The sequence below is a fragment of the Paroedura picta genome, chromosome 4 (genome assembly GCF_049243985.1).
Source record: "Paroedura picta isolate Pp20150507F chromosome 4, Ppicta_v3.0, whole genome shotgun sequence".
Taxonomy (NCBI): domain Eukaryota; kingdom Metazoa; phylum Chordata; class Lepidosauria; order Squamata; family Gekkonidae; genus Paroedura; species Paroedura picta.
The window spans coordinates 89,293,408-89,365,496 of NC_135372.1; the positions used below are offsets into that span (position 1 = coordinate 89,293,408).

The 72,089-nt window shown below is 45.4% G+C and overlaps 1 protein-coding gene across 2 annotated transcripts; it reads right to left on the bottom strand.

Annotated features, from left to right (window-relative positions):
* Positions 1–1,735: 1,735 nt before the first annotated feature.
* Positions 1,736–50,620, bottom strand: DMAP1 (DNA methyltransferase 1 associated protein 1). 2 transcript variants are annotated; one of them, XM_077334019.1, is made up of 12 exons: positions 50,456–50,620; positions 48,681–48,745; positions 46,567–46,676; positions 44,800–44,891; positions 43,786–43,981; positions 42,707–42,865; positions 41,617–41,784; positions 40,243–40,428; positions 32,793–32,864; positions 10,703–10,775; positions 9,550–9,833; positions 1,736–3,580 (listed from the first exon to the last, which is right to left on the bottom strand). In XM_077334019.1, the coding sequence occupies exons 3-12, from the start codon at positions 46,666–46,668 to the stop codon at positions 3,521–3,523; spliced, it is 1,392 nt and encodes a 463-aa protein (XP_077190134.1). In that variant the 5' UTR covers positions 46,669–46,676; positions 48,681–48,745; positions 50,456–50,620; the 3' UTR covers positions 1,736–3,520. The 2 variants fall into 2 exon arrangements, with proteins under 2 accessions (XP_077190134.1, XP_077190135.1); XM_077334020.1 differs by having other exon boundaries at positions 50,542–50,597.
* Between the last annotated feature and the right edge of the window lie 21,469 nt (positions 50,621–72,089).

The window sequence follows — 72,089 nt, forward strand, 5'->3', positions numbered from 1 at the left end:
AGGGAATTGGTTAGAGAACCGCACTCAAAGTGTTGTTGTCAATGGTGTTTCATCAGACTGGAGAGAGGTGAGTAGCGGGGTACCTCAGGGCTCGGTGCTCGGCCCGGTACTTTTTAACATATTTATTAATGATCTAGATGAGGGGGTGGAGGGACTACTCATCAAGTTTGCAGATGATACCAAATTGGGAGGACTGGCAAATACTCCGGAAGATAGAGACAGAGTTCAACGAGATCTGAACACAATGGAAAAATGGGCAAATGAGAACAAGATGCAATTTAATAAAGATAAGTGTAAAGTTCTGCATCTGGTTCAGAAAAATGAAAAGCATGCCTACTGGATGGGGGATACGCTTCTAGGTAGCACTGTGTGTGAACGAGACCTTGGGGTACTTGTGGATTGTAAACTAAACATGAGCAGGCAGTGTGATGCAGCGGTAAAAAAGGCAAATGCCATTGGGCTGTATCAACAGGGGCATCACATCAAAATCACAAGATGTCATAGTCCCATTGTATACGGCACTGGTCAGACCACACTTGGAGTACTGTGTGCAGTTCTGGAGGCCATTTTGGGCTGTATCAACAGGGGCATCACATGATAGCCCTCTTTAAGTATTTGAAAGGTTGTCACTTGGAGGAGGGCAGGATGCTGTTTCTGTTGGCTGCAGAGGAGAGGACATGCAGTAATGGGTTTAAACTTCAAGTACAACGATATAGGCTAGATATCAGGGAAAAAATTTTCACAGTCAGAGTAGTTCAGCAGTGGAATAGGCTGCCTAAGGAGGTGGTGAGCTCCCCCTCACTGGCAGTCTTCAAACAAAGGTTGGGTACACACTTTTCTTGGATGCTTTAGGATGCTTAGGGCTGATCCTACGTTGAGCAGGGGGTTGGACAAGATGGCCTGTATGGCCCCTTCCAACTCTGATTCTATGACACACACACATACACACACACCAGACCCCCTATGTGAAAATGTCCTGTTAACCCCCTCTTCAAATACACACACACTGCAGGCCTAGTCAGTCTTAGTGTTTTTTTTTTGGGGGGGGGGGCTCTAAGACAGGAGCAAATGCAACAAAGTCTCTCCCACATCAGGTTAGGACTTGGGATCAAAGGTCACAGGGATTTTAATGGCTCCCTCTGTGTAATCACCTGATCAGTTTTTATTGATTCAGTGTCGATGGAGTCATCTAATTAGTTTTCTATGAAAACGAAGAACTTGGCCTTTGACCTTTTTTTTCTGCCAGCAAGAATGTAAATCAAAGGGCGTTGTCATGCACTATCGATTCCCAGTTGCACTTGAAAGGGGAAGTGGAGGGTAAATCGTGAGTCAGGTCTGACAGGTCCAGGCAAGGGTGTCACACACACACACCCCTCTGCCAACATGAATCTGATGGAAGACTAGTATAAAAAAAAAAAAAAAAGCAGAAAGGAAGGGGCACTCTGCTCTTTCAGGGTACGCACAATTCAGTAGGGAACAAGCCAAGCAGCTAGGGAAGAGACTTCAAGTGCAGTGTCTTTGAAAGGCTTCCTCCTAAGTTACTACTAGAATTCCAAGTTTCAAGCTGCCACAATATTCACATAACTAAGAACTCAGCAGCTGCAGGGGATATTATTGCCAGTAACTGTCACGTGTTGTTGAACTCAGACACTGCCTGCCTATACCTTCTGGCCCAGGGTGAACACTATGCCTCTTGCTAAGCTTAAGCACCAAAAAAAAAACACAGCCTGGGGGCTTGGAAATCTCACTTCACATTATTCATATATTATCAAACGCACTTTTGTGCCTTCCTCTACATTGTTAAATTCTATATAGTCAAATACTGTGGGGGGTTTTCAATGCTTGTGTAACATACAAGACACAGGTTCAGTAACTATTTATTTTACTTATTAATTAGATTCCTAGTCTGCCTTCTTCCTTAGACTCAAGACAGATTAGAGGATAAAACCCCATAAAACCACACTCTTAAAGCCAAAAACCTCAGATGGCAGAAGAACCCTCCAATCCTCCCCACAGTCGTCAAGAGGGTCATCTGATGACATAACGTCGCCTGAGGAGGGCCCAGTGATCTTAAGAGACCTGGCCTCAACCAAAGACTACCAACTATATACAAGCTTCCAAAAGCCTTCCACCTCAAAGAGGATCTAAATCATGTGATAATGACATTCACTAGCCTTGATAATACAAAAGTGCATACTGTTGACTCCTTCAATGGCCCAGAAGCAAGACAACTCTGTCCTATTCCAGAGCACCTCTGGCTGACATAGACAATGCTGGTGTACTTTGATGCCATGTGCTAAAAATAGTTCTTGCATAGGATTCCTGAGAGGGCAAACTACCAACTCAGCTATCAGGATCCATGTGGTAATCCCTACAAATGAATAAATCCGCTGTATGAAAACAGAACATTTCCTATGCGGAGCTGTATCATCCAGACCAGGCCTCAGAGACAATGCATTATGATAGCACAAAGCACACTACAATACAGCTGAGTATTGATGCACAGCCACGTAGTTGTACAAACCTGCTTTGGTTGTTGTAAGCAACTGGCTGGGTACAGAGGTCAAGAAGAGGTGGCACAAGGTTTGCACTAATTAACAGGGCAGACTTGACTATCTATCTAACAATCTACTTTTATATCCAGTACGCAGAAAAACTGTAGGTCCAGGCAGCATTCTGGAAGAGGCATTCCCCCTCCACTTTCATACAGCACTGAATTCCTCTTCTGTGATGGCACCCTGGCAACAGACATGTGCATCAGCTAAAAACAAAGTGTTCTTTGAAAGTCAGATTTCATATGCAAATTCAATCAATTCATTAACACAAATCAAAAACGCCACATACAAGCGCAGATGTCTGATGACAGTGTTCTGTGGATGGCTAAGTATGGCTGCACTGAGCCAAGAACGTGGAAGGCGTCCTGAGTGGTAGCACAGCAAGAATTAGGAGACTCCAAGGATCCCACACAAAGGCAGAGCATCCTTTCCCTCAAAACAGTTCATCCATGCAGCTCTTCCTTACAACTTCTCCAACGGCACTTATTTTAAAGACCCCAAACCCAGTCTTCTCCTCTCATACAAAGCAGTAAGGTAACATGAATGACTCATTTGCGACATCCTACCCCGGAGCTGTAGACACGCTGAAGTCCTGAGTGATCGTTCAGCTCCTGCACATGCCCATTTATGGAACGATCCAAATAAAAGAAGCCTCCTGGGGTAACCACATTCTGTCTTCCTGCCTGCTCCAGCCTGCTGATTCCAATTGGGGGACAAAGGGTAATGGATTCTGCATTTACAAAGAAGTTAACAAAAGTTGGGCATGGGAAAGAGGACACCATCCCCTCAGCAATGCCTGACAGGAAACTGTGCTATGAACACATTCAGGCCCTTTGTCCGGGGCAGCCATACGCTTTTTGGGCTGCAGGAGTTTTCCACCATGAACATCACAGCCACGGAAGCAAATGTGGCTTCCGTGAGCCAGCAGCCAATGTTCTTGTCCTTCAACTGGGACCTTGTATTACTCAAGGCTTCTTCACTTTTTTGACAGATGAAGAACTGGAGGCAGATTCCCTGCGTTTTCTCTGTTAAGAAAAAAAGAAAGGTCACAGGGATTAGATGATTGCCAGGAAATGACTTAGTACTACACACTCTTTCAATCCCAAGATACCCGGATGGAAGCAAAGGAGGACAATTGCCACACAAACCCATTGTTGGCAATGTCAGGCCGAGCTCTGGGTACCTAGAGACAGTTGTATGTGAGGGAGGAAGGAACTTCTCTTGTCTTTACTTACAAGAAAAAGGGAGACAGATGGTCTTGCAAACCATTACAGTGCCGGAAATGAGCCAAGTATTGAAAGCAAATCCCATTGTCCCAGGCAGCTGGCTACAAAGCTTCAGTCATTTTTTGGACACAGCACGGGTCAGCCTGAAGCCTGCCCCAAGGATGCACTGCAGTCGACTCTGGGCCCCTCCATCTAATACATGATTGCGAGGCAGTAATAGGCTGCTAACAAGAGCATGCAGTAAAAAGGCCAAGGAGTCAGGAACAAACAATGGGGGTGGGGTGGGTTGGAGAAGAGACTGGAGAATACCGGGGGAAAGAAAGCAGCCAGAGTCCTGGAGAATTGTCCCAGCATTGCATCATGGTGGCAGTTCAAGCATATGGAAAGGAACAAAAAGCATTATCCCAAGCAACTTCTACCTTCCTGGACCCACAGCCAGTGGAGGGAAGAAGTTCAAACCCAAAAAAGCTCTCCTGGGGTATGAACTCTCTATCTACCACCTTCCTTTGCTTGCTTTAAATGTCTCTGAGTCATCAGCTATTGAGGGCTTGCATGAGTAATGAAGGCCCCATGCTTCTTGCCACTGTACCCATCCTCCGTGGTCGAGAAGGCAATGAGCATGACTGGAACAGTGGCTCACTGTGGGATTCAGAGGAGCCGCCTTTCCATGGTTTTTGATCAGTGGAGAATCTGCATCACTTTGTTAACAGGCTCCCTATGAAAACAAAGTTTAGTATTTGGGAACTGAAGACTGAAAAAATACAATTTGAGCAGCCAGTCCAACCTGGAAACAAAGAAGTGAGGGCTTGAGAGCTTCCCAGTGAGGCTGCCGAATTAATGGGGATGAGTGCATATGTTTGATAATCTTTATATGGCAAAAGAGCCATCTTTCAAATATGTCACAAATTCATATTAATCACCTTCCCTGGCTTGGCTCTGTCCGTCGCCGTGGGCAAAAACGAAAAGTGTCTAGTTTGAAAAAACGTTCTACATTATAATTTACAAGAGCCTGGGAACCTAGTGCTCTGTTAATGGGAAAGAACGGTTTTAAAATGAGAATATTTTTACATTATGCACACACACACACACACACACACATGTGCACACACGTACCCCCTCGCATCCTGGTAAGACACACATTTATAGATACCTGCAAGCCAGCTTTCCAACTTCATCTGGAAGGAAGGATGTTTGAAGTTAACAATGTAACTTCTCACTTTCAAGCAGGCTCAGAAAACAAGGAGCCGGCAGGAGTTCAGATAAAGGCAGCTTAAAAGTCAAATGATTCTGACTCTGAACCTGAGACTTCTTAGAGGCAAGGTCCTTTCCTTTCCCCATTAATGGGCTGACTTGTGAGCCCAGGAACAAAGTGTGCTGATGTGAGGAATTCTGAGGAGAGTCAACTCATTACGGATGGGCGAGTGGAGTCTGAGTTGTGCAAATCAAAGGCTCTAATCTGGAGTAACTGGCTGCACTTCTGCTTGGAACTAATTTGTTCCAAGCTACACTCACCTTTCACCCCCCAAAGGCCCGGAATAGCGTCCCTCCTGGGTCAGCCAAGCAGTGCTCTGGGGTGGAGGGAGAAGGCTGCCTTCCCTGTGGGCTGCTGGCAGTGGACAGCACAACAGCAAGGATCCCGGCTTGGCATAATGAAGACTGGGCTGGAGAGGAGGCAGCTGGTGGTAAAATGGCCAGCAGTCTAGTTCATGGAGGGGCATTTCCAAACAAGGAAGTGTTCACGTCTAGTTTTCACCTTGCTGGCTTGCAAGAACATGTGGACCCTACAGATAAGGTCCCTGGCAGATGTATGCAAAGTTCTCTTTCTCTCTCTCTTGCAGAGCTACATGTTAAGGTCAGTGTTCACCTCACCCTCGCTTTAGGATGCTTAGGGCTGACCCTGCGTTGAGCAGGGGGTTGGACTAGATGGCCTGTATGGCCCCTTCCAACTCTATGATTCTGTGATTCTATGATTCTATGACAGTGGAGTAAAAGATCTGAAGAGCAAGGCAAAAGGTACAGTTGCCCTCCCTGATGCCAGTGTAGTCCTTCGGGTTCACATCACTGCACTGCCTTGATAGGGTAATCGCACTATACACCGTTCACGTGCCTCCACATGTTACTTAAGAGCGGAGACAGCATGAAGTGGGCAGAACAGTTACTAGGTCAGGTGGTTAACACCCGTGGAGCCCAAACTCTGCTTTGGGATGAGGTGCAATCAGATGCACAATGAAGCCGGGGACGGAGGCCACAACTCTGGGAGGACACCACTGGGGTCTAATTCACACATTACGGAGACAGAGATGTTTATCACACTCCCTGAAAAATGCAAAAAGGACATGAATGTTTCCAAACTGAAATACAAACCACTAAGTTGAAGGGACATAATGGTCTGGAGCTTCCGCAATTGCAGGAGAAGCTCCCTAAAATTCCACAAAGAAATGGTCTCCCCAAACCAGGTAGGCTTATTCAAAGGTTAATCTTAACAGTCCTCCTTCTCAGCCACACCTCCAAACTCGGCACCACTTCTGTGGAAGCAGGCAGGCCTCACAATCATTCCTCACTCTCACAAAGTGCTCAAGTGGCAAGGAAGGCGCAGACTCAGAGGCATCTGGCACAGCATAATCCGCTGTAAAATCCTGCCGAGGCGGAACAAGCCTTCCATGTCTCCCTGGCCCAAGCTGGCAGAAGAATGCCCCCAAAATCTGCTCCCGTGCATCAAACATGCAGCCCCTACTCTCTGCCAGCAATGTCTCCCCAGCCATGAATGCCCCCACCATCTTGACAGTGCCCATGTACCTCCCTGAGCTGCTGGAATTTCCTTCCCTTCCAAAGGCAGCATAAAGTGGTTGCAGTGTGAATGCGCTTGACCTTTTGTCTTGAACTAATCTAATTGTGTCGTCTTTGTGTAACCAGCCGGTAAAGGTCAGAGCTGTATTTAACAGGGGGGCCCTTTAGGTACCAAATTTGCCTTGCAGTGAATTAACTTGATTATATTTCTTTCAAATATGTCAGGGCCCAGGTCATGTTAACCCTCTTCATGCTGCCTACATTCTCCTTTGTTCCCATCCTAAACACAGTATTGGAAAAGACCGGGACTAGGAGACGTTTGAGTGAAAGATCTGCAAACAGATACAGTTCTCAACAGGAGAATTCCCAGAAGGGCTAAAAGAGGTTTACCCACTGCTCAAAAACCCCTCTCTGGACCCGCGACAACCTATCAACTATTGTCCCGTCTCACACTCAGCGTTTCTGGGGAAGATGTCTGAAAGGGCTGTTGCAGACCACCTGCCAGCATTCTTGGAAGAAGCTTAGGACTAAAACTCATCCCAGTCAGATTTCCAGCCTGGCCATGGGGTAGAGACAGCGCTAGTCGCCCTGATGGATGAACTCCATTGCCAGTTGGACGGCGGCAGGTCAGCACTGCTCGTGTTATTAAACCTCTCAGCAGCATTCAACATAGTCGACCATGAGCTTCTAGCTCACCACCTCGCCGATGCTGGGATTACGGGGACTGCCCTTAAATGTCTGATCTCCTTTCTCCAGGATTGCGGACCGAGGGTAGCAATAAGAGTTCATCAAGCCGCCACCAGCTTGCATGTGGATTCCCTCAGGGAGCTGTTCTCTCTCCAATCCTATTAAACATCTTTATGTGCCCTCTTGCTCAACTGGTGGGGAAGTTTGGGCTGGGTTGTCACCAATATGCTGATGACACCTAACTCTTACTCCTGATGGAGGGCTGCCCTGATTCTCCCCCAGAAGCATCACCCAGTTGCCTGGAAGCAGTGATGAGGTGGCTCAAGCAGAGTCGTCTGAAGCTCAGCCCTTCAAAGAAGGAGGTCCTGTGTCTGAACAGGAAGGGTCCAAGTGAGGAAGCATGCCTGCCCAACCTGGATGGAGTGCAGCTATCAGTGGCTTGCTCCATCAGGAACCTGGATGTGATTCCCGATGCCTCTCTCTTGATGGATGCTCAAGTCATGAACATAGCATGGCTGGCATTCTATCACCTTTGCCAAGCCAAACTATTAGCACCTTACTTGGCCATGGCACACCTACTCAGTAATCCACATGATGGGACTACTGCTACTTGCTCTACCTAGGCCTGCCTTCAACCTTGATCTGGAAACAACAGCTGGTCCAGAATTCAGCGGCCAGGGTCCTCACAGCAACACCATGGAGGGCTCACATTCGGCCTATTCTCCAACAGCTGCACTGGATTCCAGTCAAATTCCAGACAGGCTTAAGGTTCTGGTAATCACCTTTAAGGGCATACATGGTCAGGGCCCAGTGTACCTGAGACACTACCTTTCTGCTTACACGCCTCAAAGAGCTTTAAACTCCACTACCTCCAACCACCTGGTGATCCCTGGCCCCAAGGATGCTCACTTGACCTCTACCAGGGCCAGAGCATTATCCATCCTGGCCCCAACCTGGTGGAATGAGCTGCCAGAGGAGATCAAGGCCCTGATGGAACTTGAACAAGTCCACAGGCCTGCAAAAGGGATCTCCTCTGCCAGGCATTCGGTTGAGGTCAATTTGAACAAATCACCTTCTATTGGCCCCCGTGCCTTCTCCCATGAAAACCACTGCCAATTTGTCCAACCCGTTGGGCCATCAGTACACTGTAGTTAAATTCCTGTCCTCACCATTGTTCCACTGTTCCATCATACTGTTCTATTGTCATCACTGTATTGTTACTGTTTACAACTATTAAGTTATCTGTGCTGTTCCCTGTTTGCTTCTATGTAAACCACCCTGAGCCTCAGGGGAGGGTGGCATATAAATATAATAAAATAAATGTCTGCAAAGTTTCTACAGGGAACAAATGGCATGAAAATGTTGGGGCACATTGAGATTTCGTCCCCTCTAGAGGAGGAGAGGAAGTTCGACAGCCTGCTCCAGCCCATGACACAGGAAAAGCCTCTGCTTTGCCCTCTAAAGAACTATTTGTTACTCAAAACTGCATGCCACCAGGTAGGGGAGGGAAGGTCCTTCTGCATTAAAAAAACAAACAAAAAACCAAACCCAGACAACTTGCTAAAGATTTTGACACATTGCTGCACCAGCACAAGGGGCAGGATCCATATCCAGGGTTCTGCAGGCATTACTGCACTGGACTGGAACTGGGAAACCTGGGTTCAAAACTCCATTCAGCCAAGATACCTTGAGGCAGCCCTTTCCTCTTCCAGCCTGATCTGCCTCACTTCAGAGGGCAGAACCACACTGAGCTTGAGCACAGTGGCACCAAGCAAGGATCATTAAATGTAAGATCATTTTCCCCCATGGACTCCACGGGGATGAAGTTCCAATCTAAATATTTAAAATGAGCTGTCTGGACTCAGCTACAGATAACAGGGTAGGTGAGCAAGCCCCAGAGCATGAGGGGAGGGAGAGACATGGTTTGCCCAGGCCTCCTGCAAGACCAAGCTGGTGAAAAAAGACAGAGCACTTAACAGGAGTCAGCTTGCAAGTTATATGCTGACTTCCAGCCACCCAGTTTTGCCTCCCAACCTTGCCTTGCAAGGTTGTGGCCTGTGGGATTGGGGTTGTGGACATGTCAAAAGGAGAGCAATCACAACTTCCTGAGCATGTGGCCTTGGAGTGGGAACACACAAGGGCATTCTTTCACCACCCCTCTTACTGCCCTGACAGGCCAGATTTTCATTTCCGGGAGTCCTTGAGACTGCTGTTTCCCCACCTGCCTCCTCTAAGCACAGCAGCCAGCAGAGATGAGAAAGAAGCCCCGGTGCCTCTGGCGACTAGGAACTCACCGAATTGGGTGTGAGAGGTGCCCCCACCACATCGATGATCTGATCTTTGATGTCGCTCTTGCCCTCCTCACTGCAGGGGCCTGAATGCCCGTCGGCATGAGAGCCGCCCTCGGTGCTGGGCCCCGTACTGCCTGCTTTTGCCAGCGCCTCGTAGCGGTGCCGCAGCATCTGCAGCTCGTATTCGCAGTTAGCAAAGGCCTGCTTGAGCTCATAAAGCAGCACCAGGTCACTGCGCAACTCGTTGAACATCTGGACAATCTCTTCTGTTGGCATCGGGTTCAGGTCTGTGGGAGGCAAGAGCAGAAAGGATAAGGGAGGAAGCGCCAGAGCATGCATTGTGTCCCCTGCTAGCTGTGGGATTGTCCTGGCACAACTGGCTGTAGTGAATTCTTGCTTCATTCTCTGCTGGACACAGTGGCAAGAGCACGGCTGCTATCAACACAGGACAAGGAAGCTGCTTGTCCAGCCCCAGGACACAGCTGCCTCTGGCTAGGGATGATGAAGCAGAAGCACATCTAGGCGGGAAGGTACGTGCTTCAGAAGTCCATCTATCAGCTGGAGCAGACCATCTCTGCACTGGCTGGGTCAGGAAGTCTGACACCCTCTCCACAGAGACTTGGGCACCGTGGACTCAGATTTTGCCCTTCCTGCCAACAGCAAGCTGTTTGCAATTGGAAGACAGGTACAGCATGCAAGGCATAGCCCCACATACGTAGGGCAGGACTCAACCAAAAGGGTAGTAGCAAAAAAGCCCACAAACCAGGCAGAATCCCCCAAACAATGATTGCTCTTCCCCCACACGGTTCTTAGCAGGGCCTGCCCCAGCACGAAGAGATTCGCCTCCTTAATAGCAGGCTGTCTGTCACTCTTGGTAGCGTAAAGAACTCAAACAAGAGAGAAAGACAAAGACTCCGTTCAAATACTTTTCTATTGGGAGGAATTTAAAAAAAAAATCTTGTGCATCATCTTCTAGCTTTTACCCCCACCCCCCATTTTTTTTTAACAAAACACACAAGATATTATTTTCAAACCCATTCACATAGTGTTATTCAAGGAACTGGCTGTATTACTATGGGGGAAAAATAGCCCCTCTCGACTACAAAGGCTTTGCTCCATGGGTCTCTCTCTCTCTCTACCTGCCCTCTTTACTCACCTACTCCGAGTTCCATCAGCATCTGCTCCAAGGCTTTAATCTTCTTCTGTCCCACGGAGCTTGGCAGTTTCATCTGGAATACAAAGGTAACAGCCACACAGCTCTGAGCTAGCCCTCACTCACAGCCGCCTAGTTCAAACGGCAAGGGAGCTTTGCTTTTTATAGTGCAGGGGGGAAAAAAAGCAAACCAAAGAAAGAAAGAGAGAAAAGGGAAATCAAGTGCTGGGAGAGGGAGGCAGAGAGAAGGCCTGAAAGTTTGCAGACTAGGGCCAAGGGCAGGGACTGAAAAGCCTGGTCGTGAGGGCTTTTCAGTTCTCCCGGCACCAAGATGCGGCGATGCGCGGCTTTACAGCTTCCATGTGCAACTGAATTAACAACAAAAGTTCTGCTCTGCTTCGAACCCTCTCCCGCAGTGCCCTGCCCATCAAAGAGCTCAATTACACAGCAGCTAATGTGTGATGCTGCCCTACTTTACTTGCTCTAGCCAGCCTGATTAGACTCGTGCACTAACAGACTTCCTTCTCCCTTTACCTGCCGAGCCCAGAGCCATGGGATTCATTTACAGAGCCGGCTTTCTAACAAAAGATGCGAAGAGGCACAAAGAGCACACAAGCTTACTCAATTCGAGAAGTGTGCGTCCACACAGTAGCTGGGGCTGGGAGGGAGAAGGATCTGGCAGGGGATGCAAGCTGGGTGTGAGATCGCACTTTGTGTGACCCCACTCACTCCAGCCCCTTGGGCATGAGTGGCTTGGGACAAGCTCACAAGGCCAAACTCAGTGGCAGAATCACCCACAAGGAAACACGGAAAACAGGTCCCTGCACAGCCAAGCTAATGTTCTCCAAACACTCCCCTAAGCTTGAAAAGGAAGACTGCCTAAAAGGCTCCTCTGCCCTTCTCACCTCCCTCCGGCCTTCCTCTCACATGTCTATGCTGAGAGAGATCACAGCTTAGGAGGGTGCTCCTGGGTTCTGCCATATGAAACACTGATCCCACTTCAAGACTCTTTGAGCAGGAGTCTGGGATACCCGCCAGCTGCCTTTTTATCCAATAGAGAGTCATTCATCTTGCACTGAACATAAGAGAAGCCAGGTGTCATCAGGATGTCCACCAGTGGGGCCAGATCTCCAGAAGCCCTCCCATTGTTTCTCCATTGCCCCAGTAGCCACTGATGGACCCCTGCTCCACGTATGTATCCAGCAACCTCCTGAAGCTGTCTATGCTTGTAGTCATCACCACTTCCTGCGGCAGTGAATTTCATACATAAATTACTCTTTGGGTAAAGAATTGCTTCCTCTTATCTGTTCTAAGCTCACTGCTCATTACTTTCATTGAAGGGCCATAAGTTCTTGTACTGTGAGAAAGGGAGAGAAATACTTTCTCTATCCCATGCATAATTTTGTAAACCCCTATCATGTCACCCCTCAATCATTGCTTCTCCAAACGAAAGAGACCCAACCGCTTTAACTTTTCTTCACAGGGAAGGTGTTCCATCCCCTTAATTGTTTTAGTTGCCCTTTCCTGCACTTTTTCCAGTGCTGTATCTTTACTGAAGTGCAGTGACCAGAATGGTACATGGTATTCCAAAGGAAGCTGTGCCACAGATTTATACAGGGGCATTATGATACTGGCCTCTACCTTGTATGGCAATTGCACGCTGAGTTGACAGTTCAGACCCCACTGAGGAATGTTTATAGTTAGGATTTTTGGCTCCAATGTGCATTGCTTTGTACTTGTCTACACTGAACCTCATTTGCCTCACTGATGTTCACTCACCCTGCCCTGACAGATCCTTCTGGAGCACCTCACAATCCTGAACAACTGTGCGTAATCTGCAAATTTAATCACTTCACTGCTTACTCTCAACTTCAAACCACTGACAAGTTAAAAAGCACTGGACCTAGTACGGAGCCATGCAATACCCCTCTGCTTGCCACCTTCCAATGTGAAACCTGCCCCTTTATATGCACTCTTTCTTTCCTGTTAATTAACCAGTTTTTAACCCACAAGAGGACTTGTCCCTTTATCCCATGCCTGCTGAATTTTACTCAGGCACTTTTGATGAGGACCTTGATCAAAAGCTTTCTGGAAGTCCAGGTAAACATCTACTGGGTCCCTCTTGTCCACACGTGTGTTCACCCCCTCAAAGAACTCTGAAAGATTAGTGAGACAAGACATTTCCTTATAGAATCCATGCTCAATAGATTTCGTTCATCAACGTGCCTACTAATTCTATCTTTGATAATGGATTCCAACAACTTATCAAGTATTAATGTTAGACTGATAGGTCTGTAATGTCCCCATCTCCTCTGGACCTCTTTTAAAGATAGGGGTTATATCAGCTACCTTCTAGTCCTTGGGAACGGAGGTAGATATTAGTGATAGATTGCACTTTTTGTCAGGAGATCGGAGATCCACAAGTTGACATTTTAATTCTTTCAGAACTCTTGGACATATGCCATCTAGGCTTGATGATTTGTCAGTCATAGAAACTCCTATCGTCACCTCATCTCCTAAAATCAGCTCAGAATTCTCCCATTTGTCTCTCTTTTTCATCCTCCCTCTTGGCTTCAGCTACAATCTTCAGCTCCCTGGTTCACACCAGAGGTCAAAGCAGTCATCAATTTGTTTATTTCACTGTATAGCTGCATAGCAACTATATTAAAAACTGCTTTATCTACATAGAACATTCAAAGCTATTACTTATGCTGAGCCAAACAGCATATTAATAAAGCATTGTTAGAAGCAATCAGAGGCTGCTCCCACTTAGGGTCTAAGGGCCAAATGAGACAATATGTTGCCAGTTTGATGCAGGAACTCCCAACTACTTCAAGGTAGCCAGTGCATGCTAATTCAAACAAGGACCCTGGAGGTTCACCCACTCACTGCTATCCCCCCCCCCGGCTCTTTATGGTTTATCCCAACAAGACAAATAGCAACTCCACAACGTTGGGTCAGGTAAAATGGCATTGGGGCTTCATGGAAGGGAGGCATAACACTCCTGACCCAAACTGGGATGCTGCATGCCAGCTGTGAAGACACCCTTTGGGGGAGGCAGGTAATAAATAAAATGATAACAACAACAACAACCTTAGTTGTGCCAGACACAGAACTCTCCAGTACTGAATCTGCTTTGACCCTAACTGTTAAAAATGGTGACCTCTCTTTCACCATGACCATTGCGTAGTGCTGCCTCTCTAACACAAGCCTACTCCATCAATGATTCTGTACTACAAAAGAGTTATAGGAGACTTCCAAAATTCAACCACCTATTAAGAAATGGAACCTTCAAGCCTAAAAGCAGCCAGTCTCTGGATATTAGTTACTGAGGGACAGACAACAGGGGGAGACTGCTGCCTTCCTGCCTGGCTTGGGAGCTAGTCAGAAGCATCTGGCTGATCAGCATTAGAGCACCACAATAGGGCCCTTCTTAAGTTATCTGCTCACTCTGCAAACTGCATGTTTGCCTAGACCAGTCCATGCCACTCTTGTGAATGGGATCCGAAGGGAACCATGTTGAACTTCCTGCTCAGAGTCAGAGCAACGCCACCTTTCTAATCTCAAAGAGCATCTCTCACACTCAGGCCAGTCACAGCTCCAGAATCTCCTGTGGCTTCGATAAGCTCTTGTATCAACATCAGAATAAACCAGCAGCAAGAAAGAGGGTCAGTCTCCCAACCTGACCTGTTAGGGAGGAAAACATTTCCTTTTACCTAGCTAGTAGCGGGAAACAATGACAGCTGGCTGAACAGTCTGGAAATACTCAACAAGACCCTTTGCTAACTTGTAATACAACTTATTGGTGGCACAGAGGGTGGGAAGAGGCAGAAACCGTCTGCATGGGCTTAGATCTACCAACCGAGCGCAGAAGAAATACGAGGCCAATCCAGGAGAAGCGAGGCTGTTTGAGTTTACTCGGCTTTAAAGAACATCAATTAAGCTTCCCTTTAATTTTGGGGGAGGATTTGGCCTGTGAACATGAAAGCTCCATTGGCTTCTTCAAGCAAGAGTATATTTTAATTTTACCGTCATTAAGAAAACGTTATGATTTATGCGGCTGCTGTCGGACTAATATCTTTAAAATTTAGCTGGCTAAGCCAATTCATCTTTAAGACTGATGAAGGTTGATTGCTCTCTATGCAAAATGTATTAAAACTAAATGAGGAGTCTATTACTCACAGGGCGCGGATAATCCGTTAGGTAGGCTCCGTTAGCCTGACTGTCTCAATGGCAGGGGAAGGCCCAGTGCTCCACTAGCCTGAGTAGCACAGAGCACAAGGCAGCCGGCATGGCTTCTGTATGGAAGAGCTGCAGGTTTTCAGTACAGCCAAGTTTGACAGGACAGCAAAGGTTATGAAAGGCAGTCCTCTTACTGATAAACAAATTGGGGCTTTATGGGGACACATTAATCTGCTTCAGTGTGAAGTTCACATCTCATTCCAGGCCTCAAATGACTTTATGACACAGTGCAATCCTAACTAGGACTGCTCAGACCCTATTTAGGTCTATTCAATGGACTCACTTCCAGGAAAATGCTCTTTGGACTGCTCAGTAAAACAGTTTATTCTGGGCTCTTTCTGCTTTCTTCAGAGACCTATCTCAGAGGCCCAGCATCACTTTCTTATCATGCGGTAAAGGTAGCTCAGGTCATCTGTGAGATGGATGGGTGATCCAAGTTATTACACTAATAATGGGAAGGATAAATGTTTCCATGGTGAGATTATAGTGGCTACCAAACATAGTCCTGGTGACTGTTCAAAAAACTAAACTAGCCAGTCCATGTCACTTGAACAATGGGAAGGACTCTTGGGCACTGGCACATTTCATCAAAGGAAAGGGGCACACCTGGGTTAAACTGTCCCACTGTGCAATACCGTCTCCTGAACGGTTCGTCTTAATAGCATGCTATGCAAACTGCAGAGGATTTCCTCAAGGTCTGAGGCACTTTTTCAACCACTGCCATCATGGGAGCTGGAGTACGGCATATATACCACATACGCAGAGGCACCAGTTCATGCCACCTGTACCTGATCCCATTCTGGCTAAGAGTTCAGTAGCAACTTCACCTACCTCTCATATGGGGACCACTTCAAGTAGTCAGCCCTAAATAATAGGCTACCTGAAAAATCCTCTGAGCAATATCACATGATACAGTCCTTCGATGTCAGCCTGCTATTGAGGTAGGAGTTGCACGTTTGAATGCTGTCCCCAAAATAGAAACCTCAGTACACCGACAAAAGCAGCATATCAAGAAGCCAGGATTATCACCACACTCTTTGCCATGCTAGATTTCCATCAACAAGGAGTGTGAAATGAGGGAATGTCTAATTCAACAATTCCTCATCTGCATCCTGAAGTCATTCTATCTAGGAGCAGATGTACCATGCACTGTTTGTAGTTTGACTAATTCTGAGCAAGAAGCAATAGGAACTAAACTATAAGTGTTGGAAACCTGATGACAAGAGAAGTATTGCTTGGCATTCTTCCTTAAGGCCATTCTAATACAAAGGATTGGATCTTTGGGTACAAGGTCTGCAGGATCTTCTCTGTGTTTCCCTCCTTGGGAGAACCATTTCCAATCCCAGAAAAAAATTATTTTCAGGGCTAAGGTGGGTGGTTGTAGCAGGGAAGGGAAAAGGAAGGAAAAATCACTCTTTCTTCCTCCTCACCATAATTGCCTGACTCGTATGGCTTTTAGTATAAACAAGCCCTAGAGAATAAACTTTCCCATGACTAGAAAAGGATCTTCAACCTTCTGACTATGGAGGAGGCCCTGAAATATCTTTTTTGTTCTGAGGAACCCCAAAACAGGGCCAGAAGTGATGTCAGCTAGTCACACCCCTGCCACACCCCTAGATTATATAATATAAGTAACAACATTCTAGCAGAAACAGAACCATTTATCTCAAAGTGAGAGCATTAGTACCCAAACATAAAAGCAGAATTTTTTTAAAAAAGAAGAAGTAAATACTGCCATTTTTTTCCAAAGCAGAAATATTAATAACCTAAAATCATATCAGCATCAGAAGTGACGGGTAATTTTAGAGAAATACAAACTATCCACAAATAAACCCAAATCTTTGAGTGGCTCACATTTCCTCACAACTAACAGCACAATTTTAAACAGTCACTGTTCTCTAAGCTCAGTGAATTTAGAAGGGTGTAATTTAGTGGCTACCCCCACTGAGTCTGCAGGCCTCACTTCCACATAAGTGGCATGGCTACCTTCCCTGGGCCAAGCTATTTATGATGCTCCTCATCCTTGTGCTGAAGGAGAAGAGAACAAGACTTGGGTTTCCAAGGAAAGCCAGCAGCATTCCAAAATCCCCACACCGACAGTAGCCTGCCTTTCCCATCCCGTGCATGCTCAACACCCCAACCTCACTTGCCTGCTCTTCCAGAAGACCCCCTCGCCAGCCTATTCAGCTGGGGCCAGGCTGTTCTCAACGGCCACTCAAAGCCACCACTGCTCGCGTGCCCCATGGCTTGAGAAGAGACCATTAGAAGCAGCACCCACCCGACTTTTCTGCCCTCCAGTATATGGCGCAACTAGGTTCTGCATATGAGGAGGGGGGTCTGCCTGAGAAGGGACTGGAAGTGGTGACACCAAACGGGGGCACGGAGAGATGGCGGCATGTGGTCAGGCCCCTCATCCCACAGCATGAGAGGGATGAGGAAGAAAAGGATACATTTTTAGCTGCCTGGCTGCTAATGCAAGCAAGCTGCCTACGTGGCAGCAACAGGGGAAGTGGACTCCAGTAATGTCAGTGGCCATCCAGAACACCTGGGAGCAGAACACTGGCTACGAATCCCTGTTCTAATGGAAAGGAGAAGGTGGGGAAGATTTCACAGTCCTTATTGGCATACACACACAAGCCTAGAGTCATCCCAGCTCCCAGGCTTTCCCTTTTTAGCTATACTATCTCCATCTGCAAAAGCTACGCTACCTTCATCTGAAGGTTCTATAAAATTTTATGAAGTACTTGTGTTAACTTATGAAATGCAGGTATTCACAATGTAAAGCAAAATGTCAACATAAACTCCTTCCAAACAGGAAGTGCAGGAGCTTTTCATGGAGGCAGATTAATACACTACCCCATTTTTTTTATTTTTTTTTTGTAATTCTCCTTGGACTAAAAGTATTACTGGAATCTGACACAGAACCGTGAAGACTAAGCCAGTTTTGCAAGATACCTTTCTAGACTGAAGAATTAACTCTCAACCACCTACACATAACTTAGAATCATAGAATAATAGTGTTGCAAGGGACTCCCTGGGTCATCTAGTCCAACCCCCCACACAATGCAGGACACTCACAACCCTACCGCTCATCCACGCTAACCCCCTTAAACCTTCACAGAATCAGCCTCTCTGTCAGATCGCTATCCAGTCTCTGTTTAAACATTTCCAAAGATGGAGAACTCACCATCTCCCAAAGAAGCCTGTTTTCCTGAGAAACTGCTCTAACTGTCAGGAACTTCTTCCAAATGTTTAACTTGCAGGTAACATGTCTGAAATGACATAGTTATGCCTTCCTGTACAGCACAATTCAAAGTGGGAACATTTCCATCCTGGGAGTTGTCATCTCTGAAGTGTTTCCATCCCACCATATCAGATCAAAGGCTGCAAACTTGACCTCTATTTCCTATTAGGCAGCACATCACTTTTTTGTCTACCAGCCAGACTGAAATTAGACACACAGTGCACAAGAGAAAGTTTTGTTCCTAAGAGATGGCAAACAAAACAGGGAGTAGCAGGCCTCCCACTCTGTAGTAGTCTACCAGAATTATTATCGCTGAAGTCCCACTGTAACAATATCTCAAAGAATGGATTGCCCAAGTTGAAGAACTGATTAGCTAGGATTTTTGAGGTTAGTATATTTTGGATGCTCTCTTCCTCTGACAGCCTCTCCCTACAGCCCTCTTTGCAACGCCAGATTGTGCTTATAATTATGCCAGCATTGCTTTTGATTTAGGGACTCTGAGCCTTTGTCCTTGCCATAAACAATCTGGAAATGCATGAACTGTGTAGCAAGAGAAAAATAAATAAAAGGGGTGTACACCAACCTATGAATCACAGCCACGTGGTTAGAGGAGGATGAGAGCAGGTATATGTAGTGGCAAATGGGAACAAAGATGAAGGCAGTCCAGAGTACCTTAGAGCAGTGGTCCCCAACCTGCGGGCTGCAGCCCGGTGCCGGGCCGCGAAGGCCATGGCGCCGGGCCGCGGCTCCCTCTCCCCGCCCCCCCTGCAGTAAAAAACTTCCCGGGCCGCAAGCTTGCGGCCTGGGAAGCTTCTTACTACGGGAGGGCAGGGAGAGGGAATCAGGGCCCGGCCACGCATCGCGCATGCGCGGCCCGATGCACGGGCGCGGCCCGCGGGCGTGGTCTGCGTGGGCGTGGCCCGATGCCCTGCCGGTCCCCAGCCTCAGAAAGGTTGGGGACCACTGCCTTAGAGGAAGAGTGTGATGAAAGTGGACTACGGAAAGCAAACTAGCAATAGGGGAGGATTCTCCTCCTTCAGCCCTCACCAACTGGACAGGAGAAGGCAAAGCAAGACACCTAGAGGCCAAGGTGGGCCATTTGGGGTGAGCCAATAAAACACATATGGATTGCAGCCCCTCCTTCCCTCTTCAACATAGATGATGAAATACCTTGCACTACCACCTGAGCATGAAAGTTCCAGCCACAGCATTTTTGGCTCTTGCCAAAGATTGATCTTGAAGGCTAGAAATGGTTCTTTTTTCTACCATTCAAAGCTAGAGGCATTGGTTTCCTAATGGTAAGTGCCAATTATTACCTTTCGTGAATTAATGTAGAATGGGTAGCATTCTTCCACTTACACCAAGCTAAGCTACTAACGCCCTATCTGGCCCCAGAACACCTAGCCACAATGATCCATGTGATGGTCACCACTAGGCTGGATTTCTGCAGTTTGCTCTATGCAGGCCTTCTCTGCAGAGCCAGTTTGGTGTAGTGGTTAGGAGTGCGGACTTCTAATCTGGCATGCCGGGTTCGATTCTGCGCTCCCCCACATGCAACCAGCTGGGTGACCTTGGGCTCGCCACGGCACTGATAAAACTGTTCTGAGCGAGCAGTGATATCAGAGCTCTCTCAGCCTCACCCACCCCACAGGGTGTATGTTGTGGGGAGAGGAATGGGAAGGCGACTGTAAGCCGCTTTGAGCCTCCTTTGGGTAGGGAAAAGTGGCATATAAGAACCAACTCTTCTTCCTCTTCTTCTTATCCCTGATTCGGAAACTACAACTGGTACAGAATGCAGCATCCAGGGTTCTCATCTTCCAGGGTTCTCACCTTGGAGGGCCCACATCCAGCCCATACTCCAACTGCAGCACTGTTTACCAGTTGAATACCAGATAAGACTTAAGGTTTCGGTAATTACCTTCAAGGCAATACATGGTCTGGGCCTTTAGTAACTGAGGGACTGCCTCTGTGCTGATGCCCTCAGAGAGCACTACACTCCACAAATTCAAACAAGGTGGTGATTCCTGGCCCCAGGGAGGCTTGTTTGGCCTCGACCAGAGCCAGGGCTTTTTCCGTCATGGCCACTGGTGGAATGAACTCCCAGAAGAGATCAGGGCCCTGTCAGAACTAAAACAACTCTGCAGGGCCTACAAAATGGAGCTCTCGGTCAAAGCCAAAGAATCAGCTCTACCAACTAGAGCTCCCACCACCAATAATGCCTGGCAGATGCACAGGGTGATTCCTCTTCTGGCAATATTCTCAGATAGAACTGAATCACAGTTGTGGAATTAACAGTTACACAGTTATAATGTTGTACAGTTAGAAATGTTATAAGTTCATAACTATGATGCTTTCTCTGTATTTTTCTACAGGTCTTCATTGTAAACTGCTCTAAACCGCAAGGTAGAGTGGTATATAAATGTAAATAAATAAATTTTAAAAAGACTATACTGGCTTAGATGGGACAAAAGGTCTGATTCAGTATAAGGCAGATTCATGTGTTCACATCGCAGTGGAGGAACCAGACTCCCATGCAGTGCTAATCTCCTAGGACTGCCATATCACCCACAAAGGCCAGAGACAGAAACTGAGCAAAGGGGTGGGGCTGCAGGAAGAATATTATTATGAGCTTATTGGTTTAACACGTAACTCTCCAGTGAAGCATGCTATGACTTCTGGTTATACGGAGCAATGTTGCTCAGGGCTGAGAAGACCCCTCGCTCAGGAACTCTTTGCTCAGTGAATCAATGCTCGTGGTCCAGCAGCCCCTATATTCGCGGGGAGGTGCTGGACTCCAGCACTGGATAGCATGGAATATTCTGGCCCTTTTTCTGAACCTTCCAGTCAGACACTGGTGATATCTCTGGAGCTGTTCATTGCTGAAGCCCTGAATTGTTTTGGCATTCACACCACTGAATTGCTTTGGCAACCAAACTGTCTTTCCCCCACTGGCAGAAGATGTCGATAGAGGGAAATGGACAAATCTTCCTGGGGAGGGAGTTCCAAAGCTTTGGGACTCATTTGGTCAAAGCATCTTCTAAAAAGGCCCACCAAAGGTCCTCAGCAAACTCTGAGAGGAATGGGTGTTGTGTTGTGTTAAATACTGTACTCTTGAGCAATTTCACTGAATTTCAGTGGGGGTTGCACAGAAAGCATTTTTAGTAGCTTCCCTCCTCTGAGATAACAAAAATATTTGTTCCACCTTTCCATGGAGTGAAGGTCTTCGGTTAAAAGGAGAGATTCACATCACCCTTTAAGAAAGCTTCCCTGTCAGACTAGTGCCTCAGTGGAGCACACTGCCGGGGAAGGTAATGGAATCCCCAAGCCCCAACTGGGCCATTTCCTCTGCAGGATGGAATAACCAATGCTGCAGACATTACCAAGATAGGAGAGAACCACCCAGTGATCCACCAGCATTAGCCTGCTTCCCTTATGGATTTCCTCTTCATTATGCAGCCCAGCATCCTGTCAGTATTGTTGGCCGCAGCTGCAAGGAGAGTTCTTCCTTTAAGGTCTGATTGTTCTAAACTATGCAAAGTATTTACCATTTTCAGAGGTTCATTCCTGTATTGAGCATTTTTAAGGAAATTCCTTTATTCACAGCTGCAGTCACTAATACCATGGCACTGATGACTCTTTTTGGGCATCAAATTCTTCCAGGATGACTCTGAAATGTTTACTTCTAGACTTGGGGGGTGGGGTTGACATGTGCCTGAGAGTAATTCCAACCAACTAACAGTGTGAACATCCAACTGTCAGGGGAAATGGCCAAAACACCAAATTCTGCAACATCTAAAGGAGCTAGACACTGTCCAGATACAAACTCCTGCCTAGCAGCCAAGCTCACAAGTATACTGTAAGAAATATTCAACACATTTGCCAGCAAACCACCTTACTGGTGACATTAGGACTCATCAGATAACTATCCAAATTAAATCCCACCAAGTTTCAGATGTTGCAATGAGCTTTGCAGGGGCTTGGAGGGCCTAGTTGGATTACAAGGACAAGATCCTATCCTTCCCGTATTAAAAACTGTGGTGGGATGCTCATCACTATTATGTCAAGCTTTGGAAGTGCGTGGAGCTCCTCTGAAAACTATGCAGTTGTGGGAGATAAGCCCCATTTTCCTCCCCAGCTCCAAACAACAGGAGTAGGGTACGGGGGAAGGCTCTCCTCTGTAAGTCGAGCTTCAGAGATCATAGAAAAGCAGCAGGAGGTCTTAAGTGTTTTTCTTGTGCCCCCCGAGACCTAGTACATAGACCCACAGAGCTCCAGTCTTTGCCAGACCTGAAAGGCAGACACTCCCACCAGGGGCAGACACAACTGTGGACCCAATGAATATGGAACTGATATCAATGCTTTAAAATTAACATATTTAAATATATCAATAAAATAAGACTCTTACTTAATTGCAGCCACTTTTTCATCACCTCTAAGGGATGCTCTGGAGGCTTTGTCAAGCTTGAAAGAAGAAACAATTCAGAGCAAGGAGACCACCTCTCTGTGCACTGTCTGTGTTGTAACTGATTCAGAGCTGCTATTTATTTATTCAGATATCTAGACCACCGCTCCTAGCAAGCCAGGTCACAGCAGTTTACAAAGAGAAAGAAATATCACACTGCCATTAAAAATACACAATAACAACAATTTAAAATCAAACCCTAACAGCACACAAGACGGTGGTTTCCTGTGTGACTCAAAAAAGTCCCTCCCATGCTCCAGGCATTGGTCTCCATGCAGATGGCATGAAATTAGGTTGACAACTAGTTCCCAAACAGCTCCCAATACGGTCTAACACCATACATAGGAGCGGTTGGGGTGAGGAACCTGATCACATACCCCGAGGCTATACTTGAGGGCCCTTGCACTTAGCCTTAGAGACCATGACAGGTCTCTAACTAGGAGTAGGCATTTTACCTCCAGATAAAACAAACATTTTTAGGAGTATGACTCATAAATCAGAGAAGGGATAGTTGGAAGGGATCTCCAGGGTCATCTAGTCCAACCCCCTTCACAATGCAGGAAATTCACAACTACCTGCCCACCCACAGTGACCCCAATTCCATGTCCAGGTGATGCCCCCCCCCCACACAAAAAAACAAACAAACAGAATCCTTGGTTAGCCTGGCCTTGAGGAAATTTACCTCCCGACTCCAAAGTGGCAATCAGCCTTTCCCTGGGCATGCAAGAAAGGGCCGCAAGAGGCAAGCTCAGACACAATCTGTTTTGCCCACCTACTTACAATCTGCCTAAGAGAAGCCTCAAGCCCTCTGGTTATGCAGCCAGTTTATTATTATAATCCCCCCTTCTTAAACACATTGCATATCTATGCTTGTAGCGCAAGAATACCCTTCACATACAGGTCCTGTGCATTTTTCAGAGCCTTCCCAGGCCCTCACAAAAAAGGGAGGAAGTGGCTTGGAAGAGACTGAAGAATTCTGAATGGAGCATGGCACAGTCTCTGCCCGCCTAGGAAAGGAAGGACAGCTCTTCTCAGGGGCAAGCCTATCCTAGTGCAATCTCTGTCCTGCCCCTGTAGCTTTTATAATTTCACTGAGTCACAAATGTAGCTCTGGATGCAGAACTGCAATGTCACAGCATTTTACCTTGTTGATGTGCACTGAGCATGGCTCTTCCACATGTACAACTGAAATGAATATGAGGTCGCAGAAGACACTCCCAGGGACAATGGCCCAAGTTGCAAACATACCATGGCGATATCTTTCAACCTCACCTTGTGAAATATTTTCCTAATGTTGGATGTGTGTGTGCGTGTGTGGGTACATCCAGCAGCTTCATGGTCCACCTCACACATTTGGCGCCATGTGGTCTAGCTTTAAAAAGCTCACACTGCCATGAACTATGTCTTGAAGGGATTGATGGCTCTTCAGTTGGAAACCTAATCCTAAGACTTGCAAAGCTTTGGTGCACATATTTCATATATTTATTTTATTTATTTACATTTATTTCTTTGAATTTGTCAATCACACTCTCTGCTGAAGTGGACCCAGGGCAGTGAACAACACAAGACAATGCAATAAAAATCACAGTTAAACATTTAAAGACATTTCTAAAAACTCCACCCTTAGATATAAAACTCGAACCTATTTCATTTATGCTCCACCCACCTCCCCAATGGGGGCTCCAAAGTAATGTACATTATTCTCCTCCTATTTTTTCTTTTTGTGCACTAAAGACTGACTGACCACGTGAGACTGGCCCAAGGTCACCCAGGAAGCTGCCACTGCAGTCTCCCAGACTCTAGCCCAGACTCTATCTACAACACTCCACTGGTTCCCAACGTGGTAGGGTATTTATTTCATTTGACATCAAGATTTACCGTATTTGCCGGCGTATAAGGCGACTGGGCGTATAAGACGACCCCCCAACATTTCCACTCAAAATACAGTACTATGTGCCACTATGGGCAGCTATGTCTATCCCAACTGAAGTGCACCCGGCGTATAAGACGACCCCCCCACTTGGAGGCATGTTTTTCAGGAGGAGAAAGTAGTCTTATACGCCAGCACATACTGTATATATTGCATTTCTCAGGCTGAGAGCAGGCATAACCCAGAGCTCATTCATACCAATATCAGAAAATATCCACCCAGTCACCCCCAGTGTCCACATGGATTACTGTGAACATAGCATGGGACTGGATGTGCCCAGGTGACATGCTACAAAGAGCCATGGTGGTGGGAATCTTATTTCTTCTAAATACTTTTATCATGCTCTTCTCTTAAATAAGACTTGAACTGGCTAACATGCAAGACCCATGAAAATCCGGCATTCCAGCATCTGATTTCAGCAGTGGTACATGGTTTGAGACGTGCGCCATGACCGGCTGATGAGACACCAAGAGGACACTTCTCAGCTTGGCCTCTCTGGGGCTCACCATTTGTGAGTAAAGCAAAGATGTCATTTGAATCACAGACACCTCCCTGCCCACCCATCTTGCCACATGCCCCGTCCCAGGCTATTATCTGTGTTGAAGAGTCAGGCTCTGCACACAGACGCTATATGACCTGTCACTAAAAGCAACAAGAACACTTCGTCTTTCAAACTATAGGAAGTTCCCTCGTTGTAGCAACATACAATTTCCGGCTAATAAGGAGGCGCTGATTACCATCAGCTTATCTCACCAAGATGCCTCGCAGCACAGTCAATACTAAAGAGATAAATTATTAATTGTTCCAAGTAATTAAATTTATCAAACCCAAATAAATATTACTGGTATTTTATGTAACTGCTTTCAAGGCTTGGCCTCTGAAGGGACAGTATTGATCAAGCGTGGAAAGACAGATGCTTCCCCCCGTTAGCAGCTGATGAGTTCTGGCCTTGCATTAATGTCAGAGAGAAGGTGCACGGCCAAGGGCCTCTGGTGAAGTGTAAACAGGCGGCACAAGCAACTGTTTCAGAGCGGAACAAATTCAAGACCAAGAACATGCATTTAATCCACACGCACGCCTGAGTCCAGCCCCTCCCTCATGCCAAGCTTTGACCAAAAGACTCGTTTATCTTGAATGCACAGTACAACCCGAGCCCCCACCCTATTGCAGCACTGCGCTGCAAGAAAGCGATCACCTCAGTGGACTGTACCTCATTAATCAGTGCTAAAAAAGTGCTCAGTTGGCTAGTAAATATTTAAAAGCCAGTAAGGGTGGATGTTGTGAATCAATGGGAATGAAAGCTCCCTCTCCCCCCATTTCTTTTTAATTGGTCTGACCACCAATTTGTCTACAAGATCCTAGTTAGCAGGTAACAAGTAAAACTGCCAGCTGGAAGCCTTTCTTGGTAGAAGGTGCCCAGCTGTGAACGAAACAATTGCGCCACAGCATCCCCCAGCGCGCTCCATGGCTCTGAGGTTGCTAAGAACTTGCTTTCATCCTAGTGTTTTTGCCTCATTATCAAAGTCCTAGCAGTCTGGAGTCCAGACTTCTTGCTTCATCTCGGAGCGACAAGCTCAGATCAGATCTCCACCTATACTTCAATGGCATTCTCTTTCACAACAGGGACCAGGTAGCAACTGAACACATCCACAACATTCCCTAACAAAACGTGCATTAGCACAGCGATGATATGTTAAATCTAATGATAACTAGAACATAAAAGTTCATGAGAACCGCTTTCATTCCAGTTCAAAGGGACAGGATGGTGGAGCACTATTCAAATTTAATTTTTTTTTTAATGTTGAATCCCCATCCCCACCCCCATTTTAGTGAAGGTGGGACACAAGATCAGGAGTCCTACAAAACCATGTCTTTTTCAAGACTACTATATTCCATGCTTTTCTAGAGGAACAAAGTCAGGATACCAAAAGGGAGGCCTGTTGCTTTACACAACTTGAGAAGGAACCATGCTTTGGTCCCCAGGCCCAGAAGACAGACTTTCATTTCCAGTGAAAAACTGGGTCTCAGAAGTTTCTAACTATTGCTCATCACCGAAACTCACTGTATATTGCAACTAAAAACTAATGACTATTTTTCCATTCAGATTTCCAGGACAATTGCTTCTGTGGAAGTTCAATAAGCCTACATTATTCCATTAAGGAAGTTATTGTTAGGGCCTTTCCATAGAGAGAGTCTGGGAACTACAAGCACACTGAATAGGATATCTGTTACCCATACAAGCAATGTACTGATCTTCACACTAGTGACATATTAAAATTAATTAGAAAGCACAAAGCATATCTTTAAAAGATACATTGCATTTTTATATTAAACCATCAGCAAAGCCCATTATATCAAAGAATACAATGGGCACTAGCCACTGCCCCCCCCCCCCTCGCCACAAGCAGGCCAGCTGAAGCCTGGAGAAGGCTTGGTGGCGGTTTAGAGGGGAGGGGGGTGGGAAGTTGCAGCAGGGTGGCAGTTCGTTCTGCTGCCACAGCCCAAGAGCCAGCAAAGCCCCAAGAGGGCTCACCAGACTTCTGTCGGGGAAGGGGGCGGGGAAGTGGATCCTGGTGCCAGCTGTGGCCAAGGGCCATCAAAGCCCCCAGAAGGCTCAGCAGGCTTTTTTCGAGGCAGGGTGGGTGGGAATGGCGGCAGGGAGCTGGGTTCTTCTGCTGCCACTGCAGAGGACTTGGCGGGCCTATTTAGGGGTGGGAGGTTGCATGTGCTGCCATCGCCAAAGGGCCACCTAAGCCCCCAGAGGGCTCGACGTAAGCAGTGGTGGAGAGCCAGCTCCTGCTGCTACCTTTGCAGAAAGGCCACCAAAGTGCACAGAGGGCTCAGCGGGGTTCTTGTGAGGCGGAAGGGATGAAAGCGGCAGCGAGGACCCAGCTCCTCCAACCACTGGCTACAAAAGGGCCGGTGAGCCCTCTGGAGGCCGCTGTGGCATTTTTTGGGGGGGAAGCACTGGGGAGCAGGCTGGCCTTCCTCCCGTGGCCCTGAGCAGCTCTGGGCCCCTGGACCCCCACATGCAACAGCCAGAGGCCTGGGGACCTCCAGGCTGCAGGGTCCACAGCTGGGCCTGGCAGCTTACTAACCTTACGATGGACTTCTGAGCAGCCAGGGACTCCAACCAAGTGAAACAGTGTGAGGAGACGGTCAGGGGCGGGATACGGTAGTTGACTGGGCAGCTGCTGGGTAGACAGCCAATCAGGCTAGAGGAGGACATAGGCAGAAGCTGTACAGATATCCTGATTGGTCGTTAAATGTTTATGCCAAACTCCTCCAAGGACCCCTTAGCGCTTTTATTTATAAGTTCATTCATGTTCATGGTTACAGATTAACAGATGGATTTGTAAAAATAAAAGGAGGAAAATACTGGTTTTGCAAGCATTCCACCTTACTATTGACCAGAAAGCGCCATGTCAGTCTTAGATATGAAGCCGTTCTGGCTTCACCTGCAACTGACTACAAGAGAGAATCTGAATAAGCTGTTTAGAAAGAAAAGTTAAAACAGGCAGTCAACAAACCCTCGCCTGATTTCTCTCCAAGGCTTCCAAATCTATTCACCTTTGCATTTGTCACACTGCGCGCCATCTCCCAACATTGTCATTCACAAAGAGCTGGATACGGGGAAGATGTCTGCCACAAGTGGCAGAATATTGGCAAAAAAACACAATCCCTGTAGAATGGGGATTCTCAGATCCCAGCCAACACTGAGATTAGAGTCACCTGGAAAAGCCCTTGAAACACACCACACAAATGTTGATTAAGCCTTCTAGCCTTACAAATGTTCCAGCAGTTTATATAAGACAACTAAATCAGAGGCCTGATTCAGGCATTACTGGTACAATGTATTCAGGAATGGCTAGTTGCTGAATAGCAACCTTCCACATGATATCACCATTCCATGAAATCGCACTCTTTAAATGTTATTGCTGTGGTCTAGGATCTAGCCAGAGATACACAGCAATCAAAAAGAAAGTAGGCCCCAGACAAAATCAAGTAAGAAACCAAGGGTAAATTCTGCTGTACAGGAGACAATTTTTCTAACATATTCCCTTCTCAATCAGGCCATGTGTCCTAACACTGGGTCTAATCAATGTTTAGGGCAGGGGTAGTCAAACTGCGGCCCTCCAGATGTCCATGGACTACAATTCCCAGAAGCCCCTGCCAGCGAATGCTGGCAGGGGCTTCTGGGAATTGTAGTCCATGGACATCTGGAGGGCCGCAGTTTGACTACCCCTGGTTTAGGGTCTCGAAAATCTGAATGATTAAAAATGGGCCCCATGGAAAAGTTTAGCTGAAATGGTTCCCTTTTATAAATGAAATGTTCATAATACAAAATACCAAATCCTTACTGGCAGGTGGTGTTTTCAATCTGCAGCTGCATAACAGCACTGCAATAATCCAAGCTAAATTAAGTAATACATCTTTTTAACCTGAGACAGATTCAAGGCCTAACTTGTCTGTGTGTGCATGTGCATGCAAGCAGGCATGTCTGTGCACATGAGCACGCTCACACACACAATACAAATTTGATTCTTAAACATTAGTCAAATTGAGATATAAATGGATACAATCTGCTTTGTGTTTGGAACAAGGGCTTTGATTAGTAAATCAAACAGGGTGGAAACAAACCTAAATTTGGGTCTGCCAAATAATAAATCTCTATCAGTGCTGAAATAGGAATATTGGAAAAGCGAGAACGTCCCTTCTCTAAGACATTGTTGCTTTCCTTCTGTGACAGTAAGAACCACAGCCCAAACCAGCAGCTCAAAGTGGCATTCCCAATCATGTTCTATAATTACAACACTTAGCCTTCTGTCAGGGAAAGATCTATCATATATTCATAAATTTTAACACGAGCCATAGCCAACCAACATTTCGTGCTTTATCAGAGGATGTTGTCCAACATGTCACATAGCAAAGCCACACCCAAGACAATCCATCAATAATCAGCTCCGAATAAAAAGCATGGAGGGAGGGCATTACAGCCATTCCAAAAGAAATTTGGAATCTCCAAATCCTTTCTAGCAAGATGGGAATTCTATCATTCTCTCTCAGCCACCTGTCTTATGGAGTCAGTCACTACAATTTTCATTTTAGTAATGTGGAACAGAGTCAGCCAGGTAACTCCCATGGTTGATCCCGTACTTCAGTTCCGTCACATTTTCATCCTGTCCGATCTCCTACATGCTAAAGAGTCACCCATCTTCCATTTTGTTCAGATAAAATGTACAGTTCTAACCACCAGAACATGGCGGTTTGAATGTTCCCTAAACAGTGCCTTGTATATTTGACTAGAAAGACAATTTAGCTAATAAACAGAAAGAAAATGGAACAGGAAAACAAATTTATTTACACAGTTCATACAGTAACATTAAAATGGTCCCTGAGAAAATTCAGAATATCCAATTTCACATGCCACATCTACTAAAGAATTTGGCTCTTGTGGTCTATTTGCTGTGGAATTCAGGAGTCTTAAATTTGTGGTCAGAATTTTTTTCCCTTAATGTGGATAGCCAACTAAACTGAGCCGTACATTACGGAAATCAAGTCCTAAGAGGCAATGCATTTTCCATGGCTGTACTCCTGGCTACAGAACATGCTCCCATCATCTCCACTTAAGCGTAAACATGATTCTTCCCATCCACTTCCCTCCCTCCAGAGACAAGATTTCCCCCTCCATTTTAATTTTTTTATTTATTGTTTGTTTGATTTATATACCGCTCCCTCTCAGTGTTGCCATCTTGGGGCAGTGAACAAGAAATTCAATTTCCACAATCAGTATCAGTACTCAGTAAATAATAATAAAACAATAGCAATATAATTAAAACCATAATAATATAAACTGTTTAAAAGTTGTGGCAATTGCCACTTCTCAGCTCTGATTGTTATGTTCTGGCTTGTCAGTATTACAATTAAGTGGTGATGGTTTTTTTTTGGGGGGGGGATTTTGTTGTTCTAGTAAGTTCTCTGGCTGGCCTCAACCAAAGGCCTGGCAGAAGAGCTCCACCTTACAAACCCTGCAGAACTTAGCAAGCTCCATCAGGGCCCAGATCTCTTTGGGGAGCTCATTCACCAGCCAGGGACAAAAAGGCCCTGGCTCTGGTTAAGGGCAGACATATTTCTTTGGGGCCAGGCATCCACAGCCAGTTGTGGTCGGCTGAGCATAGCAGTCTCTGGGGAACATATTCAGGGGACCAGACTGCATAAGATCTTGAAATTAAGTACCGAAACCTTGAACTGAATCTGGAATTCAGCTGGGAGCCAGTGCAGCTGCTGCAGGACTGGTCTTATATGGGCTCTCCACAGTGTTTGTGTGAGAACCGGGGAAGCTGCATTCTGGACCAGTTGTAGTTTCCAGAGTAGGGTCAACAGTCTTTCCCTTCTGTGACTGAGCCACCCTAGTTATCTGTTTTCTACTTTCCTGAAGAACTCTGGCTATTCCATCCTGTCACAGTACAATATTTTGGCTGTTTGCTCAGTCCAGGAACCTGAGGGAAGTAATTTGTATGACTTAAATAGCACGAGAAGTTTTTATATTCCAAATTAACATAGAAGGGAAATGTAGGGAGAAATCAAAGTAAAATTCCTGAGGTATTCAATATAGATAACTGAAGTATTTATAGTTCAGTCTAATGAGAATTTCTTACATTTTTCACAGTTACTTAAAATCTTTATGTTGAAAGGCTTTTGTTCTAGTGTTTTCCCCAAATACTTCAGGGCACTTTCTTTCAGTAACTCTAACTCTTTTGGTTTCCAGAAGACTGGTGCACTCTTTCAAGTACCTAACCCCCTTCTCTTGAAACACCAGTATTTGTCTTGAGTTTTTAATTGCCTCTTAAAGTTTCTAAAGGCAGTTTCTGACCAGTGAGGGATCTTTGCACTCTTCAGAGCTAACTCCCTGTTTGACTGGATAGGGAATTTTCTTCTCTCTCTAGGTCAGTGGTTCTCAACCTTCCTAATGCCGTGACCAACAACCTCCCAATTTCCCCTCCCATTTCCACCCCACACCTGGGCTATCCGCCTCACTTCTGAGCACACCAACCCTGCTGATCCCTGAGGGGCACCCCACCCAATTTCCTCCTGGAACTTTCCTGATAGAAAGGTAGCTGCAAAACTTCATTTCGACCCCAAACCGGAGAGAACAAAAGTTTCAAAGCCAGGCGGTGGAGGAGGAGGAGGAGACAACCCCGGCAACGAGTGAGGAGCATTGCCTGGAAGCCATCTTTTCGCCATCTGGTGCAACCTGCTTTTCCCTCCCCCTCCTCCCCGCATCCTCCAATCAGTGCTCCCCAAGCAGACTACATGCGGGAGAAAGCCAAAAGGCGCCTGCCTGCCTCCCCCCCCTCAAGCGTGCTACTCCCCTCGCCGAATTCTCCCCAGCCTCCAGGACTTCTGCCATTGCCAAGCTTTGGGGCAGCATCCCAGGCCGAGAGGGGCAGAGTCACGGTGGTTCCCAGCATGCACTGGAGCCAATTAACATGCTCTCCTGGAGCCAATTAGTGTGCTCTCTGGTGGCAAAGGTGCCAGCTGGCTGGTCCAAAGGCTCCTCAGCAAGGGCCGCTCTAGGATCAGGGCTGCATCAACAGTTCGTGAGATGGCCAGGGTGAGGGAGCCACTCGGGCTTGTGCATGCTCACCGGTGTGGGGAGAGTGCAGGAGCATGACCCCTGTGAAAGGGTTGTTCAACCCCCAAAGGGGTTGTGACCCCTAGGTTGAGAAGTGCTGCTCTAGGACATCTGCTTTCCTTGGCCCAAATGGGAGTCTTTGCCTCCTTCCCAAACTTACTTGCCAATAGTCCCCCAGTTCTCCATCTGAGTTAAACTTCTCTAAGTTAAGGCTGAAATCAGACTCAATCCCCCCCCCCCAGCAACTCATGCCAACCAGCCTGTCACTCAAGGTACTCTGGCTTTGTGAAGAATTAATCCTTCACAGTTCATTGTTTACACAGCACATATTTGCCTTTCTAAGCGCAGACCATCACAGATGGTACAGAACAGTGGAGGCTTAAAAGCAAAAGGGCAGATTCCAGCATATAGAACTGGCAGCTCTAGTGAGCCTCTAGAGTAAATTTACAGCTAACATTGCACAGACTAGTTATAGCCCACTGCAGCTCAGTCTCTCTGCACATATTTAGCATTGGACCTTAAGTAGTTTGAAAAGAAGAGTGAACAGGGAATGAAAGCTAGACAAATACAGAAACTTACCCTCTGACTCCGCAATGTGACCCCTGCAGACTTGAAATCTGGAAACTTGATACCAGCAGTCTCTGGGACAGCCTGAAACAAAACGAGACAATATTTGCTGAAATAAAGTAGGGGCATAAAACAATCCCAAAAGGGTAGCACCCCTTCCTGATTGAGAGCCAGCTCTCAGAGGCACATGGGTGAAAAAAAGAGGAACCCATCCTTTTTACTTTTAGCAGCGCCACATGGACTTAATAACCAGGGCTGGTTAAACTTGGGATTCAGAACACCACGAAAAATCAACACATTCATTCATATGCCATTCAAATTGCATAAGATGAGCTTAGTATATTTTGTTTGCAATTAATATGAACTTAATCCTCGTGATGTTATGAAAGCATTCAATAACATTCAGAAACAAATGTCATTCTCCTGAATAAGTCTGGGCAGGTCAGTATGAAAGTGATGCATGCTGCAACAAAATAGCTTCAATTGTACTTACACTATATCTGGTTCTGAACAAATACACAGTTTAAATCAAGCAATAAAGGAGTAAATTCTTTACATCACAAACTATCTTTGGAATTTATTACTGTAGCACATGTATTTCATGTACAAGTGTTAAATAACTGAATTAACAAATCTGTGGGTGCTAACACATAAAGATGTCAAGCTCCAATCCTCTTGACACACCCCACCAAGACTTTAGGACCCAAGACATGGAACTGGATTGGAAGATTGAGTTCAAGCCCCATACTTCCTCTTAAATGTTTCAAACTAACAGCTGAGGCAGGAACTGGACAAGATGGAACACTGACATGATGACATGTGAAACTGTAAGTTCTTCATTCCAAGGGCTGCACTAACCTAACTGCAACTTCTTCCAGATTAACAGCCAGGACTCTGCTAAGCTAAAATCCATTTCCTCCTAACTAGGACTACAAGAAAGCTGTTCAGGCTGCCAGGTCTTTAAACTCTTGATTGACTTCCACATCTTAAACTGTGTTCAATCATCTGAAAAACGGTCTCTAACTCCAATACAGACACAAAGTTACTTTCAAGCATCATTTTATGCAAGATCGACCTGCTAATTTGTTTCCTAGCCCAATCAACTATATGTCTTTTGATCCATCTAAAAATGTCTACATTTGGCCTCAATCCAACAATAATGTATCAGTAGAAAGCCCACTGTCATTTGAAGGGTATGACCATGGCATGATGGCCTTGGCTAGTATAACTTGTCGCTTAAATGGCTAGCTGCGTATACAGCAAGCATGAACCACTGAAGTGCCACGACTGGTCATTTCACTGTAAACAGGGCTGCCAAAGATTCCCTCTGCACTTCCCCCTAAGATTCTGATCCAAACCAAATTTAATAAAATGAACAAATATTGCTACCGTGAATCAATAGTAATAAAAGAATTGGCCTGTCTGTCCATGTTTGTTTATATCCCACCATAATCCTGAAAAGGGACCCAAAGCAGTTTACATCTTTTCCCTCTCCTCCATTTGACCCTCACAACTCTGTGAGCTATGTTAGGTTGAGTCTGTGTGACTGGCCCAAGATCACCCAGCAGGCCACTATGGTAGCTTCCGAGAGCTTCCCAGATCCTCATCTTTCACCACTACATCACACTGGCAGGCAGCGAATAAAGCTAGGACAATCAAAACTGGCCACCAGCTTTAGGAGGATTGTGGGAGTTCCAGGGCCGAAACAGAATGGCATGGGAAAATCCTGGCCCAGGTCAGACAAACCATGACAACACCGTGCTATTTGCAACTGAAGCTGATGGTCTCTGTGGCAGGCATCATTCATCAAAAATTTAGGCTACATGTTTGAAAACCGGCCACCAGCCCCAGAATGAGGATGGAAGCGGCGGTGCCAAAAACGAAGGGAACTGGAACATCCAGAGCCAGGTTATCTTCACAATAGACAGCATGTAATAAGAGAGCTTTTAAGCAATCTGTCATGTGTCTTTAATTGCTCGTATTCCAAACCCAGCATGGAAGGTTGCTGGGTGACATACTCTCAGCCAGACCTACCTCACAAGGTTGCTGTGAGGATAAAATGGATGACAGGAGAACAATGCAGCCTTGGTTCCCCATTTAGAAGGACTGGGTATGATATATATTTGTTATAAATTGCATTTTTAATAATATTTTAAAAATTGCATCATTTGTCATATAGCAAAGTAGCCTTTTCAAAGGGCTATTAGATCTTCCACCAGCACAATAATGATTAACAACCCAGTGCTTGAACGGGGAATTGTAACTTCTGTTCCACATGTATAACCACTAAAATAGATTAATGTTCCATTACCATGCATGTAAAGGGGGAAGAGGGGAGCACCCTTTCCCTACATTGTTAGATCATGAGGAAATATTAACTCTCCCCCCTTCATAATATTAACAGAAGTTTGATACTATACTACTCTTTAATATATATTCTGTCACTAATCAGGAGTGGGATAAGAAGGTCCTGAGACCAAAAAGTGAAAATAAAGAGGGAGACATGGGAGAATTTGGTGGAGGGAGATAGAAATAAATGAGGAAATTGTAAAAAAGAGGGAGTAAAATTAACAAAGAGAGAGGGAAAGGTTGTTTACTCTTGCTGCAACATCCTAATTACTGCTTTGCAAGATCTGGCTGATCTGGGTGCAAAGAGAGGAAGAGACAAAGACTAAGCGATTAGAGGCAACAGCATTGTTAGCTGGCTGGCAATTACTGTAGCAGCCACCAGTGTGCTGTTCTGTCTTCCTCCACTGCTGGGCTGGTTGATGGGCTTTGCTTCAGTCTTGGAGAAAGGGAAGCCTAGCCGAGATCCGACTTCCCAGTGCCCCTGGGGCTACAGCCAGAACTGCATTAAAAAGAAATGGAAAGACATTCGGCTGGATGCAGACTAACCCTAGCTTCAAGGGCCCTCCAGCTGACTTGGCCCCCCCCATCCTGATTTTGTCACCCCAGTCTCCTCTGTCAGTGGCCTTGACCATAAAATGCTATTAATATCTCCATGGCTGCCAAGGAAACTGAAAACATGTAAATAAGCAATTGACGCCTTTGTCCCTGCAATAATTGTGCCAGAACCTGCCCCATTCCACACCAGTAATGGGCACTTCACAAATGCTAAATAATGCAGTTTCAATCAACTTCAGTGACCATTTGCAAGTGGATTTTGCCATTTTACACAGTGAAATCAGTTGCAAAATGCACTGAAAGTAAGTTGTAAGTGCGTTATTTAGTGTGTGTGTGAAAGCAGTCCAGTCTGACTCACTTGCTCCGTGCTTACACTTCATGGAAAAGGAAATAGCCACTCATCACAAAGTCCCTCATATTTTTTCTCCAGGAGTAATGTCTTTCCCCTTTAGCCAAATATCTTCCCATTACAAGCAAAGCATATAATTTATTTTCTGTTTAACCACTGCAGATTCACAAGTATTTCAATACTATAAATTCATGGACAATTAAGCTACAACTTCTAAAGAGTGTGGGAGTGTGTGTTTCCCCAGCAGTGAAAGAAAGAAACCCAGCAAAAAAATCTCCATTGCAGGTTCTTCTATCTTGCCATCCTCGTAATGGATTCCAGGTCTGCAGCACAGAACAAGTACAGCAGCAAAAGTCTGCAGAAGATGCCACAGCTGTTTCTGCTCTGGTGGACAGAAGCAATAGATACTTTGTGCCAAGAGCTTTGCATAGATGTTTTGCACTCATTTAATATAAGATGTTAAAAGGGCTGGCATTATTTATCACTTACAGCACTAAACTTGTTACTGCAGTATTTGCAAACTGTGGTGAACCAAGTCATCATCTATTCTACAATGTTCTACAAGCTAGTATATTAAAACTCTGGAATCAGAAAACCTCAAAAGCTACCATGTCTATTTGCCTTACAGGTTCCATTTTGCTGCCTGCTTCCCAGATCTCCCCTGCAGACACACCCTCTAAGCTGTGCTCCCTCTAAGCTGTGCCATGAGCAGCCACTCATTAATACAGGAAGCCCTGCTCAGCAGCAGTCTGGGATCACATAGGGCCCTGCAGGATGTGAGCTCAATAGGGGGAAAAATTAGAGAGAATGTTGCACACCATCACATCTATTCTGAGCCAACTTTTCAGTATTTCCTAAAGAAATCCTGAAATTTCCCAATCACTATTACAAACAGGATTTTCACTGGCGTTTTCACATGCATACAAGCAGCATATCTACATGCATCAATCAGCTACAAAATATGACAGTCCTTTTTTTTTTTGTCTTCTCTGCTGTCTGTTTGCTTCTGTTTACACCTTCAATGGCACCTCCCTGCCACCATGAACAATACAAAGAGAGGGAAATGGTGGCATTTCCACATGGTGGCAACCTTACTCAACTGAACAAACCAGTAGGGGGTTGCATTTTGCATTGCAAAAGAATAGGACATCACCAGGCCCTGCTCTGGACATTATGTTGCACACCCCTGCCTTAGCCTGAAGGCTTCACTAAGGTCAAATAGAGCAATCACTGCAATGATAATGATATCAGTCACTTGGTATCAAGCCTTGGCCATTGACGGTACCCAATTTTGTCTCTTAAGCCACAAGCAAAGGAAAGGCTCATCCACGATCCACACAACTCGTAGCAAGTACATCAAATAAATTATTCTCCTCAGGACACTATACAGTGGTGAAATTATTACAATTTGTTTACTTCTCAGACCCGCGCTAATGGGTCAAACCATGTTGTGTTATTACAAGCTCCAATTAATAAGTTTCACCTAATGCCTACCATCTGAACACCGCCCGTGGCGCCACGGGCGCCACGGACTAAATAAAAGAGTAAGGCGTCCTGGGGCGGGATGTGTCCGGGATGAGGAAGGGTCCGGATTGGACCCTTCCTCATGACAGACAATCGGAGGGAACAATCGGCAGGCGCAAAGCGCCTGCCGATTGCTCCCTCTGATTCCCAGCCCCAGCAACTGCGAGCCGCGCGCAGCGCGGCTCGCAGTTGCTCCTGGCCTGACGCCCGAGGGAACCCACGCAGGCCGCAGCCCCCGCGCACCACCCCCTCGCCCCCAACTTACAATGGTCTCCGCCGTCCTCGCAGCCGCTCCCGGTTCCAGGAAGAAACAGTCCACCAGCGGCCCTGCCAGCAAGCGGCCCGATGTGCGGGCGCGGCTCGCGGGCGCGGCTCGGGCGCGGCTCGCGGGCGCGGCCCGGGCGCGGCTCGCGGGCGCGGCCCGGGCGCGGCTCGCGGGCGCGGCCCGGGCGCGGCTCGCCGGCGCGGCCCGGGCGCGGCTCGCGGGCGCGGCCCGGGCGCGGCCCGTGCCGGTCCCCAGCCTCAGAAAGGTTGGGGACCACTACTTAGGCAGAGAGCCGCCGCCCGACAAGGTCAGTTTCTAGCGCCCGCTGTATTCGGCATACAGCGGGCTTAATTACTAGTAACCTATAAAGGGATAAACTACTGCGAGGAGGGTAGCAAAAAGGAGCAGAATCATCTCTGCCATTATTGAATCAGCAATAATGCATGCTGAAGTCTGTAGACTTTACCACAGAGTAAAGGCCGGGAGGGTGGGGGGCATTAACCAAGCTTTCATGAAAACATCCATTCTTTTCTTCAGAACAAGAGAACCTCCAAACAGTTTGGAAGTGTCCCCTGCTACCTTCCCTCTGCAGCTCTCTGCCTCCTCCCCCCACCATGAAAATGCACTCACGGCACAGACAGTCTTTACCCTATCAGTGCAATTAAACAGGTTGCTCTCCCTCATACACCAACAGGAGCTATAAATGCTTCAACCTCAATTGACTCCTTGGTAAATGACTTCCCTTTGTTGAGATGATGCTGATACAGCCCAATTCAAACTCTTAAGTTAAAATGCATTTTAAAAAACACACACACATTTCTCTGCTATAGTTGGTAATTGACTCCTAATGGACTCTGTCATGGTTGAAACGACACTAGCACAACAGAAGCTGCCTTCAGGAGCCCCGAGGTGCTTGCCTAGAGAAGACACCAGGGCTCCAGGCAATGCTGGGGGAGGCAGCCAAACATGCCTCAAGCACTTTGAGTGGCTAGCTAATCCTGGATCCTAGCAGGCAAGGCTATGATGACTAACAGGCAAGGGGAAACAGAAATGGAAATCATACTTCTGGGCCCTTTGGGACACCTGCAAGGTAATCTTTCCCAGAGAAAACCTGCTTCAGTTACATAAAACAGTGCATACTACAGTTTAGCATCTCTTTCTTTATCACTCAAAACCAGCTGAAAGATGCTTTTGCAGAAACTGCATATGGCCAATGCTGTCGCTCCCCAACACACCATTCACTACATCTTGAAAGACCTTGTCCCACAACCCACAGCCGGTTGAGGATATTGTAGCCTCCTGTGTCAGAGAACCACAGAAAAGAAGCCACATGCTCAAGACTAAACACTAGAAAGGAAAAGTCAAACAACAACTGCAAAGGCAGCACTGCTCCCTCAGTTATCCAGCCCTGCCTACCATCTGCAGCCTTTAGGAGAAGCAGAAAAGGCCATCCTAAGCAAAGATGGGATAATCAGCTCCTGTCCGTATATGGAATTTGCTGCCTCAGCAGGTGGTGAAGTCTCCTTTGTTGGAAGTTTTTAGGAGGAGCTTGGCTGAGCACCCGTCAAGAGTGTGTGATTTCTAAGTTCCTGAGAAACTGGACTGGATGGCCTATGTGGTGTCTTCCAGCTCTGAGTGATTCTGACTCTGAACACCCTCTCTTAACGTTTCGAAAGGACTCCTTTCACCTTGGACAGACAGTTTCAAGTCCTTTGTTAATCATGATCAGCAGCCAGGGTGGCATAGTGGCTAATGTTGGAAGATGAATTGGAAGATCCAGGTTCAAATTCCCACTCTGCCATGGAAGTGTCCTCAAGCCAGTCTCTCACTTTCAGCCTAGTCTACCTCATGGATATGTAAGCTGCTATGGGTTCCCATTGGGGAGAAAGTTTGGGTATAAACAAAGTAAATAAATTAATAATAAAAAGCTTTTGGAAATCAGGGAAAGAAGTTTGAGCTCTCTAGCATCTTCCACCCCATCATACTGCAGCCAACTTCACTGAGTAACTACATTTCCTGGAGCAAACCAGCTTAAAATTTGCCTTTCTCAGATTCCACTGAGCAGAACTACATGCCAAAGAGCAGGGCTAGTTTTTGGCTGCCTCTGACCTTTAAGTAAGTCCAGTTTGTCTCCTTCCCATGCAGCAGTTTCAATTCCTTCCAGTTTAAACCTGATTCCTCCTCCAAGCTTAAGAGAGAGATGTGACCCACTTCTCATCCAAGCTCTCCCAAGCCACAAAGAGACAGCAGGCTTCATAAAGAAACAAAACAGCCCGCAGAAAATATGCTTGTGGCTATGGCTGGGCCATTTATCTGTCACTCAGCATCCTGGATCCTAGCAGGCAAACTCTGGTCAAAGAAAAGGCAAGGCAATCGCATAACAAAGAATAAGGGCAACAAGATAAACCCAAGATGTTTACAGGCTTCTCTGTCTCTTTCTTCTGTGGCAGCTTCTTCTTGGGTGCCTTGCGTTCTGCACGCCTTTGTTCAGTGGTTGTGTCAGCAGCCGTAATGAGTTTCTGCAAGTCTTGTGTTCGCTTCTCCCTCTCCTTCTTCCTGGCTTCAATTTTTCGCAACTCCTGGATTAGATATTCTTCTTCTGCCACCTACAGGCGAGAAAGCAACAAAACCGATAGGAAAGACGAGAGGTAAAGCAGCACAAGAGAGACACCTTGTGTTTAACATTTGCTCACCTGAGTTTCCACTGTCCTCCAGAGTGGAGGGGCTTGATAAGCACACACAAAAGGAGCTGTTATCTGGATTTTTTTTCTCTAAGGCACCAGACCTTGCAAGGGCACACACCCAGAAATATAGTACTCATCAGCTCCCAACTTCCTTTTTCACTCTGTTCATCCCAGAAACTCTGCACATGAGTCCCAACAACCCCGGCTTCTTCAACGGCATGCCTTCACCACCCATCATTCCTTTATTCTTGCCTTTTCCACCTACCATCCAATCCCTTAGGTCCTCTTCTGAGTTTTCCACTATATCTACCTCATAGCACCAAGTGCTTATAGAGCCTCTATAAGCTGCTCTCAGCAAAGCTGACTTTCTATTCCATTGACAATTCATTTTCTAAATAGTTTTAATGACTGCAAACATTCCACAACATCACCTCAGCCCAGTCACCTGCTGCCAGAAGCTTCACCATTACCAGCACGACAATTCAGATCATACTACCCCCCATAAAGGTGATTTTTGAGAACAATGAATGAAGGGCACATTGTTTCATCATTAAATAATGCGGGGGATCCCTGCGGGAGATGCAACTTAAATGCCTTGACTGAAATCAAGAGGTAAATGTTGATTAATACCAGCAGCTGTAGCCCTTCCCGTACAAATATCCAATAAAATCATACGTTAAGCATCTAATGTTTCATTCATTTATTATTTACCCCTATCAACACATGCAGTTCAGCCCCATTATGTGATGAACAATCCTCCAGAGGTTAGTGTTCCCCTGAATGTTCTCTTGAAGAGGGAACTGCCCCAGAAGGAATGCGGCAGCAATCAGAAAAGATCAATTCCCTGCAGAGATTAGGTACATAAAGTAATGTGAGGCCTTGGTGCCCTCTAATGGTCTCTGCCTAACTAGTGTGGTTTCATCCCACCCATCCAAGGAGCTCAGAGCAGTGTATGCTATTCTTCTTTATTTATTGTACCTTTTTGCTATTGCTAGGTAGGGTTATACAGACTGACTAACTGAATTTCATGGCCAGTGAAGGATTTGAACCCATGTCTTCCATATCCTAGTCCAACAATCACTATATCACACTGATTCTCCCTAATGTTACCTGTTCCGGCGTCCGGTTATATAGCCTCTCCAGTTGTTCCTTCCTGCGCCTTTCATGGCCAGCGTCGAACACAGGGATTTTCAGATCAGTGCCTGGGGCAGCACGAATATTGGCCAGCTTGGCACAGATGTGATAATAACGCTCTTTTAAATCTTCCACTGACCGTTTCTAAGGGGAGAATGAGGGTACAAATACGTTACAACCCTAAGCAAAGAACTAAGATACACAAGCGAGGCTAGAAAGCAGCTGCAATATCTGTTTGGCCTTAAGAAGTATATGAGGCAGACACCACCACTGTGCCCACTTCCACAACACTGCCAGGAAAATTTTCCCCAATGTTTATCAAGCTCCTTTCCCAGGCCCCCATCAACATCACTTAACCAATGCAGAGGGCAAGGATTCATTCAAAACATCAGTGACAGAACTAGGAAAAGAACCCAGGGATGTGTTCAGGAGACCAAACAAGCTGCAGATGAACTTCAAGTGGACATACACACAGTTGGTTGCTGTGCTGGCAAATACCCCATACTCTTCCCCCTTTCCTTCATCTCTACCATGGAGCCTGACTTAACACTGTCTGCCTAGATCAAGCTCCAGTTCACTGTGATGTTCAAATGCAGGTGTCTCAACAAACCAGAGTTTGCTTACTCCACACAGGACAGAATTTCATACCCCATTTATAATTGTGGCAGGTGTGGAGTAAACAAACACCAAAGGCGCCTGTTTCTGTTAGTGAACTGGAGCCTGAACAAACTGGGAAGTATTTGCTACTCAAAGGGATATAGGAAGACCAAATGATCTGCATGAACATGAACTGTGTTCGTGCCAGTCTGAAGTTTAACCGCAGCTTGTTTTGATGTCTGAATGTATGCCAAGAGTCCCTACCTGTGAATTTGTGTAACAGAGAAAGAAGGACAATCAGGCAGAAGGACAACCAGACTCTAACTGGCTCTCTGTGTATAGCCCATGTCTACTTCTGTACTATGGCAACTGTCAAGTAGCAAAAAGTGGCTCCTTAAAGCCCGAATTTCAAGTATGCAACAACTGCCCCCATTGCACCTTGTGTATATATGAGCAAATAGACACTCACCTTGAATTGCTGGTGGTCATAGCGATCATGAATGACCACAAAGCGAAGATCAAATCGGCGTGACAAGTCAAAGAGGTGGTCAGTTTCAGCTTTGGTCCAGGCATCATCATGAAGGTACATCTGATATTCCTGCTCTGAATAAACAGGAACTTGTACTGTCTGCAGCAAGAACAGAAGAAACTGCTCATGCAATGGGCCACCACAGTTGATATACACTGCTTGTTCTGGCAGGAAGACTTTGAGGCAGACAGCCCCAAGATTCCAGGGCATAGTAAGAGGAGAACAATCTAGCTGACCTCCTCTGTGCTCCCCATCACCTGCCTTCAGAGCCTATATTATCTCCACCCTAGCCAAAGACATGAGGATCCCCAGCTCCTTGTGCCAATTTTATCTGCAGTTCTATGCCAGCCCCTCTGCATAAAGATAGATAGATACTGCTGCCAGAAGGCTATGCATATGTTCTGTACTTTTCCTTTTTGAGTTTTCAAATTAAAAACCAACAGGAAAGGTGTGCTAGTTCTGCGTTCACTGGAACCATGTGTGCCTTATCTATATGCACCCCTCTCTAGGTGCTGCACCAGATGCCTTTAAAGAAAAAGTGCAACATACAGGTCGGTTGCCGGTACTTCTAATAATGTTCAAAGCTGCACTTAGGATGCAAAGTCCACTGGAAAGCTTTTCATACCATATGGTACTGAAGCTTGAATCCTCTTGGACCAAACCCCACCACTCACGGTTCCATAATTGTCCAGAAAACAGCTTGCAGATTTGGCAGTTCCCAGGTGAAAAGCCATTATGGAGGCTAAATTATGACTTTGAGCCTTTCTATCTTTTTCAGATGCTTTTCCTAGCCAGACATTTATAAGGGACAAGAGCGCTAGATGTATATAAAGTAACTTTGCATTTCAAGAATAAAGCTTAGTATAGCCCCTGTGATTTCAAGAAATGCAGTATTTTACATTAAAAGTATATATGGACATTAACCTAGAGACAGTAACTAGTAGAAAAAGAGTATCTGGGGAAGATCTTTTGAGAAACTTAAATGAAAGTTTATCTATGGCCTCCTCAAACCTCCATACTTTGTTGAATCTGGCAAAGGGATAGTCCTTGCCCTCTTCCGCTGCTCTCCTCCAGTGGTAGAACATGGCTCCATCCTTCCGAGCAGGGTTGGTGAAGGGCATCCACTTCCAAGGCCGCACTTTCTTGGAGCCCAGCTTTGCTTTGACTGTGCGGTAGCCCTGCGTTGTATCACTTGGCAGCAAAGGAGGTGCATCCCTGAAAAGAGATAAGACATGACCTAATGAATCTGCATGTAGCATAAGACTAATGTCACATATTCACTGTCAATTCCATGATCTCTGAGGAAGACTGACAGCTTTGGACAATTTAATCTTGTATGGTCTGAATCCTTTTTTACCATTGAGAAACCCCTGAAACATTCTTCAGGCTTTAAGAAACCCCAGAAGTGTCCCCTTCCCACCCCCTTCAGGCCCATCATTGGCCATTTGGGGGAGGGCCAGTGGGTCAACATGACCATATATGGTCATATCACCCAGTTAATGTTTTACTCTAAATGGGAAGGACAATAACTTGAGATTCATCAGTGGTACCCCGCTTTACATTTTCACACCATGGAGGTCAAATTAGTGAGTTAGCTGGACAGGGTTTTTACAGTTATGGCTCCCAGCCTTCAGATCTTCCTTCACCTTTCTGTATCTTCTGGTGTGCCATAAGCAGTATTTTATTCTGGAAAACTTTTGGTAATTATATTCTGTTGACATTTTATGGTTGCTGATGACTACTTTATGTTGCTTTTTGTACAATTTTATCACCATCGTATTTTTTTTTTGGGGGGGGGGTTTCTGTGTTTAAACATTTTTGCCTTTGAAACAGCTTTATTTACTGTTTCAATTATTCTGATACTTTAAAGCTTTGTTAGCTGCTTTCAATGCTACACTGTAGTTGACTGGCAGGATATAAAGCTTCTAAATAAAGAAGAGCCAGTGCTGAGATTCTCACACATATAAAGCTAAGGGCATGAGTGGAAGGCACTCCCCACTTCCCAAGACCAAAGCCATGTTAAATGTTCTTACTTTTTATCAGAGTACAGCAGGGCATAGACCTCCCGGTGCATTCCTTCTGGCCTCTTAAAAGTTAGTGTCTCCGAAGACTTTTTGGATTTTTTCTGAAACAGAAGATTTTTATTAGGAGCACTGGGAAAAAAACACTGCACTAAAACAGAGATTTTCTGGTAGAATTATAATCCACAATTGGGAAGAATGTGCCTGTTATATTTAGATGCGTAACAACCAGATCACAAGATGTCATAGTTCTGCTGCACACTGCATTGGTCATGCTGTGCTGTGTGCAATTCTTGAGGCCTCACTTCAGAAAGGACCAGAAGGAAGGCATTCACAAAATATATTCAGGCTGAATATACTTAGAACAGTTTGAGTTCACTGGCACCATTAGCAGCAAAGTCCGGGGCACCCAGGAATGCACTGGGCACAAGAACTGGGGAGGACACCCTGAATACGCTGGGCTGGGAGGTGGCAGCATCCCTAGCATGGCCCCAGCATCACTCCCAGCCATGCAGAGATGGGTGGGTAGGCGGCGCAGAGGGTTCCAGCCACCAGGACCTGTCTGGGAGGCACCAGCACCCCCAGAATGGTGCCAGCCCCAGTCTTGAGGTGATGGGAGGGGTAGAGCGGAAGCCTCCAGAGGTCCTGGCCCCACATGGGACCAAGCAAGTCAGCAACACCCGCCCCCGCAGCCCCAATGCCACACCAGCCCCACTCTTGAGACTCTCCTCCCCGCCCTCCCCCCACTGTGGCCCCAGGGGCTGGCTCACTCCCCCCCCCCAACTCCCCTTGGTCAGCTGGTTGCCGTTCCAGCCCATGCAGCCACCCAAATCAGCAGTTTGTAAATGGGTGTGGGCCATGTGTAGGTGGGCAGGTCCCCTGTCCCCCCAGCTCTCCCCCCCCCAGTGCCAAGGCCAGGGCTGACCCCCTCCTAGTTCACTGGCTAGGCAAGCGCCCTCCCCCACAACCACAGTCCCAAGGCCCCCTCCCACCCAGCTCGCTCTGGCTGGCTTACCCATCACTGTCAGCACAGTAGAGCGAGCTGGCACTTCTTCCAGGTGGAAGAAGATGGAGGGGGCTGCAGCCTGGGGTGAGACAATCTACCTGATTGGCCAGTCATTGGACAGATGGGCAATCAGGTAGGCAATGAGTCCTACCACCACCTGTCCAGCTTTATTTGTTACAGATAAGATTTCATGTGCATGCACACTTCTTCAGATACAGAAGGTAGTTTGCTGCTTACAAGTGTAACAGCAGTGTCTCCACCAGCACCACTGCGTAAGCGGCAAAACAAGAACAACTTCTCGTGTAAAAAAATATTGAGGCCCAGGATTAAGCCTCCTGGAATCAGTCAACACTGAAGACCCTCCTTCCTTGCTCCATATCTTACACATTCCTTCCCATAGATGTGGATGACTCTATAGCTTCCAAATAAACACAACACAGTAGTATCAGCAGATATATATGGAAACAGACAAAAGAAGAGCTGTTTTTTGTACCCTGTTTTTTACTACCCAAAGAGTCTCAAAGCAGTTTACAATTGCCTTCCCTTCCTCTTCCCATAACAACCTGTAAAGTAGGTGAGACTGAAAGAGCTCTGAAAGAACTGTGACTGGCCCAAGGTCACCCAGCTGGCTGCATGTGGAGAATAGTGGGGGAATCAAACTCAGTTCTTGAAATTAGAAGATGCTGCTCTTAATCACTACACAAGTTGAGAACCAAAAGTGAAATCTATTACTGAAGAGTCAAACCATTCCTTTAACCACCCCTAAACTGTACCTTATCAGAATTGATGATGTCTTTTTTATTTATAGTTCCTATGTTCTCAGGCTCTGTGCCCCCCAGTTCCAATATATCCCGGACATCTGCTCCCGTGGTCATTTTGTTGCCTGAGACCAGAAAAAGAGACACTTGATTAAAAACACAGTATGAACACACTGCTGTCAGTCAACAGGAAGAAAACAATAACTGAACTAGGGCTAGACTCCTAAAGGAAACAGACTAATCTGGTATAACTGACTTTCTTTACTCCTTCTACAGAACACAAACTCCTCACTCCACAATCACTTTATATTCTAATTTGGAATCAATACTGTTTTCTGTGTGCCTAGCCTAGGACATGCAAGCAGTCACCTGAAAGTTCACTGTCAAGGGGAATAGTGATCAAAGCTGTATTAGCATAAGCTAGGGGTCCCCAATTTGTTACCTATGGGCACCTTGGTACCATGCCTTTTCCTGGTGCCCATTCAAGTGTTTTTAGAAAGCAGATGGGGCCAGGTAGGCTATTGTCCTGCTGGACTTCCGGTCAGCCACTGGAGATCTGATTGATTGTGCAGATTTTTTAAAAACTGTGTCAGCGACTTTTGATACCACAGCACAAAGATTTTCACTGTACTGCTTTCTGAGTATTGTAGATATTGAAAATATTTTTAAACAATAAGTTCATTTTGAAACGAACCCTGTTCAGCAGAGCAGCTGGCCTGGAACACTGAAGAATTACTATGCATGTCCTCATTCCCTGGCATTTTGTAGCTGGGTTCAGCTCTGGTAGCAGCTGTTTTATAGTTGGCTCCACCTCCTGTGGTGGCCATTTTTGACAGAATTCCAAAGCTGCCCACATCTCTAGTTTTGCCACTCAATTGCTATATCTAGCATATGGCTACTGAAAAATTTTCAGGATGGAATTTAATAAATGCAAAATTCCAATAACTCTGCATACAGTATCTGACGAATGCTTTGAACTTGGAAGAAAAAACATACTCCCAACAGCCATAGGACGAAGCTGCCATTTCTGCTTGACTGCTTTCATCCTTCCCATTCCAGCCATTATAAGACTATCTATGCCCAAGCTTTGCACCTGTCTCTCTCAACAATCATTGCTGGAAAAGTCCCTCATTCTTTGAAAACCTCAGTCTCAAAATGGGAGAAAGAACAACCAAAACACATCTGAATGATCTAGCCTGAACTCTGACATTTCAGCACACACTTCCCACAGGCTTGATGCCAAAGCTCGGTACCAGGAGCTCCAAAAGCAAGAGACCTATCTTTGAATTCAGTGTCAGCCCTAAATATTATACTTGATAATATAATAATAAAGTCCATGTTATTATGTCTAAATTGAAATGTCTGAAGAGCTCCAATTCTGGTGTGAGGGGAGAGAAGATATTTATCACTATATGGTGTAAACAAGCATTACGAAGCAGGCACTGAAATTGAATAGGAAACTAAATAACATTGTAAAGGTAAAGGTATCCCCTGTGCAAGCACCGAGTCATGTCTGACCCTTGGGGTGACGCCCTCTAGCGTTTTCATGGCAGACTCAATACGGGGTGGTTTGCCAGTGCCTTCCCCAGTCATGACCGTTTACCCCCCAGCAAGCTGGGTACTCATTTTACCCACCTCGGAAGGATGGAAGGCTGAGTCAACCTTAAATAACATTGATGCTTGTTATTAACAAAAATGCCATTAAGTCACAGATGACTTATGATGACCCCAACAAGGGGTTTTCAAGGAGAACTGGAGATGGTTTACCATTGCCTTCCTTGGTGGTGTCCCTTCTGAGTAACCCACCCTGCTTAGCTTCCAAGATCTGATGAGACAGTGGTAAACTATGCTGCCTTTGGGGATCCCAAGGAACACAGAAAGGCTGTTTTAAAATTGCACCAAAAGATATACACATACATAATGCAGAATGTTTGATTGGCTGACAATTGTCAGAATTCAAATGACAAACTGAACTCTCTCAACTATGATAAAAGACCATACAATTTTGTAGCAGTTGAAGCAAGTAAACTAAAACAACCTCTTCAAGGGTGAGTATACAAGGCCCCCATTAGGAAAAAACTGTCCTTGCCAATTCTCTTAGCAGTTGATGAACAGGGATAACCCCTTACCTGCTAGTGTCACAAACAGCTACTTATGAATATCCTGCCACTGGGACTTGAGGCATCAAGTATACCTAAGAACAAGTATAATATTTTATAAAGACATCCATACACCAAAATGAAAAAAGGGAGAAAGGGAAAAATATATTGAAACGAATAAGCAAAGACAATATCATAATAGTATTCTAGACAGAACTGATCCAGCTTCTATCTGAGATTTTTCCATCAGTAATATTGATCATTTATTTGCATTTGCTTTATTCTGTCACATTGGATCCCTTGGATACATTCAGATGTCACAAAGAAACCACAGTTGGTTTGTGAAGAGAATGAACCTAAACCCTTACGTGTCCCCTCATGAACATCACCAGCTCTATCCCTTTGATAGCAGATCACCTGGTCAACACTCCCAGGTTCCTGATGCTGCTCTATTGAGAAGTGGGAGCAAAACAAAGCAGAGGGCGGGATTTCATCATCCCTAGTGCTCCAATGTCTTCTACTGGTTGCCAGCACTTGGATGACAACCCTAGACATGCAACCCTAATGCAATTTACTTATAATATGAAGTCTGAATTCAAGTGTTTGCCTTGCCTATAAATCAGGATTCAAGTAAGACCCCAGTTTGTAGGCAAGAAGCAAATTTCAAGTAAATGGGTTTACAAAGGTATAACTTTGCTTAGGCATTGTTAATAAGGTATCACAATACACTGCAGTTAGGTAAAAGATTTCCTAAACAAAAAAATGCACAAGTGGAGGAGGCACATGAGCCTGAGAATTTCCTGTTTATTCTTAGCATGAACAAACTGAAGTTTCTTTCATCATAATCTTCAATTGATATATATGAAATGACATAAAATTCTTAAACCCAATAAAAATATCTTCTACTAAACCATAATGTATATAATTTTGGAGGGTGAATAAGGCATTAATCAAAAAAGTGATTAGATTACACTAGAATGCATTGCTATGAAATATCATCTCAATGTTCTTTTAACACAGTAAACTTTGTATTAATAGGTAACAGGAAAATCTTTGTAGTTCATTATTCTGGGCTGAAGTGTCATTTCGTTACTTGATTTCAATGGACATTTTTAGAATAACATGATTTTTGTTGCATTTCAGCAAGCATTCAGCAGGGACATATTTTCATACCAATTATAGTGGTACATACCAACTGTAAGTCACCATCATCTTGGGGCAACTCTCAAAGTCAGACCAATGCTAAAGGAGATAGCACAGGGAGACCCCACATGAACCCAAAGTATATAAATCTGGAAAAATAAATCTCTTCAAGGCTACTCTCAAAACTTGTCCATATAGATCTTATAGCAGTGTAAGACCATTCCACTTGAATGTAGCTAGCTGAGAGAATAGACCTGAACATAGTTCCATTGTGGTATCTTTAATTTGTTTACTGTAGGTTCATCTGAAGTCCCCTTTGCCAGTTCCTCCAGTATGTCTTTACTGAGAACTAGTACAAGAGAATACTAAAAACAGAACACTGTAAATGATAATGTGCATCTATTACTGAAGACATGGGAGTTAAAAAGTCCAGAAAAAGACCCCAAATATCACTGAAACAGATGCATACATTCACAGCACCCATCTTAAGAGCTCTAGCACAGCTTTCTACATTCAGGTATTCCGCTCTTCACCCAAAATGTTACACGGCCACCCGTTCCGAAAGCCCCGAAAATCAGGCTATCAACTACTAGCCTGCTTTCTGTTTCCTGGTGCAATTCTCAATTCCTCCCAGTTCCCGGAGTTCTGCAAACACTTTTTACCCAGAAATGCCGGTACTCTTCCCGGTCCCCCGACTAGGGACAACCTTTCCCTCTTCCAGAAAACAAAACTCCTTCTCTGACCGCACCTTCCACCGCTACACGCTCTAGACCCGCCTCGGTGAAGACCGCGGCTGAGCATCGTCGACGCCGTTCCCCCGAGATCACTTCCGGTCTCCCCTACTCAAGGAGTCGCCTATCCGAGTCCAAAATAACGCGCGCCCCCTAGCGCTGCGTAGGACTTAGAGCACCTTCATACGAGGGCACGGGGATCGGGCGTTTGGAGGGGCCACTCAGGATTGGTCTGAGGGCTTGTTTAGCTGGCGAAAAACATTGGACGGATTATAACTTCCACAGGAGAGTTCTAAACTTTAAAATAACGCAGTGGACTTATTTTTTCCTTCCCAAACTAGTTTATCATTTTATATTCCAGGAGGGGTAAGTGTGTTAGCCTGCTGTGACAAAAAATACATGCATCTGACAAAGTGAGCTCAAGTTCCGAAGAACGTACGTTGTTGTTTTTAAGATACCTCAAGACTCCTATTTATTTTTGCTGTAACAAAATAACACGACTATTCCCCACACCCCAATAACACAGTTCTCTCAGCCATAATCCCCCACAAGGTGGGGAAACGACCGTCTTGCTACTGGTGAGGAATTGGGGAGGGGATGACAACTTCAAGAACAGCAGTGAGGCCCAACTGATGTACCGCACTATGTCATTGCCCATATGACCCCAAAGTGAGGTCTGGAGCTTCAGAGCAACACTGGTATATGGGCAGAAGCTGTATGGTAAAGCAGCAGCATCAAAATGTTATAAATAATTTTCAAGGTGCTACAACACTGTCGAGAATCAGCCATTCAAGGTTCACCTGTTACCTCACAACCTTTTAAATTTGTTAATGGCTTATTATGGGTAATCTTTATTATCTGCATATAACAACATTCTTCTTTTGTGTTTGGATGTAAATTCCGGAAGCTTCAGGCAGAATGTTCTTTTTTATTTCAGCTTGAAGGAAAGGAGCTCTACAAAGGAGGTAAAAGCTTCCAGGTTGCTTCTCAGCATAGGAAAGCTACTGTTGTTGTTAGGTGCGAAGTCGTGTCCGCCCCATCGTGACCCCATGGACAATGATCCTCCAGGCTTTCCTGTCCTCTACCATTCCCCGGAGTCCATTTAAGTTTGCACCTACTGCTTCAGTGACTCCATCCAGCCACCTTTTGCCTTTTGAACTTGTCCATAGGGTTTTCATGGCAAAGATACTGGAGTGGTTTGCCATTTCCTTCTCCAGTGGATCACCTTTTGTCAGAGCTCTCAGCTATGACCTGTCCGTCTTGGGTGGCCCTGCACGGCATAGCTCATAGCTTCACTGAGCTATGCAAGCCCCCTTGCCACGGCAAGGCAGCGATCCTTGAAGGGGGAGGAAAGCTATAGCCCCCTCCACTGTATAGAGACCGAGCAGACAGGTATTACTTATGCCCTTGACTTTAGTCACTTCAGGATCCTGATCTGGATTGCTCAGGCAAGCCCGATCCCATCAGATCTCAGAAGGTAAGCTGGGCTGACCCGGATTAGTATTTGGATGGAAGCCCTCCAAGGATTTGGATGGTAGTTCCTCCAAGAACACTAGGGGTCAAGGCGCAGAGGCAGACAATAGCAAACCACTACTGAGCATCCCTTGCCTGGCTGCCAGACAACCCCTGGATCTCCTGACTAGACACTACACTACAGCCACCACAAGAGGGAACCCTCAATCTTGTCATTCTGCTCCTGCCTATGTCTAAACAAAAGATGTCTCTGCTAGTTCTTATTAGATGTATTTTATGCAGGATTTTGTTCTTGCCACAAGCTTTTCCACACATGCTCTCATATTCCATTGCTTTTGTGGATTTAAAAATAAATTTTGCTGCAGGTCTGATTCAAATCTCAGTTCAGCCATCCACCCCAAGGAGGCAAACTATTTTACACAAGCCAGTGTGGTGTAGTGCAGTGGCCCCCAACCTTTTTATCACCGGGGACCAGTCAACGCTTGCCAGTTTTACTGAGGCCTGGCGGGGGGGGGGGCTTAGTCTTTTGCCAAGGGATGTCGCTGCTGCCACCTGAGCCCCTACGCCACTTGCTTTCCCACTGGCGCCCCTGACTTCCCATCGCCCGCTGGGGGGCATTGCCAGCAGCAGCTGCACAGTGCCACGCCAAGCGGGAGCCCCAGCCATGGTGGCTGCTGGAGAGCACCAAAGGTGAGCCGGCAGCAGAGTGGCAGGGCAGCCCCCAAGGTAGGAGCTGGGGAGGAGGACGAGGAGAAGCTGCGGCCCGGTACCAACTGATCTTCGGACCAGTACCGGTCCCCAGACCGGGGGTTGAGGACCACTGGTGTAGTGGTTGAGTGCAGTGGATTATAATCTGTAAAACTGGGGTTTGACTCCCATTCCTCCATATGAAACCTGCTGGTGGGTGACTTTGAGTAAGTCATAGTTCTGTCAGAACTTTCTTAGCCCCATCTACCTCATAAAATGCCTACTGTGGGGAGAGGAATGAAAGCTGCTTTGAGATTCTGTAGGGTAAAAAAAAGTGGGGTACAAAACCAACTTTTTTTCTTTCTGTCTTTTGAGATCAGCCCTCCAGTAAATTATATGGGGATAAATTATCACCTACCCTAAAGTACTGTTGTAACGATTATGTTGATAATAAATGCAGAATGCTTTGAACCTTGGCATCTCTGTTCAAATGTTAAGTATTATTTCTTGTCCAAATATTTGCCTTTGTTTAATCCTCAGTGAGACTTACAAAATGATTCTAAACAGAGTTTAGGAGTTCAGTAGGTTTAAGAACGCCTGATTCTGAGTAGAACTTGTCTTGCTCTATTAGTAAATAATAGCCTTGAACTATGTCATCACTGTGATCTTTTCCACACCTTAATTTGTGTCAACACTGGGAAATCCCTCCAGATTTAAGTGTTATTTGCTATTTCTTAGGGCCTTTCCAATTCTGGACAACAAATGCATACATCTGAAACATATTCTCCATTTAGCACTAGAGGCCTGATCCAGGACCAGGATTGTGATATTCCATTCGCACATGCTGTATGAGTTATATCTTTGCCTTGGAAAGGGTGTGTGTGTGAGGGGGGGAGGGGAGGACCATTTTTGGAGTTGCCTGTCTGCTGTGTTTTATTTTAAAAGGGCGTGTGGGTGGGGACATTTGTTTTTATACCAGAAAGGAATCATATAGCTTGAAAAGTGGTGAAGGAGAAACACCAAAAGAGGTTTCTCAAATTGGTGGTATGTTGCTGACAGAGGAGGAGGAGGGATGTAGCTTTCCTACTATGAGGTTCATAGTTGAAGATTAATTTTTAAATGGCTTCATGGGCGTGCCTATCATTAAATGATATAACATGATTACTCATCCTCTAAAGTAACAAAAATGAACTCAAAAGAAAATATAAGTGCATGAATGACCAGAAGGGTGTATGTTTAAGGACGCTGACTCTCACCAACACTAGTATCATGGGTACTAGCCAGTAAGCAATAATATGTGATAGCCGTGATAGCTTTATGAGCAGATGGGAAATAATATTTTTTTCCAGTAACAAAATTCTAAATTTGATTTGATTGCAGGAAAATAGTATTTTTCCATAGCATTTCATTGAAGGGAAGACTTTGGGATTCTTCTCAAATTAAGAAATACCACACATGTACAATGTTTTATTCCCACACGAGCATCTTAAACCACCTGAATTGTTTTCTGTCTTTTGTAATCCACTATGAGTGTCCGTGAGAAAGGTGGACTATAAATGAAGTAAACAAACAAACTTCCTCCAGAGAACTTGGGTTGCCAACCTCCAGGTAGAGTCTGGAGATCACCAGCATTATAACTACCAGATGACACAGATCATTTCTCCTGGAGAAAGTTGCTGCATTGGAGGGTGGAGTCTATGGCATTATTCTCTGCTGAGGTCTCTTCCCTTCCAAAACCTCATTGCCCAAAGCTTCCCCCCAACATCTTCAGGAATTTCCCCACCTGGAGCTGGCATACTTAAGGCTGAACTGAACCTGACTCAAGAGAGTTGACTGAAGTTAAATCTAGCCAAGATGAAGGTCCTCTGGCTGGGTGGATATGCAGAAAGGCAGTTGGCACACCTTCCAGCTCTTAATGGTGCTTTCAGTCAAGAGCCTGGGCATGATTCTGGATGCCTCCCTTTCAGTGGAGGCCCAGATCACAAATGTTGGTTGCCTGCTATTCTTCCACCTGTGCAAGGTACAACTGCTTGCACTCTACCTCTCCGCACTGGACCTAGCCAGGGTGATCAATGCAATGATCAACTCTAGACTAGACTTCTGTAACTCACTCTATGTAGGCCTTCCTTTGAGACTGCTCCTGGTTCAGAATGCAGCAGCGTGGGTCCTCACAGGGACCCAGTGGAGGGCATGCTTGAAACCATTGCCTGCCCAACTGCATAGGCTCCAGATTGGAAATTGGATCAAGTTCAAGGTTTTGGTATTAGTCTTCAAAGTCCTGTTGTCTGAGATCAACATATCTACCTGACTGCTTTTTCCACTATGCACCCCAAAGGTCATTAAGATCATCAGACCAAAACCTGCTGAAGATTCCCAGCTTGAAGGAAGTGAAATTCCCTTTGACCACAGCCAGGATCTTTTTGGCCTTGGCCCTGGCCTGGTGGAATGCTCTACTAGGATAGAGCAGAGCACTGTGAGTTCTGCAGGGCCTACCAGACAAAGCTGTTCCACCAGGCATATGGTTGGGGCCCTGATAAACCTCCAAGAAATGCTGGCCTCACTGCCATGATTTGAGACTGGATTTTTAAAAGATTGGAACCCAATCAAAACCCAAATTAGTTGGGGGCTATACAACCAGAGCCTCTTGTGGTGCAGGGTGGTAAAGCAGCAGAAATGCTGTCTGAAAGCTCTGCCCATGAGGCTGGGAGTTCGATCCCAGCAGCCGGCTCAAGGTTGACTCAGCCTTCCATCTAGACTAGACTTCTGCCCTGAGCCTTCGGGGAGGGCAGTATATAAATCTAAATAAATAAATAAATAAATCTGTCCGAGGTCGGTAAAATGAGTACCCAGCTTGCTGGGGGGTAAAGGGTAATGACTGGGGAAGGCACTGGCAAACCACCCCGTATTGAGTCTGCCATGAAAACGCTAGAGGGCGTCACCCCAAGGGTCAGACATGACTCAGTGCTTGCACAGGGGATACCTTTACCTTTTATACAACCAGAATAGTTTTAATGTATTTATATTTATTTTAAGACTTTATTGTTGATTAATTGCTGTTATCCACCCTGAGCATAGGAAGGGTGGGTTATAAAAATAAAGTTTTATTATATAAAAGGGGAGAGGCTATGGGGGCTTTCTGGAAAGGGAAAGAGGAAATAGTGGGGGGGGGAGGATGAGATGCCTCCCCCAAGTCCTTGCGGGTTCCTACTTGTCAGAATATAAAAACAAAATCTAGTCCTCAGGTAATGATAAAGCCACACCCATAGGATCTTTCTTAGAAAAATATGGAAACATCAGATACACTTCCTTGTAGGGGTGACCAAAGTGTGGCTCTCCAGATGTCCATGGATGTCAATTCCCATGAGACCCTGACAGTTGGAGATGCTGGCAGGGGCTCATGGGAATTGTAGTTCATGGACATCTGAAGAGCTACACTTTGGCCACCCCTGCAAGTATTATTCAAATACATCCTGCTGAGTTTTAAAATTACAAATAAGATCCTTTGTTATGACAAGCGTTTTAGAGAAGATATTTCCTAATGTGACACTTTGGAATATTATAAAGTTTATTTTTATCTGTAATCCAAATTCAGTACAGACACCAAAGGGAGGATCTCTCCAGCTGAGGCATTCATTTTGTATGTACAAAACCCTTTTTGCTCCTCAAGAACTTTCAACTTTTCTGCTCATAGCTTCTTTCTTTGTTCTTCTCTACCCTTTTTTGCATGCCTCCTGCCCTGTACACAGCTTCTCCAAGTTGGGAGTGTCCTGGCTTTTCTCTGGTACATGCTGTATACATAAACAAATGAAGATGGGTAAATGATGTCTATGAACTGCTAAGGAGAGTGAAAGGACCCTTATTCACAAAACAGACCTTGCCTTACCCAGACCAGAATAAAAATTATATTTCCATCAAATCCTTCACTGGAGATAGTTTTCCACCAAGGCAGTGGACTTGCACAGTAGAATCAGTTCTACTTTTATTCTGACTATCCTCTAACACAGACTTTTCTACCTTTTGAACCTGGAGGTACGCTGAAATATTTTTCAGGTTTAATGTACCATGGAAGTGATGTCAGCTGGCCATGCCCCTGCTATAGTCCCAGAAATGACATCACCCAGACACCCTCTAATTTCTCTTTAAATTTCTCTGAACAAATAAAATGCCACCCCAATCTCTTCACCCCACTACATCTTGCCTGCAATTTCTCTTCAAATAGACTATGCAAATAAGAATAAACAGCCCCTCCCCATCTTCTCACCCAACCACACTTTGGCTGCAATGCCTTTTCCAATTTTTTTTTTTTAAGTACCAAGAAAATAAAATTTTAAAAATACAAATAAACCATCTACCCGCCTCACAGTCTCTTTACCCCACCACTGCTTGGTTGTAATCTTCCATGCAGAGATGGTGGCGGCAGGAGGAAGAGAAGCTGCTGCTGATGAGGAAAGAGCAGGACACGTGAGGGGTGGGTGGGTGGGGCTGAAGCCAGTGTTGGCAGGTGATGGTGCTGCTGCTACATCTGCCTACTCCGTGCGCGGTCCAGCCTGCTGAATGTAGTCCGGTGCCACAGACATGCTGGGCAGGAATGCCGAGCCAAGGCTTGAACTGGCAGGCGTCAGCACTACTGTGGCAGTGGCCGCCAGACGCATGTGCAGTCCATAATGTCTGTGACATCAGTGGCTGCCATCTTAGAAACCCCCACAGCACAGTACTGCTGAGTGTGAGGGACTCAGCAATTGTAAAAGTCTTTGCTGGCAATTTAAAATGAAAATATTTCCGTTATGGAATCTGTAACTGAAACTGTTTAAAATTTTAGTTTTATGCTTTGCCATTTTGATGCCTATAAAGGTACTCTGACACAGTACCGCTGAGGGGCTGTCATGGTACCATGCAGTACAGAGGCACTGCAGTTGGGAAACCGTGCTCTGAGGTGTTCAAGAGAGCATACTTGGTTCTTTTTTTCTTCTCATAACCACTCTATGGTAATGGCTAAGCTGGCGATCTGTGATTATCCCCTCCCCAATGAGCTCCATGGCTGGGTGGAATCTATCTTTGTCTGGCCACTGCTACACACTAGCAGTCCCTTTTTCTTAGAGCTCCTAGTAATGTTTTCCCCTGGCTCCATTATCCCATTCAGCACATCAGGTGTTCCAGACTTCTTGTTTATTGGGGCCAAAATGTTGACTCTAGCTATTTGCACTACAGGAGCATTTTCCCACATCTACCCCTCCCCTCAGCACTAATTCCTGCTTAAACATATTAAAAAAAAACCCTCCACATTCCTTCTTGAAATGGGAACCTGCCAAACCTTGAATTGTTCTAGATATTCTGTATGTGTGTATATGGTGGGGGGAGGAATACGTGGCAATAGCAGGCTCTGAATATGAATCAGTAGTAAGATGTTGGTGGAAGAGGACATGTTGTGCTTAAGCAATTAAATCAAGACAGAGGAAATAATAGTCCTGCTCTGCTCAGACCGGCTAAGCAGGTGTTATTATAGATCTAGGTCAAAAGAATATAAGAACTGCCTTTCTCGAGTCAGATCACATGTTCATCTAACCCCACACTCTGCTTCCAATAGTACACAGCCACCTGTGTTTGTAAAGATTACAACCTGATGGAAATTGTTATTCCCTGTTGTTTGTTCCCGGCATCTGGTACTCAAAAGTTATGCTGCTTCTTAAGATGAAGGTCCAATATTTATGTATAATGGCTGATAGCCATTGAACAATTATACTCTCCAGGAATGAATCTACTCCTTAAAGAAAACTGCCTTTTTAGTTGCCATCTTGTTGTAATTCGTTTTGTAATGAATGGTGCTTTGTCCTTTGCCTAGTGCCAATGAATTTCAATAGGGTTGCCAACTGCCAGGTGGTGGCTGGAGATTATAACTGATCTCCAGGCAATAAAGAGCAGTTCACCTGGAGAAAGTGGCCACTTTGGGAAATGGGCTATATGGCATTATACCCCCATTGAAGTTCCTCCTCTCTCCAGCTTAGTGTAGTTGTTAGGAATGTGGACTTCTAATCTGGTGAGCCAGGTTTGATTCCGTGCTCCCCCACATGCAGCCAGCTGGGTGATCTTGGGCTCACCACAGCACTGATAAAGCTGTTCTGACTGGGCAGTAATATTGGGGCTCTCTCAGCCTCACCTACCTGTTGTAGAGAGAGGAAGGGAAGGTGATTGTAAGCCAGTTTGAGACTCCTTCAGGTAGTAAAAAGTGGGGTACAAAAAGTAACTCTTCTTTCTCAGGTCCCACCCTCAAAATCTCCAGCTACTCCCCAAGCTGGAGCTGGCAACCCTAAATTAAGTTCTGATGCTTCTATCTACTCTTTCTGTACTATTTGTAATTTTGTAAACCTATCGTATCTTTCCTATCGCTGGAGGGCGTCACCCCAAGGGTCAGACATGACTCGGTGCTTGCACAGGGGATACCTTTACCTTTACCTTTTGTATCTTTCAGCTTCCATTTCTTACATCATAAGGAGGATGCCCCATCTCCTGATGCTTGGTTTGTACCTGTTCAAAGTGCAAAATATATTTTGCAAATGGGAATGTAATATCATTCTGTTGCAGTGTTTAGCTCCTTTCTTGATAATTCTTAATACAAATGTATTTATTTTTATTGCTCCAGCATACTTGGGAATAGCATTATAAAGATAATCCAAATATGCTGAAGAAGATTCAGAGGACAGCAAGATACATATGAAAGGGCTGAAGAACTGGGGCATTTTTAATTTGGGGAAAAGTACATGAATGGAAGACATGAGCATGCATTTGGAAAGTTGTCTTAATGAAACTCACAGTCACAGAGTTTGAAGGAACAAACCCCTGGCTGTAAAGTATGATCATCTTCCCATGATCCAGGGAGCACTTCTAAACAAGTCAGAAATAAACCCTATGTTATTTAATGGGAAAGTGTCCTTGGGACTGCAGCCTCAAACAGACCACAAGCAAAGTTGCAATGTACTGTGTAGAATCTTGGTAGCAGAGCAAGCAGCTTCAAGCAAGCTAAAACTAGGGGCATCAGATAAAGAGGGGAGGAGTACTCCATCCTGTAATGCAAACCATTACGTGATTATGCATCAGAAGCACACATATCTCTAGCCAACTTTCTGCCTTTGCACCCTGCTTGTCTATTATTTTAAAACAATTAAATAAGCCTATCTACTAGGTATGCATGCCAAAGCACAAATCTCTTTGTTTCTAAAAAGATTGACTGTTTGTTCTTTGCTGACAGCATAGCTATATTTAGCATAATAAAACTGGAGAACAGATATTTTCCAATGCAATAGTAGGTATGTAACGAGAAACAGCAGTCTTACTTGTTTCAAGAAGTTATCTCCCAAGAAAGAATGGGCTACAATTACCATGAGCCACTGCAAGCATGGACATCCGGAGAGCTACAGTTTGGCCATCGTTGGCTTAGACCAGGGGTAGTCAAACTGTGGCCCTCCAGATATCCATGGACTATAATTCCCAGGAGCCCCCTGCCAGCATTCACTGGCAGGGGGCTCCTGGGAATTGTAGTCCATGGACATCTGGAGGGCCGCAGTTTGACTACCCCTGGCTTAGACGATTGCTCTTTATTAAGGTTGTCCTTGATGAGCATCTGAAGAGAAGGGTTGTCCTCCTGGGCACCGGGCACAAGGCAAGTACCAATAGCCACAGGGTCTGACAGCAGGTCACAGTTCAGGACCAAATAACACAACCCAGGGACAAAGTCAGAAAACAGTTTACGATCGTTACATTTATTCTAAAGCAGTCCAAGAGTTAGGTAACAGGAATTATTATGAAACAGGTCCAGCAACTGGTGGTGTAGACAGCAAGACTGCAGACTTATTTAGTTACCTTCCCTCCAGGTGCCGCTGGTTCCCACATTATGCACTTCCTACAAGCTGTTGGTTCCCTGACTTATAATGATTATTGGAACCCAGATCATATGGTGACTTATTCTCATCTAGCTCTTCTATAGAAGAGGGGAGGCTATAAACAGCTAGGTGTGCACTCCTGTTTCTAGTTCATGCCTCAGCCCTTTGCCTTCTCTGCTCCTGGGTGCTTTAGGATAGTGGTCCCCAACCCCCGGTCTGGGGACCGGGACCAGTCCGTTGATCATTCGGTACCAGGCCGCGGCTCCTCCTCGTCCTCCCCGGCTGCTGCCTCGGGGACTGCCCTGCCACTCTGTCGCCGGCTCACCTTTGGTGCTCTCCAGCGGCCGCCATGGCTGGAGTTCCCCCTCAGCATGGCACTGTGCAACTGCTGCTGGCAGCGCCCCCAGTGGGCGGTGGGAAGTCAGGGGCACCGGCAGGAAAGCAAGTGGAGCAGGGGCTCAGGCAGTGGTGTCCCTCAGCAAAAGACTACCCCCCTCCCAGGCCTCAGTAAAATTGTCAAGCATTGACTGGTTCTTGGTGATAAAATGGTTGGGGACCACTGCTTTAGGAGACCATGATGAGGAGTCTGGCTACAGGTGGGTTCACACTAGAAACCTGATGCCTGGGGGCCCTGCTGGCTTTGGGGTAGCATCAATACTGGCTCAGGGCCTATTTTCGGAGGTTCTGATGCATCAGAGGTGGGGCTCAGAAATGAGTTGTCTTCCTCCAGTGAAGTCATATACCCATGCTACACGAAGATGGTTCATGACAATGTCTTAGGTCAGGGTTCGGAATCTTTTAAGCTGGTGGGCCTTGTAGGAATACTGGTATAGTATGCTGGGTGGAGCAAAAATGGCTGTCAAAAATGGCTGCTGCAAGAGGTGTAGCCAGCTACAAAATGGCTATTGCAGCTTAACTTCAGTCACACAGTGACGAACCTTGTGCTTGGGAGACAGCTGCTTTAAAAAAAAAAAAAAAAAAAAAGACTCTGCACAGCTATCACAGCCTTCCTGGGTAAAAGTCCCAGCTGGCCCACCCATTTTCTAAAAACACTTGGCAGGCATCAGTAGAAGTGTTGGTAGGTGCCATAGGTCCCCAACATGTTGAGAACCATCTCATTTATAGAATCATAGAATCATAGAGTTGGAAGGGGCCATACAGGCCATATAGTCCAACCCCCTGCTCAACGCAGGATCAGCCCTAAGCATCCTAAAGCATCCAATAAAAGTGTGTATCCAACCTTTGCTTGAAGACTGCCAGTGAGGGGGAGCTCACCACCTCCTTAGGCAGCCTGTTCCACTGCTGAACTACTCTGACTGTGAACATTTTTTTCCTGATATCTAGTTGTACTTGTAGTTTATACCCATTACTGCATGTCCTTTCCTCTACAGCCAATGGGAACAGCATCCTGCCCTCCTCCAAATGACAACCTTTCAAATACTTAAAGAGGGCTATCATGTCCCCTCTCAGCCTCCTTTTCTCCAGGCTGAGAAAATTTAGCTCTAGTATACTGTGCTAGTCTATCAATGGACTAATTTGTTCCCCACCTCTTCCCAGTATATAAAGCATTTAAACACAAGTTACTGATAAATGAATAGCAAGTGGTTCTTCTGATGGGTGGCCAGGTGGAGTTTAAATTTCTGGAGAGCAAGAAAATCATCTTTTTCCCAGCCACTGAACCATCAAAATTGCTATCCTAACCATAGTAGGTCCCAAGAGGCAGAAAATATATAAACCAGAGGAAACACCTTCCTTCCATGCCTCTTCCATATTATCTTCTCCATTGCAGCTCATGTAAAACAGTGAGATTCTCTGCAGGCATGTGTGGGTCCCCTCTTTCTGGGTGTGCTACTAGTTTCCTTGATAGTGTTTCTAGAAATATGTTCATTTGCATCTGCTTGCTGTCCTGATAATTAAGGATCAATTAGTTTGGTGCCATTGCTTGGGTGGAGAACTGGGGCTTATCAGAAAACCATTTCATAGCTGGATCTTTGACTGCTATATCTGCTGTCATCCACACCCATTTTCATTGCAAGTGCAATGACTGGGCATGTGCAGAACAAAATCCTTGGAAATCTGTCCCAAGTAAAACTGATTTTTACAGTTATGTAAATCAACCCACATCAGGTATATCTGCTGTTTTTGCACACCATTCTGTGTTTTGTTATGTAAAGAGCTAAGCAATGCATAAACACCCCACATGCTTACTACTTGAAATCTTACTTAGCTTCATGTATATTCTGAGATGAGTTGCTCCTCCCAAACTTCCAAGTTTGTTATCACAGCTATAAGAATTCTACAACATTGTTCTTTTTATTGAAATACGAGATTTTCAGGATGCTAAATGCAGCATTTTTACAGTATGACTATTTCATAGAATATACACAACTTCAGCCATTCTGGATCCCGATCCTAATTCCACTTACTTCAATTTCACTAATCTTTAGGACACTGAGGTTCATTTCATTACTTTTTGCTGTTACTGAACATTAATACAGAGACAAGACCCATCCTACACAATAATATATGGAGCCCAGGAGTCAACTCACTCCATACAATATATTGAGGGTCCTGTGCACCACAGATCTGATATAGCTGGGCAGTCAGCAAGAAAGCAGATGGAAGTGCTCCCACAGAGCATGCCTTAAAAATCTTTTTGGATTTTTTGTGAAGAAAAAATATTTGTGAAGAAGAGCAGGGCATTCCCTAAATGGTTATAGGAAATTATCTATCCCTCTGAAGTCTTCTGTCTGTCAGGCAACCTGGTGTAAAGGTTGCTGGCAGCTCATGGCTAGAATTGGCAAACTGTTCCCACTGGCGTAGTGCCAGCTCCCCGCCATCTGTGGTTAGAGGTTAATGAACAGCCTACAGTACACAGCAAGAGGGTCATTAAACAGCAGCCTGACAAGCTGGGCCTGTGGAACAAAAGGGGCTGATTCACACTGTATTTGCCCAGCAATAATATTTACCTGAGAGAGAAGGAATGTTTGTGGAGGGTGACTATGGTGGAGCAGGCTGTGTGCCCAAGTCCAGGTTAAAGAGGATATAAGATACATGACCTGCCCCTGCTCCTCCAGGAACAGTCTAGGGATGGCAGCCTCCAGGTGGGACCTGGGGATCCCCCCAGAATTATAGCTCATCTCTAGACTATAGTGATCAGTTTTCTCTGGAAAACATGGGTGCTTTGAACTCTGTGGTATTGAACCCCACTGAGGTCCCTGTTGTCCCCAGGCTCCATCCCCAAACATCCCCAACCTGGATCTGGCAACCCTTCCCTCCAATACTCTGCTGATGGCTGGGGGGATCTGGCAACCCTATGGGGCACCCTACCATCATCTTTCAGTTGAAGAAAAGAAGGTTTCCTGGTTGATGTAGGGAAATTTATGTTCATTTTATTTATGTTTCTAATCATATCATGCCACTCCCAGCAAGCTGCATCATGGCAGATCACACTAAAAAACCCCAATAAAACATACAATGTTATCCCATTAAAAAAAAAAACTATGGAGACAGTCCCAAATCCCATAGCTCTAGCTGTCATCCATTCTCAGGGGGAACCTCGAGTGCCAACCCAACTCGGCTGCGTGGGGACTACCAAATTTTAGATCTTTCCTTCTCCTCTGGCATTGGGACCAGGAAGCAAAAAACAAACAAACCAAAAATACTCAAAACCCCTATATGTGTTGAGGAGTGAGCCAAAGAGGGATTTAAACACTCAAGTCCAAATGCTCTGCCATTGTACCATATTATTCTACTAACACAAATGTTTGGAAGAGAAGGCCTCTAGTTGAAGACCTACAAGGACTGCCTGAATCCCTAAGGCTAAACCATTTTCATAGCCTAGGTCCCAGTTAGGCTCAGTGGAAATAACAGCTGAAGTACAATGGTATCCTTGTTATAGGGAGGCCAATGGCATCTCGTTTTGTAGCACATTCAGTCTCAGGACAGTCATGGCTCCACTGTGATTACAGCTGCTGCTCATTGTTAATTTTCTTGAGAACTTGCCATGCAATAAAGCAAATAAAGCTATACATTGCAATAAAGCAAAGAGAAAGCCATATCACAGAGAAGCTCACACTGGCATTGGGCAGTTGTTTCAGCCATGGTTTCATAAAGTCCCATAGGCTGGTGACATAAAGTCCCATAATGGATGCACAGCTTACTGGAGATTTTCAGAGCAGTAAGCCTCTGATCTTGACTTTGGATTCTGTACCTGTATCTCTTTATTCAATTATTATTATTATTATTATTATTATTATTATTATTATTATTATTATTATTATTATTATTATTATTATTATTATTATTATTATTATTATTATCATCATCATCATCATCATCATCATCATCATTATCATTATTATTATTATTATTATAAAGCATTAAAGGGGAAAATGTTTTTGAAATTTTAGGCTTCCCATTCTAGTCTCTCTCTCTTTACATCTCATACAAATTTCAATCTGTGCTGATGACCCTTCCCTTTATTTTGTTCACATGCAGCACTGAAATCCCTTTTTTTTTTGCACATGGAGATGCTGCCATTTGCCTCCCCCTTTCAAGTCAACAAGTCAGTACCAGCAGAGAATTAAACCTCATGCAACTCCTTTTAAACTCCTCCCCCCACCCCCCGTCATTTTAATTCAGTGATGTGAGACTTGCAATAGTGTCATATTGCTGGATTCATGCTTGGAAATTTAAAAAAACAAAGAAAAATGAAGCTTGTACACTGATGAAAAGGGGAGGATGGTGGAAGGTATAAAGTGGATGGAATTACCTCTGTGTGGGCAGGGGAGTGACCTTTGAGGGGTAATAAAAGGTAGGGAGGTGGGGATATGAGGGAATCTCCACACTTTTGAATTACCTTTGGTTTTGAAGTGAAACAAGAGAAAAATCAGCACAAAAACACTCTCAGAAAACCCAGGAAAACAGCAACCAGAATGCAAACATAGCGCTGAAGGGAGGAAAATCAGTACAGAGTGTCATAGAAAACCTGATGGACATCTACGGTGAAAGCAAAGGAAAACAATTGTGCATGACAGGCTGTAGTTTAAGCTGTTTATTCTCGCCTGCCTGGTTGAACCGGTGTGTTAATGAGAACTGACCAGGAGAAGCAGGTAAACTGCATGGGTTGTTTAAAACAAGTAATGACTTAGGCTCTCAAATATAAGTGGTGGTGTTTTTTTAAAAAAATCAGACAGGGGTTGTTTTGTTGTTGTTTCTTAATCTAGGGGAAGGTGGTTTTGTTTATTGAAACCAGGCCTTCAAACTTCCACACCACACACACAAAAATAAGAGATTTCCCCCCTCCCCTATTTAAACACAAAATAAAATTTCACTTGGAAATCACAAGACTGCAGTCCTCAGGAACTCAGAACTGCTAGCCAAACTTAATTATGCCATAGCAAATTGTATGGGCACAGATCTTGAGAGTAGAGTACCATGGTGCTGTGTTTGCTGTGTGAGATTACCTCCGGTGAGAGTGCGTCCACAAGAAGTAGCTAGTCACACGATTTGGGTTCTTTCTGTCCTGCTCTTCTGGGTGCTCTGTACATTGAAGAAAAGGGATTTATTTATCCACATCTATAGCATTAGCTCGAAATGTTGGGTCAAGCCTGCAGAGGGTGGGATTTGCCACCATATGTATACATTTTTCCAGCATTAGCTTTTGGCTTCCCTTGTGACTGAGGTGGCTGACACTCCTCTGTGTTTCTCTGAACACTTTTCCTTTAGCACAACTTGAATGGGTTTTTCAGGGCTTGGTATAGACCCTGTTTTTTGATTTGCATTTTGGCAGTCTGTCAGGCTCACATCTCCTTCTCTCTCTCTCTCCCTCTCCCTCTCTTTCTCTCTCTCTCTCTCTCTCTCTCTCTGCAGGTATAGGTCAGGCTTCCTGAGTAGTCATGCCTTGAGTTCTTTATTACTGGCATTGAAGATAACTTTGTCTCTTATCATGTTCTCATGATTTGAAAATTCACAGGTTTTTGTCTCCTTCTTCAGCTCTGTGACATAGGAGTCTGTCTACTCATCTCCCAATGATGGATGATTCGAGAACGGATAGTGCTCAGTTTTGGGGTTGCAATAATTTCTGAGAAGGGTTAAAGCCTACTCTAGGTCAGCTGAAAAGTCTTGCATTGAAGTATTGCACACTTCTAAGGGAGGGTTGCCAGGTCTGTCTGACCCGATAGTGGGGAATAGGGGGGAACTTATGGGGAGAGGGGAAGGAAGAAGCAGGTCTTGCTACATCTCCCAGAAGTGACATAAACATGTTGGTGACATCAGGGATGATGCTCTAGTTTGTGGTCAAAACCTCTACGGTAGAATTAGCATCTAGTTTTGCCCCAAAACATGACCACCAACATGCCTATGTCATTTCCAGAAGATGTAGCAACATTGCAGTTACTTCCTGCTCCCCTCCCCACTCACGCTAAATCATCCCAGTTCCTGAAAGCCTTGAAATGGGGGAAGAGGCTTCAAACTAGGGGATCCCTGTGCCCAACTGGGGAATAAAGTAGAACCGTCAATTCTTCAAAATAGGAGCTGAAAGATGAGAATCAATATGGCAGAATAATAAAGTCAATATGCAAAAGACCATTATTGTGAGGGACATTTAGGGGTCTCCCTCTCTCCTTTCTTTTGGGGTGAGCCAGACTCACGCTCCTGTCCCCACCACATGACCCAAAAACTCTGCATCCTTACAAGGAAGCTGACATTTAGAAATCTTGGCCATGATGCCTGCTTGCTGCAACACAATTTCCAAGTGTTTTAAATGTTCAGGCCATGCGGAGCTGAAAACAGCTACATCATCCTGATAGATGGTGGTGTAGGTGGGCAGTTGCTCATGCTATCAATGGAGGAGGAACCTAACTCTGCAGAGCTGGGTGATGAGGACTGGAGAACCTCTAACCCAGGGGTAGTCAAACTGCGGCCCTCCAGATGTCCATGGACTACAATTCCCACGAGCCCCTGCCAGCGAATGCTGGCAGGGGCTCCTGGGAATTGTAGTCCATGGACATCTGGAGGGCCGCAGTTTGACTACCCCTGCTCTAGCCCCTCCACATCAAAAGCCACCATGTCTCCATCTGCCTCAAACACACCCTTGGACCCATCCTCGAGGACTAGTGGTGGACCTCATTCACAGCCTCTTTAACAGTCTTGCAGTCCCAGATTGGGTCCCAGGTTTCAGCCACAGCTTTGGGACCACTTCCAAAGAATTCCCAGTGATCCATATGTTGTGAAGTGCAGTATTTGCAAGGCCCACATGCGCTGTGGGACAGACCCAAGCCACCTTTCCTCCCCCACTGTCTGCTGGCACCTGCAGTGTATCCACCCTACTGTAACAACAACTGGCCCATAGTTCCCCATCTAGTGAGGTGGTTCACCAACAACTCCCACACCATAGGCCAAGTTTACATTCTTTCTCCATGCATACTTCCCCACTCTTCAGGTCCCAATGCCAAATACTTTGAATTTCTGTCTTTCTCCATGCCACCCTATGTTGAAGTCCAAGGGGTGTCCTTATAGATCTCTTCTCGCATTGTCCCATGATCTACCCCACATTCCTTTTGATTGCCTCTCATGTTCTCTGGCCTTCAGGGTGCCTTGGACTTCTGTTTTAGCATGGAGTGGGTGAAGGGCTAGGAGACTTAGGGGCTCAAAATGCTACTGTTTTGGGACACAGGATGGAAACAGTCCTGTTGACCCATCAAAGCTGGGACTCACCATGGATAGAGCCTCCACTAGAGGTGCTGCATATTCTAGAAGGTTCCAACCCATCTGGGTGGGCAGATGGCATTGGCAGGTGGCATTCCCAAGTCCCTCAACCTATCTTCATAGCGCTTGGTCCCTTGGCCCCAGATCGTCCTCGTCGCTCTCCTCTGTACCCTTTCAATTTTATCTACGTCCTTCTTGAAGTGAGGCCTCCAGAACTGCACACAGTACTCCAGGTGTGCCCTGACCAGTGCCATATACAATGGGACTATGACATCTTGTGATTTTGATGTGATGTCCCTGTTGATACAGCCCAAAATGGCATTTGCCTTTTTTACTGCTGCGTCACACTGCCTGCTCATGTTTAGTTTACAATCCACAAGTACCCCAAGGTCTCGTTCACACACAGTGTTACCTAGAAGGGTATCCCCCATCCAGTAGGTATGCTTTTCATTTTCTGACCCAAATGCAGAACTTTACACTTATCTTTATTAAATTGCATCTTGTTCTCATTTGCCCATTTTTCCATTGTGTTCAGATCTTGCCGAACTCTGTCTCTATCTTCTGGAGTATTTGCCAGTCCTCCCAATTTTGTGTCATCTGCAAACTTGATGAGTAGTCTCTCTACCCCCTCATCTAGATCATTAATAAATATGTTAAAAAGTACCGGGCCGAGCCCCGAGCCCTGAGGTACCCCGCTACTCACCTCCCTCCAGTCTGATGAAACACCATTGACAACAACTCTTTGAGTGCGGTTCTCTAACCAATTCCCTATCCACCTAACTATCTGAAAATCCAGATTGCAGCCCTTCAATTTATCCATCAGGGTTCATTACTTTCTTCTGACCTGCGAACATCCACAAATCCAATGAACTTCCACTGTCCAGGTTTGTGCCCACCTCTACAGACCACATCTAGGTCTTAGTAATTTGGAATGCCAGCCTGGAAGTGGGACCTGGGGATCCCAGAGAATTACAGTTCATCTCCAGACTACAGAGATCAGTCCCCCTGGAGAAAATAGATGTGGTCCCTGTTCTCCCAAAGCTCAATCTCCAAATCTCCAGGAATTTTTTAGCATGGATCTGGAAACCCTACCCATGCTCCCAATTCCTCACTGGTGGCCAGTGGGGATCTAGCATCCCTATTAGTAACTTTAGCTCCTCCTCTGTTTATTGTCCAATAAGATCTGAGCTTCTTCTTTCTAGAGAGCCTCTGGGAGTTGTTCTTAAGACAATAGTACCAATATACCATGCAAGTAACCTGTTTCTAACACTCTGCACTGGCCATTTCCTGTGATTCAAATAGCTTGAAGATATCAACGCTGACAGGAATATGGGAACATACTTCAAAGGCAGCTGAACCACATCTAAGGCCTTACTTTCTGGAATATTTAGCAGGACGGTTAATCTTTTTTTTTTTTTTCTTGCTTTAAATAGGCTTTTATTCACAATTTTAAAAGACAGAGTATGTTATCAGAGTTCTTCCCCAATTTTTTTTGTGTGTGTGGGGGGGAGTGGTGGTGGTAATCAGGGCATAGGGATAGAGAAACCCTTTCTCCTGTTCTTCCAGTTTTAATGTTTCCAGACCAGCTGTGATTTCCTTATAATTACAGTGGACACTTGCAAACTCACCCTCAAACAGTTTTTTTTGAGGGGGGTCATATTAGGGGACTTGGGGTTGGAGTGGGGTGGCAGAGAATGAAGAGAATTCCAGGGGGAGCAAAGTGTGCTATTCTTGTCTTCGCTTTTGGCCAGATCACTCAGATCCGTGTTTTCGGCAGTCTTTGCTTTTTTTTCTTTGGAGCTCCTATGGGCTTTTGGATTGCTAAGTTGGTTGCTTCAAAGATTGTGATGTCAGAAGTCAAATCTTGCTAGGGACAGCATCTGGTCAGAAGAACTGACTGGTTATTCATCACCCTTCATAGTGCCTTTATGATTTTTTTCCTTTAGCATATAGCCTGTCTGTATTCTCACCTGTCCTTTGGTTTTGACAGGTATCAAGTCCAGTCCCAAGAAGATGGCAAAGAGAGACGGCACTCCCACACTATTGGAGGGCTGCAGGAATCAGATGACCAGTCCGATCTGCCCTCCCCACCCCCACTTTCCATGTCATTGGTTGGGAAGGCACCACTGACCAATATTGGTTAGTATCTGCTCCTTCTGCTATCCTTCAAATGGAAGCTCTTGAGGCTGATGTTCTAAATTAAGTATAATTACAGCCTGATTCTGTGAAGGCTTAAGGGGGTGGCATGTTACAGTGGACGAGTGGGTTGTGCAGGACGGTTAATCTTGTTGTGCGACTGGAGAGAACCAAGTGCCTCCTGCGCTCACTCACATACATACATGTACATAAGTCAAGTTCATCTGCACATGTCCATGTCTTGTGGGCTTTGCAATGGTTTCTGCAGCCTTAACCCTGGGCCCAGCATTGTTCCCCTCTTGGAAACAAAGCATTTCCCTATTGTTGGAAAATGCATTGTGCTAGCAATGACCTCAGTATAACTTGCCCTTCTCCCACCATGGAGCTTTGGCAGCAGTCCTGTTCCTTTTAGGATCGTTTTCAGAAAAATAAACAGACCCCACCCAGGGAGACAGGGAGAGCATGTGGGATTTATTTTTGGCCAGTGGCTGAAGACGCACAGGAAGACTGCCCTCTAGCTCACCCTCTTCGCTTGTCATTGTGTTCCTGTTCAGCTGGTGATGCTCCTGCTTGGTGCACAAGCCATGCATTTAAACCCAGGCTAAAAGCTGGATAGCAAGGTGGGAGAATATTGTTTTGGTGTATAAGCAGCACAGGGAGAACCATCAGCCAGCCTCAGAAGGCTGTGGCTACAAGTTCAGAGTTCAGGAAGAGCTCTGATGATGGATAGTATGATGTTCTTATAGTCTACTTTTCAGTAGTTGTCAACAGAAAATGTGCCAGAATACACTGGGTGATGCTTGTGTGTTTTGTTAGATTAATACAATAGGCTGTTATGCTGCTTACACAGTGCTTTTAAAATAACACTAGTAACTTAGTCGTGGATCTTTTAACTGAGCAAAAAGTAGGGAATATCATCCCCTAAATAGCAGGAACCTGATCAACTTTTCATACAGAGCCAGTGAACTCTCAGTAGCTGAAAGCTGAGAATATCTGTTAAAAAACAATAAAGAATACACCAAATGCCTCTGACAAAAGCCCCTTTAATTATGTATAAAATATCTGTGACCTAAGTCTGAAATTGTATCCCTCAGTCTGTTCTCTGTGGCTTGGATCCTAAGAGCAAGTTCCATGAGCATCCAGGTAGTCTCTGTCATGAAGCATGTCTTCTCATCTACTGAAACCTCCACTTGCACAAGATCAGTGGTTTTCAAAAGTTTTAACAGAATGGGGGTGCAGTCCATAGTCAAGACTATCTAGCAGGCATCAAACTCATTCATAGAATGAGACATTACTAGCACTCCTACCACTACACATGATCATCTTAATGCACTTTATTGACATTTTGTCTGAATCAGCTAAAGCAAGCAAGTAAGTTTTGGTATATGCACACCTGTACCTTGAAAAATCAGTTTCTAGTCATGCATATTCATAGAATCATAGAGTTGGAAGGGATCTCCAGGGTCATCTAGTCCAACCCCCCGCAGAATGTAGGGAATTCACAGCTACATTGGTATTGATTGGTATTGGCCTATTCAGACAAAATTGTTTTCACACATATTGAGATGATCATGTATAGTGCGCTCTTTTAGTAAACATGGTAGAAATGCTGAAAAATTAACAAGTAAGAAGGCCATTTCTACCTTCCATGACATGAGATACAGGTGTGGAAGTTGGCGCCTTAT

Bases quoted from the DNA above. Each gene is read 5' to 3' on its own strand.
- DMAP1 (XM_077334019.1), bottom strand. From the start codon at position 46,668: ATGACCACGGGAGCAGATGTCCGGGATATATTGGAACTGGGGGGCACA. The intron at 40,429-41,616 runs GTAACATTAGGG...TCTCGCCTGTAG, and splicing joins ATAACCGGACGCCGGAACAG to GTGGCAGAAGAAGAATATCT. The intron at 9,834-10,702 runs GTGAGTAAAGAG...TGCCTCCCACAG, and splicing joins GCTGATGGAACTCGGAGTAG to ACCTGAACCCGATGCCAACA.